Genomic DNA, 71,522 nt, shown 5'->3' on the forward strand with positions numbered 1-71,522 from the left:
ACAACTATACAGAGAAAAACGTAAGTTGGTAATTATATTAGATATTCCTTAAAACATATAAAATAGCAGACATCAAAGGTTTGAAATATACAAATTCTAAATCATTATATTTACATAGAAATCTCATCCAATGAAGACTATACTTGTAAAAATGTATAGAATGTTTATACAATTTGATCATATATCATGAAAAATGTATTTAGCAAGAAAGAAATACAATAAACTCTAAAGCAACAAAGTGTGTTCTAACATAACAGTATAATAAATCTTGAAATAAATAACAAAAGGATAGAAGTTTTAAAATACCACATTTTTGGAAAGGAAATGGCATTACTAAACATCCCTTGGGTTTAAAAGTAAATCAGAAGAGGGTTACAAAATATTTAGAACCAAATTAAAATAAAAACAAAAATGTAAAATTTTGTGGGACAATGTTAAATTAGTACTTAAAAGAAATTTTATAATTTCAAATGTATTTACAGGAAGCAAGAAAACTTCAAAATAAAACAAAATATTCAATACAAAAATCGGAAAACTGAATAGAAAAACTGAATAAATTGAAAACAACAAGAAGAAAGGAAATAATGAATATAAGGACAGAAACAAATAAAAAATTATCAAAAAAAAGATTAACCAAAAAAACCCCTTACTTCTCAGAAAGATTAATAAAATAGAGCTTGAACAAGACCAATCAAACCAAAAAACAAGCAAGTAAGAAACAAATCAACAAAATACAGAACAAAAGACCCTGCAGATATAGAGAGATTTGCTAACATAAAAAAGTACATTTTTAAAAACGGTGTATTAGTTAGGAAGTACAGATGAAAGACATATGTTTTTCAAAAATAAAAATGCTGAAATTGTAGCAAGAAGGATTTTTGTAAAAAACAAAGGACGGCCTAGAACAGGCTAACTAAGGAGAAACATAAACTAGAAAGGGATCAAAGACCTAAATGTAAAAAGTAAAACCCTAAAACTCTCAGAAAAAAATACGAGTGTCAATCTTTGCAGTCTCAGGTTAGGCAAAGCCTTTTGTGATACGATCCGAAAACCACAAACAACAAAAGGAAACTTCCAGAAACATCAGTAGAGTGAAAAGACAAGCCCAGAGTGGAAAGAGGTCTGCGCAGACCAGGTGTCTCATAAGTGCTGTGCATCCAGAGTAGACCCAGAACTCTCCACTCCACGGGGTAGGAATTACCCCACTGGGCCAAGCGGACACAGGATGTGAAGCGGCGTTGCTCTCGGGAAAACACATGAAGGGGCCGGGTGCCAGTGAGGACACTCAGCGTCATCAGCCATCAGGGAAATGGGAATCAAGCCACACCCAGGCACCACCGCACACCCACTGGCATGGCGGTCAGGACGCAGAGGGATAGAGACTGGGGCTGCTGAGGATGTGCAGAGCCCGGAACCCTCATGCACTGATGGAAGCGTAAAGCAGCCAAGAGTGCAGGTGCTTCAGGAAATGCTCTGACAGTTCCTCAGCATCTAACCATAGAGCGAATGTAGGACCCAGCAGTTCCACTCCTGGTGGAATACATACACTCCTGGTGGAATACATACACTCCTGGTGGAATACATACACTCCTGGTGGAATACATACACTCCTGGTGGAATACATACGAGAGGGGACACCTATGTCCCCACAAAAACATGCCACCATGTTCATCACAGAGTTGTTCATAACAGCCAAAAAGAGGAAACGATGCCAATGGCCATCCACTGACAGACAGCTACATAAAACGTGGTCAGTCCATACTATGGGGTATGATTTGGCAATAAAAGGGGATAAAGTACTGCTACACGCTACAACACGGATGAACCTTGAAAACATGATGCTGTGTGAAAGAAGTCAGGTGCACAAGGCTATGTATTATATGATTTCCCTTAGAGGAAATGTCCAGAATTGGCAAATCTGCAAAGACAAAAAGATTAGCCGTTGCCTAAGGTCAGGGAGGAGGACTGCTAAGGGGATCGGGTCGGGGTCGGGGGCGGGAAACGGGGAATAGCTACTAATGGGTACAAATTCTTTTTTTTTTTAAAGTTGATAAAAACGTTCTAAAATTGATTGTGGTGGTTTCGCAATTCCATGAATACTAAAACCGGCTAAATACACTTTAAACGGGTGAATTTTACGGTATGTGAATTATAGTTCAGGAAAGCTGTTAAAATAAAAATAAACGAACTGCTTCCTTTTGGAGAAAACGGGACAGAAGAAATAGAGAGAAGACATTTCTCTGAGCATAGCATTTTGAATAGTTTTAACTTTTGGAATCATGACATTTTACATATTCAAATAATAAAATTATCAAGAATTGGGGAAAATGCTACAATAGAATGCCAACAAAGGAACCCAAGTGTCTTTCAAACAATTAGCCATCATCTGAAAGAGAGTTGGGACAAAATTTAAGTAATTTTTGAAGACAGCACTTTGACTGCATACCCTCAGACTAAAGAAAAAAGCTGCAAACAGATCTGGAAGTCTCAATGCGTTTGTTTCTTGTGGTCCTGTGGGTGGAGCCATTCCAAACCTGCTCTGTGTTATGGCATGTTTGAGCCACGCGTGATGCTCCCTCTGCGGCCGTGAGCCGGGGTGGTCACCATGCAAGACAGGACACACAGGAGTGAGGTGGGTAAGGAAGTGCCGTGGGGCTGGGTTGTAGCGGAGGTAGAAGGGTCTGGAGGTTCTGATGGCCCACTAGCAACAAGCACTTCTCCCACTCACATCTTAACTTCAAATCCCATTCCTCACTAAAAAGAACCAGAATTCTCAGAGAAAGGGCTGGATTCAGTGGCACAGCAGAGAAGGTACATCCGCTGCATAGAAAATAAGGACGTGGTCGCGTGCATGGCTCACGCCTTTAATCCCAGCACTTTGGGAGGCAGAGGTGGGCGGATCACAAGGTCAACAAATTGACACCAGCCTGGCCAACAAGGTGAAACCCCATCTCTACTAAAAATACAAAAATTAGCCAGACGTGGTGGCGTGTGCCAGTTGTTGTCCTAGCTATTCAGGAAGCTGAGGCAGGAGAATCGTTTGAACCCAGGAGGCAGAGGTTGCAGTGAGCCAAGACCGCACCACTGCACTCCAGCCTGGCAATAGAGTGAGACTCTGTCTCAAAAAAAAAAAAAGAAAAAAGCAAGCAAGAAAGAAAAGAAAATAAGGACGTGCTCCATATACACCATGGAACACTATGCAGCCATAAAAAAGGATGAGTTGAAGTCCTTTGCAGGGACATGGATGAAGCTGGAAATCATCATTCTGAGCAAACTGTCACAAGGACAGAAAACCAAACTCCGCATGTTCTCACTCATAGTTGGGAATTGAACAATGAGAACACTTGGACACAGGGTGGGGAACATCACACACTGGGGCCTGTCATGGGGTGGGGGGAGGGGGGAGGGAGAGCATTAGGAGAAATACCTAATGTAAATGACGAGTTGATGGATGCAGCAAACCAACACGGCACACGTATACCTATGTAACAAACCTGCACGTTGTGTGCATGTACCCTAGAACTTAAAGTATAATAAAAACAATAATAATAGAAAGAAATGCAGACATGTAAAAAAAGAAAGAAAGAAAAAGAAAATAAGGATGTACTCAAAACAAGGACTGGTCCAAAGAAAGATGCTGGAACAGCCTGGACAGACCCCCACGGCAAACCTGGAACAACGGAAGCAGCAACATCTATCAGAACAACAATCAGTTATAACCCACTATAAATAGAATAACGTTGCCAAACAGAGAATCCATGAACCCACAGGGATAGTAAACAAACACTGGGAAGAAAGTAGCCCTTCTTTATCGAATGCTGTGAGAAGTGATGGAGGTGGAAAATCAACACATTGAACCGTCACCATAACGGTTGACCCAGCTGAATGCAAACGTGATTGAACCCTCACCGTAACGGCTGACCTAGTTGAGTGCAAACGTGACTTGGTGCCAGTGAGGCCAGCTTGGGGCAGGAGGAGGCTTTACGGGCAGACAGGGCGTTCTCAGCCTCAGCAGATCTCCTGCAGGACACCCAAGGACGATGAAAATCAGTGACTATTCAGAGGAGGAACCACCTTATCGGGGACCAAAATTAACACTGCCAATCAGGGCAGGCTGACAGACGCCTCCGTGTTCCGTATCTCAAGGACATTGTTTACAGAGCACTCCAGCTGGAAATACGTAACTCGAAATCAACCCTGACAAAATACCAGACCAAACCAAACTGAGGGCACGCTTTAATACAACCGGCTGGTATTTTTTCAAAAATATCACTGCTGTTAAAGACAAAGACAGGCTGAAGAACTGCAACAGATTAAAGAATAAAGAGATGTGATTACTAAATAGAGGATGTGATCTGGTACTCCGTCCTGGACCAAGAAAAATAAAGGATAGGAAAGAAACTGTCAAAATTAGAATGAAAACTGTAGATGAGATAAAAAGTACTGGCTCCACGTTACAGTTCTTGAATTGATAGCTTGTGTGGTTACATAAGATAATATCCTTATTCTTAGGAAATAAACACTAACTTTTTGTTTGTTTGTTTGTTTTTGGTTTTTTTTTAGACATAGTCTCACTCTGTCACCCAGGCTGGAGTACGGTGGTGCCATCTTGGCTCACTGCAACCTCCACCTGCCGGGTTCAAGCAATTCTCCTGCCTCAGCTTCCCTAGTAGCTGGGATTACAAGCGTGCACCCGGCTAATTTTTTGTATTTTTAGTAGAGACGAGATTTCACAATGTTGGCCAGGCTGGTCTCGCACTCCTGGCCTCAGGTGATCCACCCGCCTCGGCCTCCCAAAGTGCAGGGATGACAGATGTGAGCCACCGTACCCAGCCAATAAACACTAAAGTATTAAGGGGTAAGGGATACAAAGTAAAGTAGGGGAAAGAAAGAAAGAAAGAGAAAGAGGCAAGGAGAGAGAGACAGAGGGAAAGGGAGAGAGACTGCTATGACATGCGGCAAAAAGTTAAAAATGGATAAATATGCTTAAAGAGTATATGGAAGGTTTGTTTTTTTTCCCTTCAAATTTCTGTAAGTTTGAAATTAATTCAAAATAAGCCAAAAAAAAAAAAAAAAGGAACAGAGTAACTTCCTTTAAACAAGGAGGCCTCCTTTTGAAGCTGCAGCATCTGAGACACAGGTGACGAGTCCAGGCCCCCCAACTCTGTCTCCCCTCCCAGCCAAGATGATTTTTAAAAGTCCACAGTTGCAAACTGTTAGTGTCTCCTAGGGAGGGTTTTCTCCTCATTCCCATGGTTAACATGCTTAGCAGGTTAACACTTTTCATCCTGTGTGTTTAGGAACCTGTGAGAAAGGGTAAAGGTCAACACGGCAGGTGGGGTGCTTCCTGCACTGCTGCCAACAGGCTGGTGTTTTTCTTGCGTGACGGGATCCCAGGCTGGCGGCCCAGGGCTGTGCCACCCGTTGCTGCCCATGCCTGAGTGTGGATGTGGATCCTCACGCCTGCCCCTCATGGTGCCAACAGCAGGTGCCCCTGTAGGCATCAGGACTACATTTCAAGCAAAAACAAGGCAGGAAGGGGGTGGGAAGGTGTCCTCGACCCAGCCTTGCATTCACTTGCAAAGGAAACTCACTCAGCCACAAGCCCTCCCCTTCTCAGTGGCCAGAACTGTGCTGCGTGCACACCAAGGGCCAGAAGACAGACACCAGCTGGCAGAGGACTGGCTGACCAGGGACCCACGCTGGCAGGACGCAGTTCCAGTCCCGCAACTAGCTCCAAATTAAAATGTAAAAAGCCACATTTAGCACATGAGATTTTTCCTGAGCTTTATTTTTTTTAAGGGCTGCGTGCTTTCTATGTGAGATAATCTGAAATTACAGAAAACACACAATGGGAATATCGCATGGTGGCCTCGACCTTTCTAAGCTTTGGCTGTTGCACAAAACCACTCTACATCTCCAACGTTCTGTGCTCTGTGGTTGTTTTGTGTGGAAACAAAATCTCTGGGGTTGACCAGATATACTTGGAAATTCCTTGTAACCAATGAAACTGCGGCTAAAATGCACTGTGTTCCAATTGGGATTTTGCATTTCACATATTATTTTTGAAAAACAACACAGAAAATGCAAAAGCTACAAGGACTATAAAAGTTTTCTATGTAGGCCGGGCACGGTGGCTCATGCCTGTAACCCCAGCACTTTGGGAGGCCAGTATGGGAGGACTGCCTGAGCCCAGGAGTTTGAGACCAGCCTGAGCCAGATAGCAAGACCGGCATTTCTACACAACAAATTTAAAAATTAGCTAGGCATAGTGACATGCACCTGTGATCCTAGCTACTTTGGAGGCTGAGGCAAGAGGATCGCTTATGCCCAAGAGTCTGAGGTTGCGGTGAGCCGTGATCACGCCACTGCACTCCACGCCACTGCATTCCACGCCTGGCCGACAGAGACCCTGTCTTGAATTTAAAAAAAAAAAAAAAAAAAAAAAGTTTTTTCTGTAAAGTTTAGGCAGAAACTTTTCAGATTGAGACTTGACATTTAATAACTTTCTGTAATAATGGAGGATTTTAACTTTGGTTCAATTTTTGGAATCTTTCGAAGGGTTTGAGGTTGCAGGTATCAAACCCTGCAGGAATGGGCTATGCACAGCTTCAGGCGGGCTGGAGTGCAGCTGAGGCTGCCAAGTGTGACAGCACAACAGTAAAAGCAAAATACACGCAGTGACAAGAGAAAAGAAGTGAATTCACACCGTGGGCCTGCAGATGTGGAAATGAAGCGTTACTGAGGCCAGGCGCCTGTGCTCTGGGGTTCCTGGCCAGGTTCCCAGAAGGAAGGGTGTGGTTCTTTTTCCTCTTGGATGGCTGGCTCCAGGCCCTGGATACCTCGGAGTCAATTCCAGACATTTGGGGTTGAGTCATCAGAAGAAAGAAAAGAGAGACATCTGAATTGTTCACATCACTGTATTTTAAACATGTTTAGGCAAGTATATTTTTGTTACTAAAATAGTAAATACATTTTACTAATAGTGGAGTACATTTTGTTACTAAAAAGGGAAAAAGTTATTCAAAATGATAAATATTGAATTAATAAGCTCTTGCATTAGAAGAAAATAGGAAGAAAGTTAGCAAAGGAAGGGGTGAACTGAAAGCGTCGACATGCATTCGTGAAAGTCCAGGTGCGGTTTATTCTGATTTACTCTGAGGTGAGCTGAAATCAGGACTGCAGGGCGGGCGACGCATCTGTGACAAGGCTGGACAGACTCAGGGGTGCCCGCCCCACCCTCCTCCTGCAGCCACTCCCCCAGGGCAGGCCTCCTGTCCAGGGAGCCAGGCTGTTGGCATGTCACACAAAATCACGTGTGCTGGGTTCTGCACAGAGCAAAGCCAGGTGTGCAGCACAAGGCAGGCTGTCTGGCTCTCGAAGACCCCGCAGTGGAGCCCCTGCAGCCTGGGCATGTTCTGACCCCAGAAGTGGCAGCTTCCTGCAGTCTCCCGACCTGTCATTCCTGTCCCGTGACTTGCAGAAAGGGGCAGCTCCTGGGAGATCCTGGGTGACACCTGGGACTCTGCCCTTCCTTCCTGGGCTGCTGTGTGAGGGGGGCCGGGGTCTGGAGACCCTGAGGGCTGCCCCAACACCAACACCCCTGCCTGTGCTCCTCTTGTGACGTGGGTGTGTCCTGTCCTTACTGCCAAAGCCACAGCAGGGGTGTGGGGAGCCTGTGCATCTGACTGGTACCTGTCTAACCCCACACCGCCTGTGCCACCGTAATCTGACCGGTACCTGTCCAACCCCACACCGCCTGTGCCACCGTAATCTGACCGGTACCTGTCTAACCCCACCGCCCATGCCACCGTAATCTGACCGGTACCTGTCTAACCCCACCACCTGTGCCACCGTAATCTGACCAGTACCTGCCTAACCCCACATCGCCTGTGCCACCATAATCTGATCGGTACCTGTCTAACCCCACCGCCTGTGCCACTCTACGTAATCTGACCGGTACCTGTCTAACCCCACCGCCTGTGCCACCATAGGACAGAGCACGAAGGAGAGCCCAGGAGGCACACCTGACACACTTAGCGGCTGAGCCGCAAGCCTGACGAGTGGGAGACCCCTGCGGTTCAGTGGCGTGAGGGCAGAGCGACGGGGCCCCTCTGCTTCTTTGTGAGCACACGCGCATGGAACAAGACTTCTGACCTGGTCAAACACTTCACACACACATAATGGAGGAAACTTTTGGCGTGCTATCAAACGCTTTGTCACACGCACACAACTCCGTCCCAGCATGGAGGAAAGGCAGCTGACCCTGGCCGACCCCACCCCAGGCTGGTCCCCACCAGAGGCCCAAGCGTTTCCCCTTCCAGCCGCACAGTTTCCAGTGGCCACCGTTCTTTACTGAGGATGTCACCTCCGGCCGCTGGTCTTGCCAGGTACCCTGTGCGAGGGTGAAACTGGCTGCCCAGTCTCCCAGCCCTGCCCTTATCGTGGTAAATACGCCCTTCAGCAGACATCCCCATGTCAGCCCTTGGGTCTGTTCCCTGCAGGGCTCTGCCTGGCAGCCCTGGGTACCACTGGCTCATCCACTCCCCACTGCCAAGCAGCCATCCCATGCCAGGGACACGGGGCTTAGAATCAATCAGAGAATAAAACAGATGCAACCTTGTGTGGAATTCACGAAATTCTGATATGGGAGAGAACCACATTCACCGGGTGCTGGTGCTGCGGTGTGACCGTGTCCCGCCAGAATTCACATGACATTGTAATTGCCATTGCGGAGGTACTAAGAGGTGGGCCCCCTGCTCTTGCAAATGGCTTCATGCCTCATAAAAAGGCAGCGGGGAACTGGCTGAGGCCTCTTGACCTTCCATCCCCTCCGCCACATGAGGATGCAGCGTTCCCAGCAGAAACTAATCTGCCCACACTTTCATCTTGGACTTCCAGCTTCCAGAACTGTGAGAAATGCTTTTTTTTTGGACAGAATCTCACTGTGTCACGCAGGCTGGAGTGCAATGGCGTGATCTCGGCTCACTGCAACCTCTGTCTTCCAGGTTCAAGCAATTCTTCTACCTTAGCCTCCCAAGTAGCTGGGACCACAGGCATGCGCCACCACCCCAGCTAGTTTTTTTGTATTTTTAGTAGAGATGGGGTTTCACCATGCTGGCCAGGCTGGTTTCAAACTCCTGACCTCAAATGATCCGCCCGTCTCGGCCTCCCAAAGTGCTGGGATTACAGGCGTGAGCCACCACGCCTGGCCTGAATGTCTGTTCTTTATAGACTACCCAGTCTCAGGTGTTTTGTTACAGCGGCCCACACTGCCTGAAACACGACTTTCTGTGCTAAATGCCGCATTGAAGAGCCCAGCCCTGGCGCTGGAGACTGTGCCCGAGGCAGGCATGGCTGCCCACGAGCTGCATCACCTTGGGCACGTCACCAGCTCCGAGCCCCGAGGCTCCTCGGCTGAAGTGGAATCAACAGGGCCTATTTCGTTCACGCTGTCAGGGCGAAGAAAGCAGAAAACCATGTCCCTTAAGCACAATACCTGGTAAAAAAAATCTCACACTGAACTGCCACCATGACAACTCCAGCGTCACCCAAGGAGCCTGGACACCGAGAAGAGCAGAAGCCTGTGCGGCCCGGCCCCTGCAGCGCGGCGAGGAGGCTGCAACCGTTGGTCTTCAGTCACTCAACCTCCTTGGCCCATTCTGTTTCCCAGCTTAAGAAACAAAACAAAACGTGGGTATGGAGAAGGATTTCACTACCGAAAGAAAAAGCGCAGTGACAAGTGATCACACGGAAGACAAGCTGGAGAGCCACGTCCTGGCTAAAGGCAGGGCCATTTTCTATCCGGGCCACCTGCCATCAGGTGGCGTTAAGGCCGATATTGCACAATCTTCCTAGTTTTCAAGCAGTTCCAGAATTCCTGTTATGTGAACTCGCCTCGTTTAACACTTGCTGTAACTCTCAATAGATGTGAAGCACGCAGTGCACACATGCAGATGGATGCTGGCCAATGTGGGCTGCTGAGTGGGCCGGGCCCAGGCTCACGCCAACCTGGCACCAAGAAGTCAGAGCTCGTGAATGTCACCTGCACCACACGCTCCACTATGGATCCGTCCCCTCCCACTGCGGGTCGGGGAGACTGAGGCCAGTGAGGACCACGGGAAAGTGCTGTGCCGTCTGGAAGGGGTCCGGATCATAACAGTTCACAAAGCCTTTTCTACCCACAAGCCCCCAACTTCAGGCTCTGCACTGAGGGGTCCCTGGACCAATGTGTGGGTGACACTGGACGGAGCGAGTGAGCCTGTGCTTCTCTACGGCGCCTCCATCTCTGTGCACCCAAACGTGCGTATGAAGCTACAGGAGGTAAAGTGTGGACCCCGAGGAAGGTCAAAGTCCTAGTGGAGGTGAGATAAAAATTAGGCTGTCCACTTCCACCTCCAAACCGAATTCTGAACACATGACGATTTATCATTATATTTTCTATCTCCAAGATAAAACATTCACAGCAATGTGAATAGGTTAGTTATTTTGAGAGAGAGGAAGACATCGTCACTTTATCACGCCTCTGTCTGGCTGAAAAACATCAGCTCCTGCTGACTCCACAAGGGCGCGGCTGCAGAGGGTGCCAGGCTGTGGGGCTTCCAGCTAAAAGTTGCAGCAGGCACACCATTTGCTGGATGGGTTTAAGATTAAAATCGCTTTGTAAAATGTCATAAATAGGTTACTATACACCGTGATCAATAAAGTTAAAGCACCACCAATCAAAATACACTGCTCTGGGCTGGGTACAGTGGCTCATGCGTGTAATCCTAGAACTTTAGGAGGCCAGGGTTGGCAGATCACTTGAGATCAGGAGCTGGAGACCAGCCTGGCCAACATGGTGAAACCCTGTCTCTAGAAAAAATACAAAAAATTAGCTAGGCGTGGTGGTGGCGCCTGTAATCCCAGCTACTCGAGACGCTGAGGCAGGAGAATCACTGGAACCCGGGAGGTGGAGGTTGCAGTGAGCCGAGATCATGCCGCTGGTCTCCAGCCTGGGAGCCAGAGTGAGGCTCTGTCTCAGAAAAACAGAAACAAAAACAAAAACAAAACAGTGTTCTGAGAGTTCCACGAAACATAAGGAACATAATCACACAGGATTCTCACGAGCAGCCGACGTTTTCCACATACATTTCAAAGGTGCTTTTGATAAAAAATAAACTTTGAATTTCAATTGCACGTTTATGTCAAAACACACACACACACACGCAATTCTGTACGTCTGGTAACAAAATTGCTAAATTGGTGTATAACTTCTACCTGGGTATAAAACAGTAGGAACAATGTACCTTGGGACTCATCATCAGGCAGCTCATTGCCACGAGCTGCTGCCGGACTATTCTAGGGACCCCAGGACCCTGCAGTTGAGCATCTCTGAAGGGGTCCAGGTCTATCCTACAGCTCAGTGGGAAAATGGCATCACTACTTGTCTTGAAATCTACAGAGAGGCCAGGCATGGTGGCTCATGCCTGTAATCCCAGCACTTTGGAAGGCCGAGGTGAACAGATCACGAGGTCAGGAGATCGAGACCATCCTGGCTAACACAGTGAAACCCCGTCTCTACTAAAAATACAAAAAATTAGCCTGGCGTGGTGGCGGCGCCTGTCATCCCAGCTACTCAGGAGGCTGAGGCAGGAGAATGGCGTGAATCCGGGAGGCGGAGCTTGCAGTGAGGGGAGATTGCGCCACCGCACTCCAGCCTGGGCGACAGAGCGAGACTCTGTCTCAAAAAAAAAGAAAAAAAAAAAAAAAAAAAAAAAAAAAAGAAAAGAAAAGAAATTTACAGAGAAACACCAACGGAATTAGGGTCTGGATTGGGTGCCTGTAGGTAACTCAGTCAATTAAAACCAGCTCTAAAACCCAGACAACCTGATTACGAAATACCTACTTTATTTTGTCAAATGAGCAATACAATATGAATGATAAATTCTCATTTTAAAACAGGTTCCATGATTTAAAAAAAAAAAACCTTGCAAGATTTCACTCGACCACCGCAGGCTCTGGTTGGTGGGGGTTAGACTCCAAGGAGTCTCTGCTGCTACCGGAGCGTCACTATCCCTCAGCGATGTCTTTGTACCCTTTGCCACCAGATGGCACTGCCGTACACCTGGGTTTAGATTTTTTTTTTTTTTTTTGAGACAGAGTCTTGCTCTGTCACCCAGGCTGGAATACAGTGGTGTGATCTCAGCTCACTGCAACCTCCACCTCCTGGGTTCAGGCAAGTCTCCTGCCTCAGCCCCCCAAGTAGCTGGGATTACAGATGTGTGCCACGACACCCGGCTAATTTTTGTAATTTACTAGAGATGGTGTTTCACCATCTTGGCCAGGCTGGTCTCGAACTCCTGGTCTCAAGTGATCCGCCTGCCTCAGCCTCCCAAAGTGCCGGGATTACATTGCGTGTGAGCCATCCTGCCCAGCTTAGAATTTCATATGCTGGGAAACTTTAACAAGAAACAAATTGTATTATGTTCTATCTTAGCCCAATTCTCTCCAACTGAAAACAATGTGACTTCTGAATAAGACACACGGCATATGAGTGTGTGGCTGGAAAGAATCGACGCTGACCCACCCGCCCAGTGGGAGGCACTTTACTATGAAGCCCTTTCCAGCATTCAGACAAAGCCACCCCACTCCTCAACAGGTGTGACGCCCCCAGACGCCATGGACTCCTCTCCTAGATGCTTGACACGGTCTGGTGCGGCTACACTGACAGAACCTGCCAGGACATTCACAAAATTATAATTTCTTAAAAATACTTTGCAGCTACTTCAAAATTAATACTAATGAGAAATAAAGTTAGTATTGCCCTCAGAACTAAACACAAAACATTCGCTGCCTCATTAATTCAAAAGCCATTATTCACGGAGCTTCCCAGAATCGGTGTACCGGATCCGCTGGTGCCCAGGAGCCCCGGCCGGAGCAGCTACGGCCTCTTCTTCTGCAGCAGCTGCCCGTTGCCTTCTGGCCTGCTCTTGGCTTCTGGCTGTGCAAAGTTCCAGTCCACCGGACTGAGAAGCTGCTGAGTCTTCTTGTGGGTCCAGTACGGATTGATGATTAGTGTGAGCAGCGCCAGTCCGACAAGGAAGAGTGCCAAATGAGGCAGATACAGGCTGCTGACCAGGCCGTCCCAGTGCCAGAAACACACCCACCACATGTGGTAGGTCAGGACCATGCGGCAGTGAAACATGTGGATCATCAGCCACTGGTTGAGCTTCCAGAACAGAGACTCGGACCAGCCCGCCTGCACGGAGACAAGACAAACGCACAAGTTAATACGAAACTGCCAACATTCATTCTTCACATCACAAAGAGGTATTTGCTACCTTACTTACCAAGCAAAACAAATTCATTTCAAAGCAACAGAATTTCCTCCCCAGGGCTCTGCTCTCACTGGGACTTCATTCTGAAAGGAGGCCGCCGGCTCCGTGGGCGCGCCTGGGCCAGCAGGGTTGACCCTTGCCCGCTCATGCTGTTCTCCTGCTCCTCTTGCTTTTGACTTCCGTTCCCTAAAGCTATGATAAATTCAACCTTTCTTTCGGTCTCCCTTCAGTCTTTGTTTTATCTTGAATTTGCACATATTAGGTAAATAAGCAATATTTATTTGGCAAAACCAGACACAGGTATCTCAAGCTCCCATACCTAGACCCTGGGAAGTGATGAGGTCATGCGGGTGGGGCCCCATGATGGGATTAGTGTCATAAGAAGAGGAAGAGACCAGAGCCTTCCCCTCCTCCATGCTAGGACACAGCCAGAAGGTGGCCATGTAAACCAGGAAGTGGGTCTTCACCAGACACGAATCTGCTGGTGCCTTGATCTCAGACTTGCAGCCTCCAAAACTGTGAGAAAGGAATTTCTGCTGTTCAAGCTACCTAGTCTATGGCAGTCTGCTGTGGCAGCCTAAGCTGACTAATACAGTATACCACCCCGGCAAAATATTCTAATTGGGCCGGGCACGGTGGCTCATGCCTCTAATCGCAGCACTTTAGGAGGCCGAAGTGGGTAGATCACTTGAAGTCAGAAGTTTGAGACCAGCCTGGCCAACATGGCAAAGCCCACTTCTAATAAAAATACAAAAAAATTAGCCAGGCATGTAATCCCAGCTAATCTGGGAGGCTGAGTCATGAGAATCATTTGAACTTGGGAGGCAGAGGTTGCAGTGAGCTGAGATCGTGCCACTGTACTCTAGCCTGGAGAAACAGTGAGACTCTGTAAGACTCTGTCTCAAAAAAATAAAATAAAAAGTTCTAACATGTTCTTCTGGTAGTTTTGAATATTTAAAGCCCCAAGTATATTAGCTTTTATCGACAGTCCCCTACTCACAATGGTTTGACTTACAATTGTTTGATTTTATGGTGCCAATGTGATACACACTCAGTAGAAACTGTACTTCAAGTACCCACATAACCATTGTTTCAACTTTCAGTATAGTATTCACTGAATTACGGGAGCTGTTCAGCATTCTGTTGTAAAACAGGCTTTGTGCTATAAGATTTTGCTCAAGCGTAGGCAGATCCAAGTCTTCTGGGCATGTTAAAGGCAGGCCAGGCTGTATACCATGATGTTTGGTAGGCTGCTTGTATTAAACACATTTCCGACACAATATTTTTAACTTATGATGAGCTTAATGGGATGTAACCCCAACCTGAGTCGAAGAGTATCCATTCTAAGCCTGGACTGAAAAAATAAATGTGAGGGAAATTAGAAGAGAAAGGCCAGCAGAACGGAGTAGCCCAGCCTGCCTCACACAGCTGTCACTGGAGTCTTTCCCAGGTCTCAGAGGGGACATCGGGGCTCCCACATGTGCATCACGGCAGCCTCACGCACACACACGCCTTCAGAGACCGCCAGTGCCGCTTTCCACAAACATCACCCCAACCCCGGGTGCAAACGAAACGCTCCCACCTGTGTTTGGGACCCTCGGTGGGCCGGGACCACACACTTCCCACGCACTCAGCATTGCTGAAGCACAACGAACACTCAGGAAGAAGAGCAGAGGAAGCAGGATCCAAAACAGGCCTGGAGCCTCCAAACTGAACGGGACAGGGGAGAAACTCACACAGACCAGGAGAACCCGTGGCTGTCAGTTCTGGACGGTTAAGTGACGTGGGATTGAAACGAAATGTGAAGAGTTAACACTATAACTTAGTTCTTACTTGTGAAAGTAGAGAGTTAGGCTACAAGTTCTTGGAGGTTCTTGATATGTCTAAACCAAAAGTCCCAAATGTAGCTGACTCTCAGCCCCTGGGAAGACTGCAGATCCTGGTTTGCCTGGGCAGTCCCTGACATCCTTGTCTGGGTGGTAAACAGTATAGTCACTCTGACAACTGGCCACAACCACCAGGTCCAAAAGTGGTGAAGGACAATGCTGGACTTTGGCACAGGCAAGTTTTCGATCTCACACCTCCCTCAGACCCACAGTGGCAGGACCAGGTGGGCCCAAACCCAGGTGAGACCTGACAACTGCACCGACAGCAGTGTCCAGGGCTCAGCGCCTGTTCAGTCCACAACGCAGTGTCCGACAGCAGTGTCCAGGGCTCAGCGCCTGTTCAGTCCACAACGCAGTGTACAGACAGACGGTGGCCCACACGAGATCATAATGGAGCTCAACAGTTCCTATCATTTACTATTTTACTATACTATACTTTTATCATTATTTTGGAGTGTACTCCTTCTCTGATGAAAATAAAGTTAACTATAAACAGCCCCAGGCAGGTCTTTCAGGAAGGTCCAGAAGAAGGCACTGTCATCACGGGAGGTGGCAGCCCCATGACTGTTACTGCCCCTGAAGTCTCTCCATGGGACGAGCTGTGGAGGTGGAAGACAGTGATATGGACGATCCTGACCCTGTGCAGAGCTAGATGAATGTGTATCTGCGTCTCAGATTGCAACAATTTAAAAAAAATTTTTTTTAATTAAGAAAAGTTTACAGAATAAGGGTATAAAGAATATATATATATATATACACACACACACACACACACACAATGTATTTGTGTTTTAAGCTAAGTGTGATTACAAAAGAGTGGAAAAGTTTTAAAAATTTAAAATTTATAAAGTAAAAGGGTTACAGTAAGTCAAGGCTAATTTATGATTAAAGAAATTTTTAATATAAATTTAGCATTGCTTAAGTACACAGAGTTCATAAAGTCTACAGGAGTGCACAGTGATAGGCCCTCACACTCACCACTCATTCTGACTCACCCAGAGCAGCTTCCAGTCCTGCAAGCTCCATTCCCAGTTCACGCCCTGCATGGGTGTGCCATTTTTCATCTTTAACACGGTATTTTTACTATACTTTTCTATGCTTAGGTATGTTTAGATACACAGATATTTACAGTTGTTTTACACTTGCCTGCAGTATTCAGTACAGCCACGTGCTGTCCAGGTGTGCAGCCTGGGAGCTATGGGCTCTGGTGCATAGAGCCGAGGGTGGAGTTGGCTTAGACACGTGGAAGGGCACTCTACGACGGCTGCTCGATGACGAAATAGCCTAAGGACACACTTCTCAGAACACACCCGTCGTTGAGCAACACATGACTGTACATGGAACAGTATCACACACTGTGTACTCTTTTGGGTCTGGGTAACGTCTCTGACCGTGTCTATGTAAACCATCCATATTGCTGCCCACCCCTCTGCTGCGTGGACAAACTCAGCTCACAAGCCCTTTCCACTGATGATGGGGCTTCAGTAGGATGCAGTCTGAGGCCAAATGAACAGCGTGGCTAAGACAATCCCAGTAGCCCTGTTCGAGTGAACATGTGGGTGCACTGGGGTCAGGCACAGACCTATGCATGGAGTCGCAAGGACACCAGAAGTCTCACACACTGTTTTCCCTCGCTAGTTATCAAACTGGACACTCAAGCATTTATCAAACGGCTGACACAAACTAAAGGAAAGACAATGCTCCTTCTGTCACGCAGTGGACTGCAGCATGGCTACACGAATGTGTGCCACTCACAGAGTCCAGATTCCAGAACCTTCTGTCATCACGTGTGTGTGTACTGGAGCAGGGCCACACACACATCTGCCCCTCACAGATTTCACTTTCCAGAACCTTCTATCATCACGTGCGTATACTGGAGCAGGGCCACATGCATATCCAACCCTCACAGATTTCACCTTCCAGAACCTTCTGTCATCACATGTGTGTGTACTGGAGCAGGGTCACATTCATATCCAACCCTCACAGAGTTCACCTTCCAGAACCTTCTGTCATCACATGTGTACTGGAGCATGACCACACATACAGCTGCCCCTCACAGATTCCAGTTTCCAGAACCTTCTGTGTGAACAGAAGCACAGTCACATGCAAGTATCCCCCTGACAGATTCCATCTTCCAAAATCTTCTGTCATCATTTGTGTGCTGGGGGACTGCCATGCATGTGTGCCCCTCATGGATTCCAGCTTCCAGAATCTTCTGTCATCATGTGTGTGGAGCACCACCACCCATATGTGTGCCCCTCACAGATTCAGCTTCCAGAATCTTCTGTCATGTGTGTGCTGGAGCACCACCACACACGTGTGCCCTTCAAAGATTCAGCTTCCAGAATCTTCTGTCATGTGTGTGCTGGAGCACTGCCACACGCACACACGCCTGCCACAGATTCCCTATGGAAGACTGAGAATCGTCTTTGCTATGACCTGGCGCCTGGCACAGGGCCTGCAAGAGTGCTCATTACTCCTCAAGAGAGCGTATGGTATCAACAGGAGTGAAAAGTGTGTGTGAAGACAAAACACTGAAGAGTCGACGTTTTGAATGTCCGAATCCTCTGCATTAGCTGGAAGGCCCCACACAGTGATGAACTGTACAGTACACCGTGCACTCAGTCCCAGGCTCTTGCGAGCTCAGTCTTCATTCACTCGGCCATTCCCTCACAATTCACAAAAAGTTCTCCTCCACCATTTTCCTCACTTACTGAAAGCAGTCATCTTAAATTATCAATAGTCACATCAGAATATAATCACTACCTTAAGTTTAGAAAACTCAAAGCTTGAGAACTGAGAGTTCTTTGGTTTTACTAAGGCACTAAAACTGTTGTAGTCAAAGTCACCAAAGGCTCTGAAAAAAGAGGCAAAATCTACAGGAACAAAATCTGTGACATAACACATGCCAAGCTCTGTCGCCCGGCAGTTATATCCATACTTAAATATACAGTTGCCCTCAGTATCCTTGGGGGACTGGTTCCTGGGCTCCCTGCAGATACCCAAAGCCACGGATGCTCAAGTCCCTTACATAAAATGGCTTTGTATGTGCATATAACCTAAGCACACTGTCCCTTACTCCTTAAATCATCTGTAGACTACTTATAATGCCTAATACAATGTAAGTACTATATAAAATTGTTACATTGTATTGGTATTTGTTATATTTTTTATTGTTGTATTATTCTAAATTTTTCCCAAATATTTTTGATCCACAGTTGGTTGAATCCAGACACAGAACCCATGGAATCAGAAAGTCGACTATATACATACATATATGTACACACACACGTATAAATAATATTAAAACTGACAGTGGGTTTTGGTTTTTTGTTGATATACGGTCTCACTCTTGCCCAGGCCGGAGTGCAGTGGCGTAATCGCAGCTCACTGTAACCCTGAACTCCCAGGCTCAGGTGATCCTCCCACCTTAGCCTCCCAAGTGACTGGTACTACAGACGTGTGCCACTATGCCAGTTAATTTTTGTATTTTTTGTAGAGATGAGGTTTTGCCATGTTGCCGGTCTTGAGCTCCTGGGCTCAAGTGATCTGCCTGCCTTGGCCTCCCAAAGTGCTGGGACTACAGGTGTGAGCCACCGCACCCGGCCTGACAGTGTTTTTATATCACCTCATTTGTATTTTGAACTAGTGAGTCTGTGGATAAATCATGTTTAGATGTTTGAGTCCTATGTAATTCGAAACATTTCAGAACCAAATCTAAGACAGAAATCTAATACGAAGAACAAGCCACTGTGCTCGACTTAGACACCCATCCTAAATTGATTGTCATATTTTGTCTTTACATCCTTTAGTTCTGATCAAATCAGACCTTGATGGGGGAGAAATGTTGAATCCTCATGCCCTACTGCTATGCGAGAATCTATCAGCTTTAAAAGAATTTCAAAATTTTAGACACAGTGTTTTCTTACTGCATTTACTATTATTTCAACTAGAGCGAAATAGAACTATGTAGACATACTGGCCCTGAGCTATATTAATTTAGGTTATAATTTTCTGTTATTGAGGTCTGTTGGCTTTACACAGTTAACATGAGCAGGGTTAGAAGTAAATACTTAAATAACCCTTTCTCCATTCTACACAAACAGCACCCTAAAAGCTTTAGAGAATGTGCAAACTCCAAAATGAAGTCTCGCTCTGAGCCTGTCCTCCTGGAGGCTGGGCTCCACCACCACACCTGGGGAGGGAGAACCGCTGGAGACGCCTGTGTCGGCGAATCCTGCAGGAGGCGCTGTCCCCACACCCGGCTCCAGGAGAAGCACAGATAAAACCCTGGAGAAATCCAACACTGCTTTCCCTCAGGACTGGAGAGACTGATTCATTTCTTGTTGTTTTTTTAAAGAACTTGTAATAAAAAAAAATACAAGGTAATTATTAATCTATTTCTTAAAACACGCTAATGACCCCAAACACACGATCTTGTGGGATGTATTAATAATTCAGTCACTGTTTACCACTCGGGACATTGATGCGGTATTGATGTTTAGGGAATCGATGTGAGTCAGCGCCTCTGCTTTCCTTTCAAGAACTCTATTTTCTGCCACAGCCAAGTGACTCCTGAAGTCTGCTGTTTTCAGGTGAGAGGAGCAGGCAACGCGGGGCGCAGGCCAAGGCCTCCTCCTCCAGCACACACCTCTCCACTCCACGCTGATCTCACGCCAGACAAACCCGGGGAAGTCACAGCCCTGCCCTACATCCCCAGAAGCCCGCGCTCTTATGGAAATAACGCCTACAAAGAGAAAACTGGAAAACTGCATGCCACGCACAGGACGCTGATAAGGTCCCAGGTCACAGCATCGTTCCTAAAATGACCCCACACTTAGACCAGCAGCTTCATATTCAGTCATTTGCTCAGCAAGGGAACTCAGTAGCCAGGTCACTGAGGGCCTCTTTCAAACCATTCATAGTTCCAACCCTTCTTCCCTGGTAAGGTCTACCTAAATCACAACTGCCCCCAAACTCCTCCTGCCACCGCCCAAACCATGCACTCACAAGGACGTTTCCAGTATCACCTGCTGTGGGCTCCATCTACTTCCATGGCCACCCTGTGAGGCTCTGCACTGGCGATAACTGTGCCCGACTCACCCTCATTCACTTGCCTTAACTCCTACGTGCCCCCCTCTCCTCCTGCACAGGGTCCCCCCATCTGGGGCCATGGCTTCTCTGCACTTTCCTGTCACTGTGCTCACACACCCCATCTGGTGCCAGATGGGGCCAACCTCAGGGGACAGCAGGAACACAAGCTCCTCCTTGAGTTCCCAGGTGCCAGCAGTGCCTGACACGCGGCTGGCGTCCATGGGGGTTACGCGTGAACAGTCGGTACTGTTTACACTTCAGTGCACTTTTGATGGACTGATACCATCTACCCACCCAGACCCCAAAGGCAAGAGTGATTTGTTATGCTTATGTTTCCTCTCAAGGCTACCAGTCTCCTGTACACAAGAAACGTGCAGTAACACAACCCATTCGTGTGAATGGTGGAACATTTGCAGGATCTCAAATTTAATATCAAATATTGCATAAACAACGTGATGGGTCATAAAAGATAGCAAGAATCTATGTAAAAACAATTTTAAGGCTGGACACGGTGGCTCATGCCTGTAATCCCAGCACTTTGGGAGTCCGAGGCGGGCATATCACTTGAGGTCAGGAATTCGAGACCAGCCTGGCCAACATGGTGAAACCCCGTCTCTACTAAAAATACACACACATACAAAAATTAGCTAGGCGTGGTGGTGGGTACTGTAATCCCAGCTACTTGGGAGGTTGAGGCAAGAGAATTGCTTGAACCTGGGTGGCGGAGGTTGCAGTGAGCCGAGATCGCGCCACTGCACTCCAGCCTGGGCAACAGAGTGAGATTTCGTCTCAAAAAAAAAAAAAAAAATTAAATTGTTTAACATGAAGAACATTTTGACATCAACATGACAATCAAGTGACAAACATTTTTAAAACATGTTCTTCAAAAACAAAGAAAGTGCTAGGCAAATAACTCTGCAACGTCCCAATACTTCTGAGCACTACTAAAACAACCTTATTCAAAACTAAAAAGCAAGCAAGACACGTGTGTACACACATATATTACTTTACTTTTTTTAAAGTATTAGAAGAGGCCAGGCGTGGTGGCTCACACTTGTAATCCCAGCACTTTGGGAGGCCCAGGCGGGCAGATCATGAAGTCAGGAGTTCAAAACCAGCCTGGCCAACATAGTGAAACTCCGTCTCTACTCAAAACACAAAAAGTTAGCCAGGCGTGGTGGTGTGCACCTGTAGTCCTAGCTAACTCGGGAGGCTGACGCAGGAGAATCGCTTGAACCCGGGAGATGGAGGTTAAGTGAGCCGCGACTATGCCATTGCACTCCAGCCTGAGCGACAGAGGGAGACTGTCTCAAAAAAAAAAAAAAAAAATAGAGATATATATAAAAGTATTAAAAGAAAGAAAAAAATTAAGTGCTTCCAGACACTACTGAGCCATAAGATCTACTGAGCTTTCTTTCCTTAAGGAGTAGAGAGCCGAAAAGATTTAAAATTAAGAAAATTGCATTCAACTAAAATGAGTCTGTAACTGAATGTGTATGCTGCAATCCCACCTGCTGTTGAGTTTATGGCAGCGTCCAAGACATTCTAGCCAGTGATTAAATGTGTGAGGCATGTGTCATCTTCTGCTGACACATGCACTTACCTTTAAGAGCATCCAGGAAATGCAGGTAAAGGGCGTGCTCATCTCCAGGAGCAATGTGGTCATAGCTAGATAGTGGCCAGCTCGGAGATTGACCAAGCAGCCAAGAAACCCTAGAAAGGCAAAGAGATGGTGGACAACCAGAAACAAGTCAAATGTCCGGAAGGCCACGTTGGACAGGTGGACGGCGACATTTTCAAAGAAAAAGAATCCCGTTGCTGTTGTGATATGAAACCAGCACCAGTTCTGCTGGCCACGTGCCCTGTCAGCGTGAAGCACAGGGTCCCCCAGCAGAGCCCACAGGCCCGCGGTTGTGCTCTGAACACCAAAGACTGCACGCGTGGCCGCCAGGTCCCAGAAGACCTTCTCTCTGGCCACCAGAGAACGGTACGTGGCATTCAGGGAGGAGGACAGCTGGTGGCAGACCACGAAGACGCCCAGGTAGAAGACAAAGCCAGCGACCATCAGCGTGGAGCGGATCCCCCAGGATGCATAGTCCAGGTCAAAAATGCTCTCTGATGTGCCCCCATCGCCCACGGGATTCATTGTCCACACTGTATTCCAAAGGAGTCCTGGGCCCAACACGGGCCGGGCCCTACACTGTGTCTTGTCTAAGGAAATGAAGTCCGTGCAGCGGTCCCTGGGACTGTCACGTGTCCATCTTCAATCTAAAGAAAGAAAAGATCATTCATTTTATGTTGACTCAACAGAAGCAAGGACACATCACTACCCCAGTAACGCAAACATTCAACGACAAATTAATTCTGTACCTTATTCTTAATGCATTTACCAGGATACATAAACATACCAAGATAATATCCACTGACAGTATAGGACGAAAGAAAATGAAACTAAAGCTAGAGCGGTCCAGCCACGAACAGGAGGCTGGAGCAGTGCTGGCAGGAACACGAGGTCCTATGCTCGTCCTATGTGCACCCCACCAGCAAGGCTCCCGCCTTCACAGCAGCCCCAGTCAGTCACACAATTCAAGCATCGCAGGATGAAACATACTTAACTCGTTGCACTGGGATACACTTTGTTACAGCACTGAACTTCTGCTGTTTGATCCTAGTTAACACCCCAAGGATGTCATGAGAACCTGTACTCCTGTTCTTCGTGTTATTCCTTGGTTAAGGCCATGGAACGGCTTCTCAACACCGGCAGGGAAGGCCTGAACTCCTGATTGTGGCCTATGGCACTCTGCAGAATGCGGCCTTCTATGGTTCCATTCTCACCACCCCGGCATCTCACTCCATGCTACAGCCTTCCAGTCCTTTGAAAACATCATGCTCTCCTGTACCTCCGGGCTCTGCAGCTGCTGGGCTCTCTCCCGGGAAAAGTCTTTACCTCCCCGCAGGTGGCGCTATCTTACCTGTCAGGTCCTCACTTAAAGGCCATTTGCTCCAGATGCCCTCCCAGAGCAGGGGAGTCCCACGGACTGGGTTAAGTATCTTGACTACAAGCTCCTGATGCATCCCCCAGATACTCATTTTTGATACAAGTGCTTACTAAATCCTCACCTCCACTGGACAGCAAACTCTGTGAGGGCACAGATCACACCTGCCTTCATCACAGCATCTCCTCTGCCTGATGCAGCACTGGGTCCACAGCGGGCCCTCAAGAAACATTTATGGAACACATGAACAGACGCTGAATCACGCTCAAGGGGTCCAGTTTACCTAAGCCTGAACCTGTCTGCAAAGCTACAAACACCAGAGTCTCAAGTTCTCAAAACTGGAAGGGACCTGTGATTGATTCCAGCCTTTCCTTTCACATGGCAGGAACCCCAGGCACACAACGAGGACATAGGAACGGCTAGCGACAAAGCCTCAGATCCCCTCTTCCCCCCTCACCCAGTATGTAGGGACTTGCCCAGATAATGGAATTTCTGCCGGGAGTGGGGACTCTTGTCACTCACACCTAGCAAACAGACAGCAGGGCTGGGAGCACCTCACTCCCCAAACAGCTGGACCCTCTGCTCTCTGGAAGGGACCCCAGAATTGACTGAATTGTGAGGCAGCACGACTAGAGCCAGAAGCATAGGAGGGGCCACTCACTGTGGCCATTCAGCAAAAACTCGCCAATCATTATTCAGGCAAAAAGGTCGCTGTGACCACACCCCAAGGGCATGGGAAGCACCAGCTCACTCCAGCATGCACTGAATGTGAGTCCCGGGACCTGATGCAAATGACAAGGGAGCACTGATAACTCCCAACCTCTTGGTTTGATAATGGTCATGTAATCAAAGGCAAAAATAGTACGAGTGTTTGTCTGTTTCTCCATCGACACTCCAGATTTAACACAGACTAGCTCTGTGAGAACACAGATCTGATGCCGGGAAAGACAGCACTGGCATTCATGTTTCTCCCTAGAGAAACGGCTCCCGTGTCACGCTGCCCCTGGTGCATGTGTTCAGGGCACACAGGTGTGCTCTCTGATAGATGCTATGGATGACGACTGAAGGGCTGCTGTGCCGACGTGTGCCCTCGTGACCCACGCTTCTGGTCATGCTATATCAAGACTCCAGTGTACTTACACATCTCCAAAAGCACTTCTGTTAACTTGTACACAAACCAGGTTGAACATGGTATTAAGGGGCTGGCAAGAGCACTTGGCTCTGGTATTCAGTGTGCAGCAAGGCATCCCTGAGCCCCTATGCGCTTCCCAGAGCAGATCAACTTCAAGTGCAGCCTAATGCCTGGAGGGGGGACGGCTTACCAGCATTAAAGAAAAGCAGGCTGGGTGGAAAGGACAGGTGTCAAGCACAGAATAGCAATCCATTAAAAGGATTCCCCTGAACAACACTGTTAAAGGTTAAAATATGGACCCCTCCTAAAACTTCTTCCTGTGCTTTTCCACAAGTGGGTCATGAGATCTGGGTTACAGGTCCCATTTTGCCACAGGTGCATCAATGTGCTGCTCTTGGCCAAGACCACTAACTTCTGTGGGACCTTTGCCTTGAGACGAGAGAGTCCCCGCCTCCAGAAGGCTCTGCCCAGAGCAGTGACTCAAACCCACCTCAGTGGAAGTGGTTAGCCCAAGTGATGCTTCAGGAGGTCTTTGGTTTGGTCAAGGTGAGAAGGACTCCAGGACATGAGAACCAAAAACCAAGAAGAGCAGTTGGCTTAGTGGGTTCTGATCTTGGTTTCTCTATTTAGAAGCTAAGAAAACAAGTTTCAGGCCGGGCGCAGTGGCTCACGCCTGTAATCCCAGAACTTTGGGAGGCCAAGGTGGGTAGATCACTTGAGGTCAGGGGTTCAAGACCAACCTGGCCAACATGGCCAAACCCTGTCTCTACTAAAAATACAAAAATTAGCCAGGCGTGGTGACGCACACCTGTAATTTGAGCTACTCAGGAGGCTGAGGCAGGAGAATTGCTAGAACCCAGGAGGTGGAGGTTGCAGTGAGCCGAGATCACATAACTGCACTCCAACCTGGGCAACAGGGTGAAACTCCATCTCAATTTAAAAAAGAAAGAAAGAAAACGAGTTTCTTTCTTAACCACCCTGGACCCCAGTGTCTGACTACGGGAAAAAGAAACACACAGAGCAGGCCGGGTGCAGTGGCTCACACCTGTAATCCCAACACTTTGGGAGGCCAAGGTGGGTGGATCACAAGGTCAGAAGTTCGAGACCAGCCTGGCCAACACGGTCAAACCCCAACTCTGCTAAAGATACAAAAAATTAGCCAGACATGGTGGCACGTGCCTATGATCCCAGCTACTTGGGAGGCTGAGGCAGGAGAATCACTTGAACCCAGGAGGTGGCGGTTGCAGTGAGCTGAGATTGTGCCACTGCAATCCAGCCTGGGCAACAGGTTGAGACTCTATCTCAAAAAGAAAAGAAACATACAGAGCAGTGGAAATGAAGCACCTACTATGAGCCAGATGTTCAACCAGTTTGTGTGATCTCCACCTGAAGAGCGCATAGCTACCAGGTCTTCAAGTTTTCCAGATACCTTTGTGGAGAGATTACCATATCTACAGAAAAATGGCAGACAGGTGAAAGACGCTGAAACAGAAACAGGTGAGCCAGAGCTGAGAGTGGGCAAACCCTCCCGGCAGTCAGAGAACAGGTGCCAATTAGGGATGCAGAAACAGCAGATTATAAAGACCAGAATGCTTACCGCCCCTTCCAATCCTGTAGCGAATCCCTGTTCTGATTCTTTGCTCAGACCTCCTGATTATGTGTGTTTCTACACAGTAGTGTGCACAGGAACTCTCTGGGTAAGCTGGTGCTGTTCTAGTCTAACTCGTGACTGTGCGTCTCTGAGCTTCGTTAGTGCCAACCAGCATCTTCCAGCCAGGAGTTCACAAAGGAGGTGAACTCCTCAGCTCTCTCAGCCATGAGGGTAGAAGGCCAGCCCCAGAGGCAGGGTCCCGCCCAAGTGGCCAGTCTTCCTGGAGTCCTGCAGAGCTCTGCTGTCCCTCTGTGGCGTCAGTGTTGTAATGAGAACAGCTGTGGTTCACCCCAAGTCACAAGGCAGGCACCCACAGAAGTGTGACTAGGCCTTGTTCTGATAGGCAGCAGAGAAGGGGTATGGGAAGAGTTCAGCTTCTCCTTTTGTTTCTATTTCTGCTTCTTGACCCAACCACACCCTCTCACTCTTGATATGCAAAATGGGACACAGGGGTTCCCACTGTTGCCTTGCTGTGCTCCACAAGGCTCAGGCCACACAAAGGAGTCCTTAAGTGTAATGCACAGCTGGAAGTCGCTGTTCCTTCCATGGGAAAAGCTGGAGGCCAAACCTAATGGACTTATCCTGTTCTTTCACTCTGGAAGGCTTCCAAGCCCTTCCACACCAGCCCCTTTCCTCTCTGCAGTAGAGAAAGCAGAGCCGGAGAAGAAACAGCTCCTGGAAGGCCACCGTTTCTTGACTCTGCAGATCTTCATTTTCTTTGGGGAAAATGTATACAAAAAGCTTGTCTTCTAAGGTTCTGTGGTTTCAGCTCTTCTGTTGCACTGAGCCATGCAGTTTTTAGTAATCTGAATGCAAACACATCAGTAAGAGTGTTAGCTCTGTTGCTGCACTGTGACCAGGAACCAGGCTCAGTGGCCACAGGAACCCTTCGGCTCTGTCATGCATCTATGCGCTCCTCCGGTTTACTAGGGGCTAAACTGCTAAGGATACCAGCATTTTTGTGTTTTGTTGACATAGTTTATCCAAACTTGGAAGTGAAGTCAAAAAGGAAAAAACGGTTGCATGCTTTTTTCCCTAACACAAGTTGAGTGTTTTACAACCCCGACAATCACTTGACTTTCTAGGAGAAATAACTAAACTATTTACCACTGATTGAGGGTCACACATTTTACAATCTGTAAAGTTAATTCTCCTTCCATCAAGAAGAAAAGACAATCCCAAAACCTGTGGCTTCAATGCACACAGGATATTCACCAATCTTATATCTAATCCGGCAATCTTTTCTCAGCATTCCTTTTACCCACTCACTCATAAAATCCTAGTTTTGCGTATTCTCTTTTGAACTGGCACTCCTATCCTGCTGGATACTGCATTAGTGACTGAAATATAACCTGACAAGAGCTATTTACATGAGAATTATACTCCTAACATTTGGAAATTATACATTGATGGCTGGTAAAAATATGTTTTCCAAAATCAAAAGAAATACATGTTTAATACACAAAATTCAGAAAATATAAACAAGCATAAAAATACAAAAATAAACACTCACAATCCTCTTACACAGCTCCAAGCACTATCACTATTTTTTGGTGCCTGCTGCATCAATTGTTTTTCTAGATATAAACTCTTCCTTTTTACGTAAAAGGGGATAACAGCATACAAGCTGCTCCCTGGCCTGCTTCTCTTCTCTTAGCAACAGCTAATCCTCTTCGGTAAAACGGCTGCAGGGACTCCACCATTTACCCACCCGATGTCCTGCCAGGCTTTTGCCCAGTTCCTCGTTATCATGAGACATTCTGTAGTGAACATCTCGAGGCCACCTGGAGAACCTGCGCTCTTTTTACGGAAACTGCATGCTCAGGAAGAACTTCCTTAAAAACCACAGCCTCGATGACAGCAAGTCTGAAAGGCAGGCACAAAAGTGTTCAAGCTCCGTGGGGAGCTGTGGCCATCTCATATTCCCTCCATCACTTACGCTTCCTTCACCATTGCTCACTGCTTTTTCCTCTCACAGCCTTCCCGAAAAGTTGTATGTAAATAAAACTCAAAATATGGGAGTGAGGTAAGCAGAAGCTGGATAATTACAGATTTCACACAGAGGGTAAACGGAAACAGGAGTCAGAAACAGCCGCCTCGCCCCAGTCTTTCAGAGAACAGTCACAGCAGAATCCACACAGGCTGGGGAGCCCCTGGCTCCCCTCCTTACTGTCCACACCCAACCCCAACCCAGAGCAGCTGGCGATAGGGCCCAGAGCCCAGGCGGCTCCCACCCGCTGCTGACCCGACCCAGCGCCCGCTCTCTCCGCCCCCGTCCCCCCCTCCTCCGCACACCTTGGTGACCTGACCCAGCGTCCCTCCCTCCTCCTACAGGTGCTGACTGACCCAGCGTCCCTCCGCCTCCCACACCCTGTTGAGCACCACCTTGTCCCCTTCCGCCCCTGCTAACTCGGTGACCAGTGGAGGCCACACCCACGTGACACCTGCTGTCCTGGACAGCAGCTCTGACAGCACCTCTGTGGCTCCGCAGGAGCCGCCTCCCTGCCTCGTGGGCACACAGGTGAGCTGACCATACTTGCCCGGCCGGTCTGCGGAGAGCGAGGTCAGGTGCGACGCCTCCGCCTCCGCCTCCGCCTGTCCCCTCCCACAGTCCGGCATCCGCGCCGCTCAAGGGCTCCAAAGTCAGCGTCGCGGTGAGGAGCCCCCCAAGCCCACCATGCACCCGCGCGGGCAGAACTCCGGGCTGCAGGGCTCGAACGCCCCCCACAAGCTACTGTCCGGGAACGGCACGGCCGGGGGTGCCGCACGCCCACCGGAAGGCAGGGCTGGGACCGCGGACGCTAGGAGCCACCCCAGCCCCTCACACGGGCTCCCTTACCTGGGCTCCCCGACCCCTCACCGGGGCTGCCCCTCACGTGGACTCCCGCGCGCCCATCTGAGTTCCCCCTAAGCTGAGTTCCCGGCCCCTCACCTGGGATCCCCGGCACCACCACCCGGGCTTCCCGGCCCCCTCACCTGGGCTCCACGCGCGCTCACCTGGGCTGCCCCTCACCTGGGTTCCCGGCCCCTCACCCGGCTCCCCGCGCCCTCACCTGGGCTGCCCCTCCCCTGGGTTCCCGGCCCCTCGCCCGGCTCCCCGCGCGCTCACCTGGGCTGCCCCTCACCCGGGCTCCCCGCGCTTGGCGCCGCCGCGCGCCTGCAGGACTCCCGGCACTCACTGACGGCACTGCCGCCCGGTCACGACTGGCCGGCGTCAACCACTGCCCGCGCACGCGCACGCGCACGCGCTCTGCCCTCGGGGGCGTGGCTACGAGAGGCCCCGCCTAGGCGCTACCACGGCGGCGGGCGCGGGGGGCGGGGCGGCGGGCGCGCAGAACATCGGCCGGCGGGAGGGGCGGGGCCTGCGGGGGGCGGGGCCTGGCTGAACCCTGGCGGGCGGGGTCGAGGGGGCCGTGGAGCTCCGCGGGCCGCCTCGTCGCGTTGCACCCGGAGGGGGCCGAGGGGACGTGAAAGCTGCGGCAGAGCCCGACCGCGCCGTTCCGCAGAGCAGCCCTGGCCCGGCTGCGGCTGAGTCGCGCTCCGGGTGTGGACGGAGCCGGAGCCTCCCCGGGGTGCGCGCTGAGTTCACAAGGCCCAAGTCCCGGGCCTTCAGGTCTTGACCGAGCCCATCCCCGGCCCTTCTGTGCCCACGCCTGAGTTTTTGTCTGTAGGAGTTTCAGCAGTTCGCTAAGGTTGTTATTCGAGTTATTTATGTTTCTTCTCTCTAATATGTTTGTTCCCTCTTTAAAATCGACATCTAGAGGCGTACCTACCACTTAATTGGTGATCAATACAGTTCGTTGAAAGAACCGATAGCAAGCGATCGATACAGAACATCTGCAGTGGGAGTGTCCGCCTGGCGGGGGAGGCCTCGGGGGCTAATGGAGCTGAGGGTATAGTGGGCCTTGGACCCTCGCTTTTTTCCTTTCCTGTACCATGAAGATAACTGCCTTATCTCCCCCTCATGACTGTTTTGGGGATTAAATAGGACGTTTAAATTACCAACGCTCTTTGAAATAAACATTTCAAAATTATTATAACCCTTTAGTACACGTGGGAAAACGTTGACATTCATGTTCAAGTTTATTTTTCTGCTGGCTCATTTAGGTTTGTTGAAACCTTGAGTCCCTAGGATTGTCTAAGAACATGGGTAAATGTGTGTGGAGGCCTCCCTGGAGGCCGGAGAACTGCCAGCAGCGTTCATGGTGTTAGAGGAACAGGAACCTAGGAGAGCCAGGGTGACACCGTTTTAAAATCAACCTATCGTGGCCAGTGCGGTGGCTCACGCCTGTAATCCCAGCAGTTTGGGAGGTAGAGGTGGGGGGAACACCTGAGGTCAGGGGTTTGAGACCAGCCTGGCCAACATGGGGAAACTCTGTCTCTATTAAAAATACAAAAAAATTAGCCAGGTGTGGTGGTGGGCACCTGTAATCCCAGCTACTCAGGAGGCTGAGGCAGGAGAATTGCTTGAACCCGGGAGGCGGAGGTTGCAGTGAGCCGAGAACACGCCATTGCACTCGAGCCTGGGCAATAAGAATGAAACTCTGTCTCAAAAAAATAAAAATAAAATAAACTCCATCTTAAAACCAGTGAAACCACCGTTGCAAAATTGTAACTGAGACAGTGAAAGAGACAGTGAGAGATCTGACCTAACCAGCTCCGCTCCATCCTGCTTTTAACCTCCAAACTGTCCTTGTTTATTCTTGGGTGTAGGCCAAAGTAACTTTGGAAGAAACTTGGTTTATAGTTTCCTGAAACAAATCCCTTTCTTGCCTGGGGACTAGACTGCCTTTGTAGGACCAACAAATTAGCCACAAGATTGCAGTGGCTCAAGCCTGTAATCCCAGCACTTTGGGAGGCCGAGACGGGCGGATCACGAGGTCAGGAGATCGAGACCATCCTGGCGAACACGGTGAAACCCCATCTCTACCAAAAAATACAAAAAACTAGCTGGGCGAGGTGGCAGGTGCCTGTGGTCCCAGCTACTCGGGAGGCTGAGGCAGGAGAATGGCGTAAGCCCGGGAGGCGGAGCTTGCAGTGAGCCGAGATCGCGCCACTGCACTCCAGCCCGGGCGACAGAGCGAGACTCCGTCTCAAAAAAAAAAAAAAAAAAAAAAAAAAGATTAGAAATTATGGCTTAGGATTCATGCAGCTGGAGGTTACAAGATTCTGACCCTTCTTGAATTGCTCCTGGGGATAACATCACTATTGAAAAAGCTAAGATCAGTGCTTGAGATATTTTGCAGATCTTGCACTTGCTGGATCAGCTGGGACCATCCAGATGGATAAACTGGCTCATCTCATCTTGTGGCCCCCACCCAGGAACTAACTCAGGCCAGGAGTACAGCTTTGATCCATATGATTTCATCTCTGATCTGACCTCTCAGCACTCCCAGCTTACTGGTCCCCTACCTACCAAATTATCCTTAAAAACTCTGAACTCCAGGGCTGAGCATAGTGGCTCACACCTGCAATCCCAGCACTCTGGGAGGCCAAGGCAGGCGGATCACTTGAGATCAGAAGTTAAGACCAGCCTGGCCAACATGGCAAAACCCCCTCTGTACTAAAAATACAAAAATTAGCCAGGCATGGTGGTGCACACCTGTAATGCCAACTACTTGGGAGCCTGAGGCAGGAGAACTGCTTGAACCCTGGAGGCGGAGGTTGCAGTGAGGTGAAATTGCACCATTGCACTCCAGCCCGGGCAACAGAGCAAGACTCCATCTCAAAAACAACAACGAAAACTCTGAACTCTGAATTCTTGGGAAGATTGATTTGAGTAATAATAAAACTCTGGTCTCCCGCACAGCGAGCTCTGTGTGAATTATTCTTTATGCAGTTCACCTGTTGTGATAAATCAGCTCTGTCTAGGCAGCAGGCAACACGAACCCGTGTGGCGGTTACACTAGCCTGTAATCCCAGCTACGTGGGAGGCTGAGGCAGGAGAATCGCTTGAACCTGGGAGGCAGAGGTTGCAGTGAGACAAGATCACGCCACTGCACTCCAGCCTGAGCAACAGAGCGAGACTCCATCTCAAAAAAAAAAAAAAAAATTGGATGGTTATAGTCATGCTAAGATGTAGGTATGCACTGAAATGCCACAAAGTACATCCACAAAGTACTAGATTTTGTCACACCGTCAGCCCACCTGCACTTACATATAGCTTGGCTTATACACTGATACAAGATGCCTTTGAAAGAAAGATGGCACCTTCCTCCTCCTGCTTTCCACAGGCGTCCCACTCTGCATCAGAGCAGCTGTCTTTCACTGCACTCTGCGACTCCCTTGAGCTCCTCCCTGCGCCAGATCCGAGAACCCTCTCTTGGGGTCTGGACTGGACCCCTTTCTCCAGCAGCATTGGGTTCCTCGGATTCACACTCACAACATGCTGAGGCCTGTCTTACAAAGAACGAACTGAGGCTTAGAAAGATGAAACCAAAACCTCCTCAGTCACGTGGCTGGTAAGTTCCTCAGCTTGAATTTAAACATTCCAGGACTGCGTCTTTCCACTCGGCCATCTTTAAAGCAGAATGATAAAACGGTTTTGTTTGCTAAAAAACAATCACAGGTATAACCAGTACTCATGTGGGATGTGGAAGACTGAATGAAACCCAGGCGGATTCCCAGCTTGCTGTGTCACAGCTTGGGCACTGCTGTTTACAGCCTGTGTACTCCCCTCCTGCCCTGCCTCCCACAGGTGTCTCACCTCCTTCCCCGACAGATCGAATGACACAACAAACGTTCATCTTGGGCGCACGGTGTGTCTGGCAGTAGGCTAAGCCCTTTGGTAAATTGGTTCTTTCAAACATCACAGGTGTCTGAGGCAGGCACCATTATCCACATGTCATAGAAAAAAAAAAAAAAAACCAGTGTTCAGTGAGGCTGAGGTTAGCAATGTGCACCTCCACACACTGCTAAATGACAAAGCTGAAGTTTGAAGTACGATGCCATGAGGTGTCTGGAGAAGACAATCGAGATGGCTTAATCGAGGTGTCAGGGGACTGTCTTACTCTTATTTTCTGCTCACCTAAGCAATATGCGCTCATTGCGAGGTTTGGTTGTTCCATTACAGAACAGACAGACAGTTTTAAAAGCCATTAGCAGAGGGACGGGAGGAGTTCTCTTCTGCCTGTTTCTTCCTCCTACACAGAGCAAAATGACTGTGTTCTCAGAGGGCTGTGTAGTGAGCGAGAGAGGAAGAAGAACGTCCCTGATTTTAAATCCACAGTGTCCTTCACCAGTGAGCAATAGGAATTCTGTGGGTGGGAGAGCAGGACCGCTGTGCTTGCAAACAATTTTGTGCTTGCAAACAATTTAAAACACGGGAACCTAAGTTCAGGATCTGCTGACAGCAAGTCCGCAGTAAGCATAAGGGTCTTTGGACTCCCACAGATCAGATGCTCAGCTTCTCAGCCTCACTGTGGCAAAGACTCTCCCTGACCTAACTCCAGGCACTCAGGGCTCTGACCTGGGCCCCGGCCCCTTCCGTCCAAAAGAATCCTGCTGAGTCAATGCAATGACAATTCCCTGCCCCGGTATCTGACCATCCTCCTCATCCCCCCCCCCCGATATCTGACCATCCTCCTCATCCCCCACCCCCTGATATCTGACCATCCTCCTCATCCCCCACCCCCGATATCTGACCATCCTCCTCATCCCCCACCCCCTGATATCTGACCGTCCACCTCATCCCCCACCCCCTGATATCTGACCGTCCTCCTCATCCCCCACCCCCTGATATCTGATCATCTTCCTCATCCCCCACCCTCAGTATCTTATCACCAGGCCTGCCTGCGGCAGAAATCCTGCCAAGTGGTTCTAACAAGAACCCCCCTGGCCTAATGTCACCTCTTCATAGTTTTCCATCTGCCCTCACCTGCTCCATGGCTGTGCATTCCCATTTTTCTTGTTATACTCAGAGTTGAGCCCAGTCCCACTGCAGTGGCCCCGCACCTATCGCGATTCCCTTGAGACTGTAAAAAATAAAATTCTAGTCCCCCACAAACCCCCTCAGCCACGAGCTTTCCAAACTAAACCTTAGAGACTAGTTCAGACCGTGATGGGAAGTGGGGGTTGGACAGGCTCCTTATAACCTCCTTCCGGGCACAGCTGACCTGCATTAACATCAAAGCAGAGATCCTAAGACTGACAAAACAGACTCTGCAGCAGTAAGATACTACATTCCAACCTGACTCTAGTACAGCATCATATGACAGAGAGCAGGCCCTGGAAGAAATCAAGCATTTTACCCCAGAATATATTTATTTGACATATTTTGAAGGGGCCCCACACAGCTGTCTCTCGAGGGGAAAATCTACATCCCGCCAGAATCCCCTTCCCTTTCCAGGTCTTTTCCCTGATCTAGGAGAGATTTAACTAAGAGTCTGGCACCTCTTTTAGGTCCAATAAGAGCTCTGAAGATAAAAAAACAAAAACAAAAACAAAAACAAAAAAACCTTGGTCTCCACAACCTTTATCTTTTTTTTTTTTTTTTTTTGAGACGGAGTCTCGCTCTGTTGCCCGGGCTGGAGTGCAGTGGCCGGATCTCAGTTCACTGCAAGCTCCGCCTCCCGGGTTCACGCCATTCTCCTGCCTCAGCCTCCCGAGTAGCTGGGACTACAGGCGCCCGCCACCTCGCCCGGCTAGTGTTTTGTATTTTTTTAGTAGAGACGGGGTTTCACCGGGTTAGCCAGGATGGTCTCGATCTCCTGACCTCGTGATCCGCCCGTCTCGGCCTCCCAAAGTGCTGGGATTACAGGCTTGAGCCACCGCGCCCGGCCTTCCACAACCTTTATCTTAACCCAGACAATCCTTTCTGTTCATTCCAGGTCTTAACAATAATAACTTAACTCTTTCAATTAATTGCCCATCAGAAAATCGTTGACTCCACCTGTGACCTGGACACCTCCCACCTCCATCCCTGGAGTTGTGTCACCTTTCTGGACCAACCACTGGACACCTTACACGTATGGACTGGCAACGTGTACACTGGACACCTTACACGTATCGACTGGCAACGTGTACAGCTCCACACACTGCTAAATGACAAAGCCGGATTTTGAAATACGATGCCGTGAGGTGTTTGGAGAAGACACAACTGAAATGATGTCATGGAGGTGGCAGGGGATCGTCTTGCCCTTTTCTTTTTTTCTGCCTGTAACTTCTGTCCCCCTAAAATGTATAAAATCAAGCTGGAATCCAGCCACCTTATGCACCAGTTCTTAGGACCTCCTGGGGTTGTGTCACCAATCATGGTCCTCATATTTGGCTCAGAATAAATCTCATCAAATATTTTACAAATTTGACTCTTTTTGTTGACAAGTCTGTCACACCGTTTTTTAATAAGGGCCGTGTGTAATGTTTTCTTTAGCAACTGTGGCAAAATTAAACCTTCTTCGAAATAAAGAGAAAAAGAACTCATTATAGAAAACCGTCTTTGTGCTGATGTGGGCATTCACTGTGTTCATTTCTTTTTCCAAAAAGTGTATCTTTCTTAAAAACTGAAAAATATTGAGCCACAAAACACAGTGCCGATGGCTTAAATGCGGGACACTCGGGATATCGTACTAAAGGGCTCTGATGCTGTCTTCATGATCTCTACGCAGGGTGTTACTTCTGCTGGCTGTGTGACCTTGGAGAGGTTGCTTAACCTCTCTGAGCCACAAGTGTAAAAGGATGAGATTGGTCCCTAAAGTCTCCTCCAGCATTAAAGCTAGATGATCCTGAATCTTCTGCTATTTGAGGATCAGACAAACAACAGTGGACACGGTTATTCCTGTTGAAAATGATAACCCTGAGATAATGGCCATAATTATCTTGGTACCCAAAGAAGCCTTAAATCCTCATTGGACGAAGACATTGCCATAATAACCAGCCTTTAAAAAGTGCCCATAACAACCAACCTTTAAAAAGTGCCCAGGCATGGTGGCTCGCGCCTATAATCCCAGCACTTTGGGAGGCCGAGGTGGGCGGATCACCTGAGGTCAGGAGTTAGTGACCAGGTCGGTGAAATCTCGTCTCTACTAAAAATACAAAAATTAGCTGGGTGTGGTGGCACATGCCTGTAATTCCAGCTATTCAGGAGGCTGAGGCAGGAGAATTGCATGAACCTGGGAGGCGGAGGTTGCAGTGAGCTGAGATTGTGCCACTGCACTCGAGCCTGGGCGACAGAGCAAGACTCCATCTCAAAAAACAAAACAAAACAAAACAAAAAAAGTGCCCTGACAAGATCACATTGATTCTAGGGCTACAAAGACAGCTATTGTGGGGCCACCATAGCACACCATCCTCTAGGCCCCCTCCCATGGGGACATTGGGCGTGTCTGGAGACGTTTTTGGTTGTCATGACCTGGGGCGAGAGGTAGGTTGCTGCTGCTGACCTTCAGAGCGGAGAGCCTACTAGGCTTCCGACAATGCCTGGGGCAGCCCCACAGTAATGGCCCAGCCCCAACATCAATGGTGCTGAGCTTGAAAAATCTATATCCTGGAAAAGGACACATCTTCGCTTAAAAACTAAAACTGTAGAGAGGGACGCTGCACTCAAAGTGGACTTTCCGCTGCCCCAAGTATTAGGTCTTCTTTCCAGCTTCATCTCGTGGAATGATATCAAATGGCACTTGAGTGACCTAAAGGATTTTAGTGCAGCTTTAGGAAATGCTTAATTAAGGCCGGGCGTGGTGGGTCACCCCTGTAATCCCAGCACTTTGGGATGCCGAGGTGGGTGGGTCACTTGAGGTCAGGAGTTCGAGACCAGCCTGACCAACATAGTGAAACCCCGTCTCTACTAAAAATACAAAAATTAACTGGGTGTGGTGTTGGTTGCCTGTAATCCTAGCTACTTGGGAGGCTGAGGAAGGTTAATTGCTTGAACCCGGGAGGCGGAGGTTACAGTGAGCCGAGATCGTGCCATTGCACTCCAGCCTGGGCAATAAGAATGAAACTCCGTCTCAAAAAAGAAAAAAAAAAGGAATGCTTAATTCATACCTATAGAGAAGTATAATCACTTCGATTTATTTTTCACCCCTGTTACTGTTTTAGGAACAAATTTACAGACTGAAACCTCGCCTCCCCTCTCCCCCAAACACACAGCATAATATGGTATAAATCAACTATGTAGATGTATAAAAGATTTTGAAATTTAGTGAAATTTCGTGTCTTTAAAATGTCAGGTAGAATGTTACAAAGCAGGCAGCTCCAGAAAGCAACTCAGGGAAGTGGTGTATTTGTTAAACACCAAACAGTGAAAACTTACCTAAGAGTTTTCTCTCCGAATCTTCCCACACAGCAGCATCGAGTTTAGCTTCACAGACAAGGATGTGAAACTTGGGATCAGCTGGTCAGACACCAAGAACAGGACTTAGGACATGAAATTACAATTCACATTTCCCCCTCTCCTATGAAATAACTAGACGCACACAGTCGTGAGGGGACGAGATATGGAATGTCCTCTGTCTCACCGGGAATCCGCATTTCACATCCACTCGCGAGTCTCCTGCCTGGGACAAGGGCGGAGCTGACTCATTCTGAAGATGACTCTGCAGGCAGGGAGTTCATTCCGGAGGAGGCTAGAGCCGCTCAGCATGAAAAGAGGGTGTAACAGGATGTTGTCTCTGCTGAGGAAGTGGGGTTGCCACGCGACGGGCTGTCCATCATCACCCAGGAGAGGCTGGGCCAGGCTGTGGTGCGTCCAAACACCTGCCCTCTGGGCAGGTCGGTGGTGTCAGTCATTTCAAGGTAAAGAGCAGGAGATATGTCAGGACCTGTGACCTGCTGTTCAGAGAGCATCTAACACAAGCCAGCTGTCTTTGGAGGGGCAGAGCGGCGGGGAGGCGCTTGTATCTTGTGGGCAGAGGCTTCTCACCAGACCACAAAGGTGGGGAGGGGTCTGTGTGGGGCCGCTGAGGGGCTTGGAGACTAAAGCCCCATGCCAGTGAGAGAAAACAGGATGGGAAGAGCCGGGGTAATTGGGTGGAGATCCAATCTCTAACTCCATGGAGGACTTTGCAAGGTTTGGACCCAGAGCAGAGGAAAGTTTAATGCATGACATAGTCTAACCCCTCTGTTAGTTAGACTAACCCCTCTGTTAGTCTACGTCAGGTTGTGTCTGTCAAGACCCATGTCATTCCATCAACTTCTCCCTTTCCCAGAAAGGTCACTTCTCTTTCACTTGCTGGGAAAGGGAGAAGTTCAAGGAATGATGAAGGTCTTGGTAGACTCAACCTGAAGCAGCCCTTAGGAGCCAGCAGATCCGGCAGCCCCAGCAGATCTCATGGGCTCGGAGGTATGTAGGGGAGGAGGATATCACAAGACCAACTGCACAGTCATGGAAGGGGCTCTGGGGCCTTGCAGCCAGGCTCCTTCTCCTTCAGTGGCTGATCTCCTTTGAAGAAAGAACTTCTGGCCTGCTTCTGGGCAGGCAGAGATGGCCTGTTGGACCCCCAGGGCACCAGGTGAGCAGGTGAACCCACACATGTGCTGTGAACTATCCACTGAGTCACCTGGCCTTCCGCAGCTCACTGCATCCTCAGAGCAGGCATGGTGTTGGCGTGTCTCGGGACGGCTTGCCCGTAGTCCCTGCTCTCCACTTTCACCCAGCCTCCCACCAAGTTCCCTCTTGGGTGCTTTCCCATGAGTAGTTGTCTGAGGATGAAAAATGTGTGTTTGACAGCAGCTTTAGATGCTGAAGTGTTTTGGAGAAGAAGAATATCCCTGTTATACTCTCAGAAAGATCTCAAGTTCTGAAAATATCCGTTATCTCCTGGGAATGCTTATAAGAAAGTCCTCACTACAAAAGAGAACCAGGCTGATAGACATGTTGAGACCAAATAAAGATATTCAAAACAAATAAAGATAGTAAAGACAAATAAAGAGACCCAGTTGAGAGGGAAAGCTCAATTTTACATAAGATTGGAAAGTAATTGTTGTGAGTGCCTGGTGATTATCTCAAGCCAGTGGTGTGGTGCAGGGGTTAAGAAGAATTTACCAAGACAGTTGTTGGTAAAGAGAGGCAGATTTATTAGAAAAAGTATGAAAGTACGTTGCAAGGGAGCAATGGGCGGGTCAGCAGGAGAGGAGATGACTGCCAGGAGACAAAGGCTTGCGGGGGATTTGATAGGACGATGCTCGTGGTGTGTGCTGGAGAGGGCTATGTGCAGTGCTGGTAATGCCAAGGTTTCAGGGAGCTAACTTGCAATTTTTGTATCAGCCGAAGGTCTGGCTATCACTGGGCACAGGAAGACTGAGTTATTTGTGCAGGGGGTCTGTGCGTCCTGGACCATGAAGAAAGGCAGGCTCACAGCTTATCCACTTTCCTTTTGCTTTCCTTTGGTCCCACCAACCTGAATCCCCCTCCCTGATTAGGACTGTTAGGACTGTCCAGTAACGAGTATGCAAGGAAATGACAAACTTTATTTTCTTTTTCTCTTTCTTTTCTTTCTCTCTTTCTCTCTCTTTCCTTCCTTCCTTCCTTCCTTCCTTCCTTCCTTCCTTCCTTCCTTCCTTCCTTCCTTCCTCCCTCCCTCCCTCCCTCCCTCCCTCCTCCCTCCCTCCCTCCCTCCCTCCTTCCTTCCTTCCTTCCTTCCTTCCTTCCTTCCTTTCTCTTTCTTTTTTTTTTTTTGAGATGGAGTTTCCCTCTTGTCACCCAGGCTGGAGTGCAATGGCGCGATCTCAGCTCACTGCAACCTCTACCTCCCAGGTTCACGCCATTCTCCTGCCTCAGCCTCCCAAGTAGCTGGGATTACAGGCGCCCGCCACCACACCCGGCTAATTTTTTTGTATTTTTAGTAGAGATGGGTTTTCACCGTGTTAGCCAGGATGATCTCTATCTCCTGACCTCATGATCCTCCTGCCTTGGCCTCCCAAAGTGCTGGAATTACAGGCGTGAGCCACCGCACCCGGCCCTTTTTTTCTTTTTTTTCTTGAGACAGTTTCACTCTTGTCACCCAGACTGGAGTGCAATGGCGTGATCTCGGCTCACTGCAACTACCACCTCCTGGGTTCAAGCCGTTCTCTTGCCTCAGTCTCCCAGGTAGCTGGGATTACAGGTGCCTGCCACCACACCTGGCTAATTTTTGTATTTTTAGTAGAGATGGGGTTTCACCATGTTGGCCAGGCTGGTCTGGAACTCCTGACCTCAGCTGATCTGCCCATCTCGGCCTCCCAAAGTGCTGGGATTACAGGCGTGAGCCACCGTGCCCAGCCGGGAATGACAAAATTTCAAAATCACCATCTGGCAACTCCTAATAAAAATAATGAGGCAGGTAAGAACCAGTAATAGATTCCTGAAACCATTAGGCAGAAAGGCAGTGAGGAGCTGCACATCTTGCCACATACCCAACCCCCAACTTATGTGCTTACCAGAAGGGGGAAAATGTACCTGCTGATGAGGAGATGAGGCTGCCACCACCTAACTCAGAGGAAGATCTTTGCATCATCACAGTGGGACGTGAGCCACATGCCTTCCAACGCTGTCCAGTAGGAAGCACACAGGACCACCTGTGCGGGATTCTTGAGTAAATGTTTAACCTAAATCGATAGAACTCTTGATTCACTTACCAGTCTGCAGGAAATACAGGAATAAGAAACAAATTAAATGACACCACAAGGAAACAGACACATTCAGACTTCAGGCATTGTCTTCTCAACAATTCAATGCTATGAAAGAAAAAAAAAGTGACAGCACTATCCCATTAAATGAGACTTAAGACAGGAAACCAAATGTGTGTCCTGAATTCAATCCGGATGTCAACTAACCAGCTGGAAAATACATTTTTCAAACAATGGGGAAATTATGGATATAGCCAGCTTTAGATGATGTTAGATCATTGATTTTGTGGGATAGCTAGTGGCATTGTGGTTCTACAGGAAAATGTTCTTATTTTTTAGAGATGCGTAGAGATGCTTTTAGGGATGAAATGTAATCATGTCCACAATTTACTTTAAAATACATCAGCAGGAAAGAAAGCCAGATGAAGCAAAGAAGGCAAAACGTCAGCAGCCATTAAATCAAACAGAAGAGCGTGTTTCTGTTCCTTAATTATTGTCATCTCAACATGTCTGTATGTTTGGAAATTTTCATAATAAAAGACAAATAATAAGAAGAAAATGATATTTGGAAAGATTCTATTAAAAGAGTGAACCAGGTAGGCCAATGACATCTTCTCACCTGCCGCCCAACCTCCTCCTGTGTTTTGTCCACAGGGTTTCTCAATGGACCAGAGAAGTGTGTCAGATGGCCAGAGGTTGGTGTGTCAAGAATTTGGGGTGTCAAGGTTAAGCACAAAACATGGACTTTGTGTGACAAGACAGGCTGGCCACCGACTGTTAAATACTTCCCCACAAAAGGGACAAGCCCGGAGCCAGGTTACCGGCCCACACCTCAAGACAGGCTCTTCTTTTAGGAAACGGACAAAGCTCTATGACCCGAACAAGCTCTTCGGGGGATTTAAATTTGCTTTCCCTGACACGACTCCACTATCATCCCTACCCCTGAACTTACAGGGCATCCACACTTCAGTCTCAGCAGGTTTGTTTTGTGTGTGTGTGTGTCTGTGTGTAACTCTGTGTGTGTGTCTGGGTGTGTGTGTCCGTGTGTGTCCGTGTGTGTCCGTGTGTCTGTGTGTGTCCGTGTATGTCTCTGTGTGTCTGTGTGTGTGTCTGTGTGTGTCTCTGTGCATCTGTGTGTGTGTCTGTGTGTCTGTGTGTCTCTGTGCATCTATGTGTGTGTCTGTGTGTGTCTCTGTGCGTCTGTGTGTGTGTCTGTGTGTGTCTCTGTGCGTCTGTGTGTGTGTCTCTGTGCGTCTGTGTGTCTGTGTGTGTGTGTCTGTGTGTGTGTGTCCATGTGTGTCCGTGTGTGTCTCTCTGTGTCTGTGTGTGTCTGTGTGTGTGTCCGTGTGTGTCTGTGTGTATGTTTTTGTTTGTTTTGAAACACGGTCTTGCTCTGTCGCCCAAGCTGGAGGGCAATGGTGCGATCACAGCTCACTGCCGCCTTGACCTCCTGGGCTCAAGCGATCCTCCCATCTCAGCCTCCGGACTAGCTGGCACCGCAGGTCTGAGTCACCACTTCTAGCTAATTTTTGTATTTTTTGTAGAGATAGGGTCTTGCTATGTTGCCCAGGATTATCTTGAACTCCTAGGGTCAAGTGATCCTCCTGCCTCAGCCTCCCATAGTGTTGGGATTACAGGCGTGAGCCACCATGCTCAGCCAGCATCTTTATTAACATCAGATTTTGTTTTTTTCTTTTTGAGACAGAGTTTCGCTCTTGTTGCCCAGGCTGGAGTGCAGTGGCGCGATCTCGGCTCACCGCAACCTCCACCTACTGGGTTCAAGTGATTCTCCTACCTCAGCCTCCTGAGTAGCTGGGACTACAGGCATGTACCACCATGCCCAGCTAATTTTGTATTTTTAGTAGAGATGGGGTTTCACCATGTTGGTCAGGCTGGTCTCAAACTCCTGACCTCAGGTGATCTGCCCATCTCAGCCTCCCAAAGTGCTGGGATTACAGGCATAAGCCACCACACCTGACCAGCATATTTATTTATTTATTTATTTATTTATTTATTTATTTATTTATCCTTTGAGAAGGAGTTTTGCTCTTGTTGCCCAGATTGGAGTGCAATGGCACAATCTCGGCTCTCTGCAACTTCTGCCTCCCACGTTTAAGCGATTCTCCTGCCTCAGCCTCCAGAGTAGCCGGGATTTCAGGCATGCGCCACCACGCCTGGCTAATTTTGTATTTTTAGTAGAGATGGGGTTTCTCCATGTTGTTCAGGCTGGTCTTGAACTCCCGACCTCAGGTGATCCACCCGCCTCAGCCTCCCAAAGTGCTGAGATTAAAGGCATGAGCCACCACACCCGGTCAGCATATTTATTAACATCAGAATTTTTTACTAAATTATCTTGCTTGATACATCTTTGACTATCATTAAAATGCATGTGGTCAGCCTGAGGGGACCTGCCTCTGGGCATGATGCTGTGAGTCGAGGTATTCCCTGTGAAGCTTTCTGGCCAATCAAGGCTGAAATTCCATATGGCAGAAAATCCAGGCCACAGAGGAACCAGTTAAATGAAGCCATAGGGAACCAAACAAATCCAGAATGTGGACATTCTGCCGGACAATTGGCCAGGTCTCCATAACAGGTCAGTGTACTGGGAGCGGCTGGGGGAGTGTGTGTGTGTCAGGGAGTTGAGTCTAGATTAAAACAGCCAAAGAGACATGACAACTTAGCTCACCATGGGAGCCGTGATTGGAGGCTTTTCCAACAGGCAGCGGTCAGACACATTCGCAGGGACAACTGGGGACATTTCAATGTGGACTGAGCATTTGGTAATCTTAGTGACTTACTGCTGACTTTCTTTGTTTTTGAATAGAAGTTTCCCTCTTATTGCTCAGGCTGGAGTACAGTGGCATGATCTCTGCTCACCACAACCTCTGCCTCCTGGGTTCAAGCAATTCTCCTGCCTCAGCCTCCCCAGTAGCTGGGATTACAGGCACTCACCACCACGCCTGGCTAATTTTGTATTTTTCTTTTTTTTAGTACAGACAGGGTTTCCCCATGTTGGTCAGGCTGGTCTCAAACTCCCGACCTCAGGTTATCCGCCCACCTTGGCCTCCCAAAGTGCTGGGATTACAGGTGTGAGCTACCGCGCCCAGCCAAAAGTTTATGTTTTTAAGAGAAATGTGTTGAAGCATGGGGCTGGAGGGACAGTATGGTGGTTTATTGTGAAAGGGCTCAGCTGTGTGTGCAAGAGTGTATGTGAGTGTGTGTGTATGTCAGCATATGTGTGTATGTGTGTGTCTATGTGTGTGAGCATGTGAGTATGTGTGTGTGTGTATGGGTGTGAGAGTGTTGTGTACGTGTATGTGCTAAAGTAAATATGACTAAACAATAAGAGTTGTTGATCTGGTTGTTTAGTACATGAGTATTCATCTTATTTCTTTTTCACTTTTTCTGTGCTCATTTGAAAGCTTTCCTAGTAAGTGAGAAAATGTATCTGGTTGTTAAAACAATGTTGCAACGTACACACGCAGTCCATTTCCAGTCCCAGAATTGAGACAGTGCAGAGGCCACTGGCTCAGCTGTGGAAACCAGACTGCACAGTCCATCTGCACCCACGCTGTCTGTGGGCCCTGGGAATGTCGTTTCCTGTCTCTGGGTCTCAGTGTCCTTCTCTGTGAAATGGACTGCTGCTGTCCCTGCCACAGAGGCTGGGATTCAGGCCACATACCCTGGCATAGCAGCATTCTGTTGTTACACATTTGAATACTCCCAAGCCAGTAGGTAAAGAGTTGACTCCCCGGGACCCCTTGCACGTTTCCACGACTCAGCAATCAACGTGGAGCTGAACGGGCTGTGAAGCGTTTTGAGCGCTGCCTGTGTTTGTCTCACGGCCCTCGAGGGAATCCCAGTTAATATATTCGATGAGGAGAGCCATGAAAACCCCGCCTGCCGCCTCATAAGTGTTCTATATAAGCGTTTGCCATTTTAGTAAGTCCTTGTATTTTTACCCAATCTTCGTTTGTTTTATGTTAAAAGGATAGATGGAAGGTTAATGTTGAAGTAATTAACTTCTTAATGAAAGTATATAATTACAAAGTAATTGAAAAGAAGAATAGACGAGTTCTGGGAGAGTTTCTTGTCTGCCTCATGCTAAAATGTAGGCTCTTGGTGTAAACGAAAGCCTGTGTGCAAATGGTTTGCAGGCTGATCGGTGAATCTGGGGCACAGAGCTACCCAGGAGCTGTTACTATCGATTTCACATCTAGGCATTTCATGTAGCTTCTGGATGCCGATGTTGGTAAGAGACTCTGAATTGTCATGGGCGTTAATGCAGAAAATCCATAGATGATCTGTGGAGCACAAAAGCCTGACCTGGAACTGGGGCAGAGCTGGGGAAGGTAGAGGCAAAGATCCATTTGTGCAGCATGGGGGATGTGGGGAGGCTCAGGCTAGGGCGGTGGGTGCTGCTGGAAACGAGATAAAGAGAAGGACATAGAGGTGATGGCAAAGACTCCTTAGTTGTGGGCTAATCAGTGAGCTCCATTATGTAGGTCAAGCCTAAAGAATTTGAACATTGAACCATATGTTCCGTATATAAAATAATTTTTGAAAGCCAGAGAACTTCCAGCCAGACACTGAGCTCTGGTTATTCATCACCACAGTGGCTGATGGGGTACCATTCACGTGGGAGGTCGGAGGAGTGGGCAAGGGGGTTAGGCTGTGTCAGCCTTCCTGACAGGTGCTCAAGAACATCTGCTGTATGCCTAGGTGCACCTGTGGCACTGGGACAGACACAGGAAGCAATGTGGAGTCTTTGCAGCCAGTGAGCTCCCAGTCTAGCAGAAGAGAGAGGAAGCATCTTTATCTGTGTTCTCCCAGGTAGGCGCACCAATCACATATCTGTATCCTTATCTGTGTCTACATCCACACCTGCATCTATAGTCATATACCCATGTCTCTATATGTCTACATCTATACCCATATCACAGCTGCATCTATATCTGTGAAGCCATTCTTGCTTTGCCATAAAGAAATACCGGAGACTGGGCCATTTATAAAGAAAAGAGGTGTAATTGGCTAATGGTTCCGCAGGCTGTACAAGCATGGTACCAGCATCTGCTCCATGTCTGGGGAGGCCTCAGGGAGCTTTTGCTCATGGCGGAAGGTGAAGCGGGAGCAGGCGCATCACACAGCCAGAGCTGAAGTCAGAGAGAGAGAGTGGGTTGGGGAAGCTGCCACACACTTAAACAACCAGATCTTCCGAGAACTCACTCACCATCGTGAGGACAGCACGAAACCATGAGGGATCTGCCCCCATGACCTAAACCCCTCCCACCAGACCCCGTCTCCAACACTGGAGATTACAACGCGACATGAGATTTGGGTGGGGACAAATATCTAAACTATATTACTGTATCTATCTATGTCTATGTTCATAGCTACACCTATGTCCGTAGCTACATCTATATCCACATCTGTGTCTGTAATGTGTATGTGCATATAGATACGTATGTCTTTTTACATAGAAAATAAGGCCAGGCGTGGTGGCCCACATCTGTAATTCCAGCACTTTGGGAGGCTGAGGCTGGTGGATCACCTGAGGTCAGGAGTTTGAGACTAGCCTGGCCAACATGGTGAAACCCTGTCTCTATTCAAAATGCAAAAAAATTAGCTGGGCATGGTGGCAGGTGCCTGTAGTCCCAGCTACTCAGGAGGCTGAGGCAGGAGAATCGCTTGAACCCAGCAGGCGGAGGCTGCAGTGAGCTGAGATTGTGCCACTCCACTCTAGCCTGGGCGACAGAGTGAGACTCCCTCTCAAAAATAAGTAAAGGGAAAGAAAATAAGCTCAGAGAAATCAGGTGATGCCACCATCAATAAGCATCAGAACCGGAATGCAAAAGTAGGCTTTCGTGCCTTCAAAGCCAGAACTGTGTCCGCCCCTCTCACTTTAGGGTCTGTATCCGTTTGTTCGGGCAGCCATAACCAAGTGCCACAAACAATAGGACTGTCTTCTCTCCCAGGCCAGAAGTCCGAGATCCCAGTGTCCGCAGGGCCGAGCTCCCCTGAAGGCTCCAGGGGAAAGTCTGTCCCAGCCAGGCCCGGATCCGGCCTCCAGTAGCTCCTCGGCTCGGTGGCTCCTTGGCTCGGTGGCTTCTCGGCCGGGTGGCTTCTCAGCTCGGTGGCTCTTTGGCTCGGTGGCTCCTTGGCCAGGTGGCTTCTCGGCCGGCTGGCTTCTCAGCTCGGTAGCTCCTCGGCTCGGTGGCTCCTCGGCTCAGTGGCTTCTTGGCTCAGTGGCTCGTCGGCTGGGTGGTGGAGCTCCAGTCCTCACGTGGTGTTCTTCCTCTGTGTGTGTCTCTCTGTGTCCCAGTTTCCCCTTTTTATAAGAACACTGGCTGTATTCAATTAGGATCCTCCCTCATGATGTCATCTGAATTTGATTTAACTTCATTCCCTCTTTGGAAATAGACAAGACCCTATTTCCGAATAAAGTCATATTTTGAGGTATGTGGGGGTTAGGACGCCAACATATCGTTTTTTTGAATGGGGCATAATTTAACTCATAGCAGTGTCTTTCACCAAAACCCAGTGATCCTACTTAATCCTCATCCCATCTTTTAATGCCTAATCCCATCGACTTGTCATTAGATGATACTGAGAGTAAAGGGTTTGTAGCCAGGATAAAAACTTTTTCATTGTCATAGAAATTTGGCAAACTTCAGAAGCACCATTACTGTGTTTCAATTTTATCAAGCCTTTTAACAACTGTACCATATCCTTGGACTACTTCTATTTTGTAGATAAATGCATGGATACTTGTTTATGTGCACACGTGGTACTCACACCGCATGTTAGAAGTATGCAATGTGCTTTCTTATGCGTGTGGTCATTTATGGCAAACAGCTCTGGGAGGAAAGCAAGGCAGGAAGCAGCCTGTGCATCTGCAGAGGGCACAATGGTGTCTGCTGGGCTGGGTGACTCACCGGTCACAAGCTGGGGTGGGTGGTGGCCGAGAGCCACAGTGCAGAGCTGCTGGACCTCAGGCCCTCACAGCCTGCTGACTCAGGGTTCACTAACTGTGGACTAATTGTTGGGGAGAGTCCAGAGACAGCCAGGAATCCCCACATATTAAAGCAGAAAGCACCTTCTAGCCGAGCCATGTTGGACACGGGTCCCGTCACTTGTCTTATTTCATCATCTGATAACTTGGAGGGACACGGTTATTGCAATCTTCACATCGTCTGCCTGTCCTCCATCTGTGCTCTGTAGTGTTATTTTCTCGACATTTCTCTTCCTTTGGGGTGGAAAAAGAGGAAAACGGTCACGGTGGGCGGAAACAAAAATGAGAAGAGAAAGTGCATGGGCAGAATTTCAGTGAGGATGTTGTCGCTTCAGAAACCCACACCTCCAACTTGTGGTCTGACCAGGTGATCAGACTCAGGACACAAGAGGGGCGTCCCTTGCCCCACCACAGCTACCATCAGTCATGTTACAGGGCGGTGAGTACGGAAAGGGTGTGGCCTGTGCTGCGGTCCAGCTTAGATGCTAGCAGCGCAGCTTTCGTGTCCTGCTCAGGCAAGCCTTGGTCACCCACTGGACCTCTGATTCTGTGACAAATCCAGTGGGCAGACACCAAGAGAGAGTGAGAAGTGACTGAGTCATGGCCTGGCTGTCGGGGGCAGCCCACAGTCTGGAGAAATAGCAAGCTGCCAGTGCTGCAGTCACCCTTACAAAATATTTGGAATTACGGAAGCTGAGCAGAGCAGGTTTTGCTTGTTTGCTTTTTCTGGTTTGCAGAAAGCATTAGGTTAGAGGAAGTTTTTTTTCTTGTTCTTATATCACAAAACGAAAACTATCAGAGACTTAAAGCTTAAGCATTTTTGTGCATCCAGACAAACCACAACAAAACAAAACAGCCAGCCACAGCCTGCACGTTTGGGCCAGGCTCGTGGTTCTCTCAGGGAACACTGTTCAGAAGTGAAAAGACACCAATATTGAGAATTCAGGAGAAGGAGAATTTCAGACAGCGTATTCGATCATCTTTGTGGCTGAGTCTCTGCAATACGCTGTCTTCCATTTAAGGGCTAGAATCAAAGGCTGAGCTGTCTCCATCGCTCCCCGCCCATTGAGAGCCTATGGCCCTATGGGGAAACTACCTTTTCATTATGGAAAAGAAGAACTGGTGAACTTCCTTTGCTGACTCATTAAGCCATTCATCCAGCATTCACCAAGTGCTACCTGAGTGCCGGGCTCAGGGCCACATGGAGCTGTTTAGCTGTTCTTGTGATTGTTTTTCCTCTTTTTCTTTTTTTTTTTTTGAGACAGAGTTGTCCTCTTGTCACCCAGGTTGGTGTGCAATGGCGTGATCTCAGCTCACCACGACCTCTGCCTCCTGGGTTCAAGCAATTCTTGTGCTTCAGCCTCCCGAGAAGCTGGAATTACAGGTGTGTGCCGCCATGCCTGGCTAATTTTTGTATCTTTAGTAGAAATGGGGTTTATCCATGTTGGCCAGGCTGGTCTTAAACTCCTGACCTCAGGTGATCCACTAGCCTCGGCCTCCCAAAGTGCTGGGATTACAGGCATGAGCCACTGCACCCAGCCAATTTTTTTTCTCTTGACATCTCAGGGGAAGGTTTTTATCCTTGTGCACTTTGCCCATCACGAGCCAGGTCCTGTGTTGATGCCAAGGTCATAGCAAGTGCCATGCGGCACGCCATTGGGTGCTCGAAATGTTTGGGTGCCCTCCCCTTGGACCAGCCCCCTCCAGGGCCCTGCTCCCATTTCCCGCCCTGCACCTTCCTCCAGGAAGTCCCCCTCCCGGCCACACCAGCCCGTTTCCAGACCTCAACTTTGACCTTCACTCATTATTTGTGCACATGCTGCCATCTTTCCCGGTGTCATGTCTCATTGTCACGTTCCTGGCCAGGAGAGTTCCTGCATATCACGCAAGACCTGCCTTGGGAGCTGCCTTCCCGAGTTTTCATCTCCTCTTGTCCTCAAGGAGCCTTCCCCAGAGCCTCCCGCCAGGCACGCGGCTCCTTCCACTGGCTCTCCCCTGCCTGTTCTGTCACTAGAAGGGCCTTGACCCTATCAGTGATGAGCCTTTGTCGTGATGACTCATTCTTCTTTTCTCCGAGTGGCTCTGTACCGTGTTCACGTGGCTAATCTGTGTTTCTCAAAGTTCCCGTCCCTGAATGGTTCCAACTTCCTGTTGGCGGGAAGAGAGATTTGCAGAAAATTCAGAAGGTGGAAATGAAGGAGCTGCTATTTTCTACAGAACGTCGTCTGTTCTTATTCACACTGTGAGGCTCGAAGACGTTGCTTTCCTCCTAGCAGTGGAAAAGTGATGCTGCACGAAGGAATTTTAGGCAGTGACACTGTAATGGTGGGTACGTGTCATTCTACATGTGCCCAAAACAGAGAAAGGCCAACGCCATGAGTGGGCCGGTGTTACAGCTGATGAACCTGCACCGGGGTACTGGAGTCGCCAGTGTGTGCACAAACGTCTGTGGGCGCATGAAGCCCCACTCATCCCCTCCTAGTGGGAAGCCCTCCCCACACTCATCAACGCCACAAGTGCCTTTCTGGGAGCGTTTTAAAGGCTGTAGTTTTAGGCTGCCTATTGGTTCAGAGCAGAGAAAGAGAATAAGCTACGAAAATGGCAAAGGCATAGCAGGAGGAGAGTGGGCCCATGGTGGAGACCAGCCCCCAGGCCAGGGCTGCACAAGCCCCTCTCAGTGGGAGGGACCTTCCTGCACGTGGTGGGACTGTTTGCCTCGCAGCGAGCACTCATTCTCCCGCCCGGGGCGGCTGGCGCCCGTCATTGCGGATCTGTGGGTGCTCCTATCCCTCCAGAGGACACTAAAGAGCAGGGGAGATGCAGTTTCCTTCCAGTCCAAATGAGCCACCTGCCCGAAGGCAGAAGGAGAACCAGGGCTGCATCCAAAGAAAACACTTTCACTTCTCAAAGGAAAACATTAGGAAACTGGGGGAAGCTTTTGCCAGGTGTGTAACTGACCCAGGATCTTCATCTAGCACGGGGCTGGCAAAAGAAGGCCCTCAGGCCAAATCAGGTCCACCATCCATTTTTTTGTGTTCTCTGTAAGCTAACTATGAATTTTATCTTTTTTTTTTAATGGTTCAAAAATGTAGAAGGAGAGTGATGTTGTGTGACATGTAAAAATGATATGCTGTTCACATTTTCAAGTCCATCAAAATAAGATGAACTGAGCAGCACCAGGCTCATGGGTTTAGTATTGTCTGCGGCTGTTTTATGTGGCAGCGGGAGAATAGGTCCCACAGAGACCACGTGGCTCACAGAACCTAAAAGAATAACTTTCTGGCCCATTACTGGAAAAGTTTGCTGATCCCTGACTATTTTTATTAAATTAAATTTAATTAATTAATTAATTAATTAATTTGTTTAATTTTGAGACAGGATCTCACTCTGTCGCCCAGGCTGGAGTGCAGTGGTATGCAAGTGAGTCACACACCACTGTGGGGACTGAACTCACTCACACACCACTGTGGGGACTGAACTCACTCGCACACCACTGGGTGGGGGGGACTGAACTCACATACATACCACTGGGGGGAAACTGAACTCACTTGCACACCGCTGGGGGGAAGGTCCATTTTTGCATTGACCTTGGAGCAATAACCACTGAAGCTGAACTTCAGCTTACATGGCGACCCAGCAATTCCTCCTTACCAGCGGAAATTCAAACATATTTCCCACGAGGTCGTGCGTAAGGATATTGACAGGATCAGTGTTTGTGTTTTTCTTTGAGCCTTCACCTGCTCATGAGAGATGAAGGTTATCGCATCAGCATGGGGAAGACATTGCCAAACCTCCAGGGAAGGTTTCCCAAGACAGCAGACACCCTCTCCCCTCACTGTCCTCTTTGAAACGCCTTGCAGCACGGTCAGGGGACTTTGCTACTCTGCCAGTCCACTCTGTAGGTCTTCCCGCTTCTCCACTTTATTTCCACCAAATTATAAACTCTTGGAAACAAAGATTCTGCCGTCACTCATTTCTTTATCCCTCACAGCATCTGGACGCTACCTCCATAATAGCAGGTGACTCCTGTCATGTTTTGTGTTTTTTTGTTTGTTTTGTTTGAGACAGAGTCTCTCTCTGTCGCCCAGAGTGCAGTGGTGTGATCTCTGCTCACTGTGAGCTCCGCCTCCTGGGTTCAAGTGATTCTCCTGCTTCAGCCTTCAGAGTAGCTGGGACTATAGGCGCCCGCCACCACGCCTGGCTAATTTTGTGAATTTTTAGTAGAGATGGGGTTTTACGGTGTTAGCCAGGATGGTCTCTATCTCCTGATCTCATGGTCTGCCTGCCTCAGTCTCCCAAGGTGCTGGGATTACCGGCGTGAGCCACCGCGCACTGCCTCCTGTCATGTTTTACAGCCGAGGAAGCTGAGGTCATGTGTCCAAGGACTCAAACATGGGATGTCTCTGTCCCTACCCAGCGTGCGTCTCACTGCCCCTCCTTATTGACTCTGCTCCAATCAGACTGTGCCTCTGACAGTTCCTAGGACAGGCTCAGCCTTTTCAAGCTTCTGGGCCTTCACATTTACTTTTGCCTCTACCTGGGTCTTTATTTCTTCCATTGTCCAAGGACCAAGTCCTCATCTCTCAGGTCTTGACTCTGGCTGGGCTCTGAGAAGGAGCTACCACCTGGGATGCCTCTACTTGTCGGGCCTGCCTCCCTCTCTTACTCACTCTTGTCCTTGTATTTCACTCATTGGATGATCTTAATCTGTAATGGCATGATAATTATTTTTATCTCTTTGTGGACTGTTTCTTTTCTGTCCTGCCCTTCCCACCTTACAAGAATGGGAAACCCCACGGAGGGCTGGGACATCATCTGTCTTATTCACACGTGATGTTAAAAGAGATTGTTTTCTTCCTAACGGCGATGAAGTTACACTGCACAGAGGATTTTCAGGGCAGTGAAGCTACTCTGTATGGTACTGTCATGGTGACTAGGAGTCAGTGCACGTCTGTCCAAACCCAGAGGATGGACAACACCTAGAGCGAGACCTTGTGTAAACCATGGACTCCAGGCAATGACAACGTGTCCATGTGGGTTCACCAATGGTAACAAACGCACCACGCTTGCTGGTGGGGGTGGCTGTGTGTGCAGGGAGGGGGACAGGGAGCGCATGGCAGGTGTCTGTACCTTCTGTGCATTTTCCTGTGAGCCAAAAACTCCTCTAAAAAATTGTCTGTTTTTAAGTTCTGATGGGTTCTGTGGCTTCAGGGAGTTGCCATTTTGGATCCTGGAAAATAAAGAGATAGGTTCATTTGCATGAGGTAAGCAGAGTCAAGTTGGAGGTTGAACTGTGTGGTGGGACTGAGGCCATCAGACTCCGGTGGGAGGAGGGGAGCATAGCTGCTGTTTTTCCCCATGGGGAAGCTGGGGTCTGAGTTAGGATGAGTGTCTCAGTCCACTTGTTTTGCTATCAAGGACTACCTGAAGCTGGGTAATTTATAAAGGAAAGAGGTGTATTTGGCTCACCTCTCTGCAGGCTTCACAGGGAGCATGGTGCCAGCATCTGCAACTGGTGAGGCCTCAGAAATGTTAGAAATTGGCCGGGCACAGTGGCTCACGCCTGTAATCCCAGCACTTTGGGAGGTTGAGTGGGGTGGATCACCTGAGGTCAGGAGATCGAGACCAGCCTTGCCAACATTGGCGAAACCCCGTCTCTACTAAAAATACAAAAAGTAGCTGGTCGTAATGGCAGGCACCTATAATCCCAGCTACTCGGGAGGCTGAGGCAGGAGAATTGCTTGAACCCAGGAGGCAGAGATTGCAGTGAGCCAAGATTATGCCATTGCACTCCATCCTGGGCGACAGAGCTAGACTCCATCTCAAAAAAAAAAAAAAAAAAAGAAAAAAAAGTGTGAGAAATCATTCTGCTCATGGCAGAAGGGAAAGGGGAGCAGGCATCGCATGCCAAGAGGAAAGAAGCCGTAGAGAGGGACAAAGAGAGACAAAAGGAGGTGCCAGTCTCTTTTTAACAATCAGATCTCATGAGAACTAATGGGATGAGACAAATAGAATGAGGATGGCACCAAGACATTTATGTAGGGGCCACAACAGTGACCAGACACCTCCCACCACACCAGTGACCCAGACACCTCCCACTACACTGGTGACCAGACACTTCTCACCACACTGGTGACCACACACCTCCCACCACATCAGTGACCCAGACACCTCCCACCACACCAGTGACCAGACACCTCTCACCACACCAGTGACCTCCCATCAGGCCCCTGCCAACACTGGGGATCCAATGTCAGCCAGAGGTTTTTGGGGGTATCAAACATCCAAACGATATCACTGGGGTATGTGTGGGCAGGCAGGATGATGGCAGAGGGACTTGAAACAGGAAGACCTTGCCTTGGGTCAGAAGCCTGTGCACAACCATCAGGAAACTCATCTGTTTGTGCTGGAGTTTACCTTGACTTTGATTGGTTATTAAAAATAATCCTGTAATCCCAGCACTTTGGGAGGCTAAGGTGGGCAGATCATGAGGTCAGGAGTTTGAGACCAGCCTGGCCAATGTGGCAAAACCTCGTCTTTACTGGAAATACAAAAATTAGCCCAGTGTGATGGCAGGTGCCTGTAATCCCAGCTACTCGGGAGGCTGAGGCAGGAGAATTGCTGGAACTCGGGAGGCGGAGGTTGCAGTGAGCCGAGATCGTGCCACTGCACTTCAGCCTGGGTGACAGAGCAAGACTCTGTCTCGGAAAAAAAAAAAAAAAAAATCAGTGGGCCAGGTGCAGTGCCTCAAGCCTGTAATCCCAGCACTCTGGGAGGCAGAGGCAGGTGGATCACCTAAGGTCAGGAGTTCGAGACCAGCCTGGCCAAGTAGAGATTTTTGGTCTCCACTAAAAATCCAGAAATTAGTCAGGCGTGGTGGCGCCTGTAGTCCCAGCTCCTCAGGAGGCTGAGGCGGGAGAATCACTTGAACCCGAGAGGCGGAGGTTGCAGGGAGCTAAGGTCGCACCACAGCACTCCAGTTCAGGTGGCAGAGTGAGACTCGTCTCAAAAAAAATTAAAATAAATAAACAAAAATAATAATTGGTTCTCACCTCTTTTATGATTCTTTTGCCCCATTCTCTCTTCTCCTCTGGGGCTGTGTGCACACAGGGGACCTGCTCCCCCGTCCTGAGTGCCCTGGTCTCTTCTGCCCCCTGCCTGTTTCCCTCCTCTGTTCTCTGCCTGTGCCTGGGCTGTGCAAATGCTTCGGAGGCCTTGCCCACTTTCCCTGTCCCCTCCTTTGCTGCCTACAGTCCATGTTAGAGTTCTTATTTTCAGTATCACATTTAATAGTTCTAAAACTTCTGACTCTTTTATTATTATAGTTTTCACTTTTCTGGTGAAACTCTCCATCAGCTCACGTCAGCGCTTGGATGGAGTAACCCCATGTATTTTTAGAGGACACATCTCATAACTCCGCTCCTGAAATTCCCATGACTTCGTCCTATTGCCTGTTTTTCTTGACTGTCGGTAATTTCTTTCTTGTCTTATCTCTGTCAGGTAAGTTTTGATTGAATGTTGCTATTGCCTGTTAAAGGCTGTAGAGACGATTTGGGATCTGGATGTATTATCTTCAGGAAGCATTTTCTTTTACTCGTGGCAGGCATGTGGGTGGGAACAAAACGTCTCAATCCAATTAGGGTTTGTGCTGTTTGGGGGCTGAGTTTCACTTTTATTTTTCTCCCTAAACTTACGACTAAACCAGATAGTGAATATGTTTCGTGTTTTAGAATTGTAAATTAGAGGTTTTTTCCTACTGCCCAGCTCGACCTCGGTAGAGAAATGTGAGCACAAAGCTAAACATTCCAGCTTTCTCATCCCAACATTCACAAACACGGCAACGTTTGGCTGTCGGAGTCCCAGGTGAGGGGACGAGCCAGGCAGGCTTGGTTTTGAAGTAAAGAGGGTTTTCATGGGGATGAAGCACTGGGGGCAGAGGAGGGAGGCTGTGGGTGTAGCACGAGCTCTGGGAGAGAGTGGAGGGGTCATCGTATTTGAGCCCAGCACAATTCTTTGCAAGTGATTTTTTTTAAAAAAACAAACCAATTGATATAGTTTGGATGTGTGGCCCCTCCAAATCTCCTGTGGAAATGTGACCCCCAGTGTTGGAGGTGAGCCTGGTGGGAGGTGACTGGGTCGTGGGGGCGGATCCCTCATGAATGGCTTGGTGCCTCCCTGCTGTCTCCAGTGAGTCCACTGGAAATCTGGCTGTTTTAAGAGCCTAGCACCTCCTTCTCTCTCTTGCTCCCTCTCTTATCATCTGACGCACCTGCTCCCCCTTCACCTTCCACCAGGAGAAAAAGCTTCCTGAGGCCTCCCCAGAAGCAGATGCTGGAACCATGTTTCCTGTGCAACCTGCAGAACCATGAGCCACCTATACCTGTTTCTTCATATACTACCCAGCCTCAGGTATTCCTTATAACAAAACGCAAAACAGACGAATACACCAACCACATTAAGGTGGGGAATGGTTCTTGCTAATCTGTCTTGAGACAAGCCTGTGTTAGGGTTAAATGGGAAACAGGTGTTAACGTTTCCAATGTTGTGCCCAACACCTAATGAAATTAGCCTCCTTCCTCCCCATCTCCCTCCCTTTCTCCCTTCCTTGCCTCTCTGTCTCTTTGTCTCTCTGTTGGTCTCTCTCTTTGCTTCCTCCCTTGGTTCCCTGGTGTGTAGAATGACTAAGAAGGGGAAACATGCAAGTGCACTCAAAATAAATTTTTTTTTTTGAGACAGGGTCTGGCTTTGTTGCCCAGGCTGCAGTGCGGTGGCATGACCTTGGCTCACTGCAACCTCCGCCTCCCGGGCTCAGGCCATCCTCCCACCTCAGCCTCCCGAGTAGCTGGGACTACGGACACATGCCACCATGTCTGGATAATTTTTGTCTTCTTTTTTGTAGACATGGGTTTTCGCCATTGCCTAGCCTGGTCTTGAATGCCTGAGCTCAAGTCATCCGCCTGCCCCCGCCTCTCAGTGCTGGGATTACAGACACGAGCCACCACGCCTGGCCTCAAAAGAGTTAAAATGGTTAATGAATTAAAACAAGATTAAGTCTGTACGTTATATAATGTAGAAGCTTCGGTGGAAAACTCCCCAGCCCTATGTGGACGACATCACATCTGATTTATCCTCGTGGTCTACACTGCTGGGTGCTCAGCCTTCTCTTGAGAGATGCCGTGAGACTTCTCTACGCCTGGAACAGAAGGAAGGTCCATGTGGGGCAGAGTCCAGGGGCAGCTGGTAAGGATTTTCCATGCAAGGAATAGCTTAGAAGAGGCAACAGTTATTGGCTGATTTTGACTAAGGATTAAAATTAAAATACCTCAGCCACTTCTTACTCAATGTATCCTATACATTTTCTTGTTTTTTTTTTTTTTTTTTTTTTTTTTTTTGAGACGGAGTCTCGCTCTGTCACCCAGGCTGGAGTACAGTGGCTGGATCTCGGCTCACTGCAAGCTCCGCCTCCCGGGTTCACGCCATTCTCCTGCCTCAGCCTCCCGAGTAGCTGGGACAGCAGGCGCCCGTCACCACACCCGGCTAGTTTTTTGTATTTTTTAGTAGAGACGGGGTTTCACCGTGTTAGCCAGGATGGTCTCGATCTCCTGACCTCATGATCCGCCCGTCTTGGCCTCCCAAAGTGCTGGGATTACAGGTGTGAGCCACCACGCCCGGCCACATTTTCTTGTTAATCTAACTTTCTGGGTCATAGCTCATTAGTTCAGAGGAGAATACTGTTTCCTGTCAAGCAACTGCAGCTCTGCGACAGCTTTGATCAGACTGCACATATTTTGAATTACGATGTTGTTTTACTAATCCTTGTTTATTCAACATCCTTGAACACTGACTTTATGTGAGATAAACTTAAAAATCAGAATTTAATCATAGTATTCTCAGTTGTCAATTCCAATTCAAGCCGAGCCCAGGAAGAGGCTCTGCTGCTTCTGAATGCGAGCATACTGCCCTCCTGTGTGAGATCCTGAACGCTGCAGAGCTTTACACTTTTGAGTCTAATCTAGTGAATCTAATTTCATTTGCCTGAAGCCAAAAATATCCTTAGGCAGCAGAGATAAAATATGTTTTACTTTACAAAGTCGGTTAGCCCTTCATAGCTCCTTCATAATGCATCAATCCTTAAAACGTTCGCTTGGTTTCAATTACTTAATTCAAATAAGGAATTCCTGGACGATTTCTTCATGGTTGTTATGGGGGAAAGCTGGCTGGCCCTCTAGAACTGAATATGTGCAGAGAATTGTTAAACCTCAAAGCCAATTCCCTGTCTCACCTCTGGAAGCCTCTTTTCCTCATATTTCAAATGGAGATGGCCTGGGGGCATTTCACAGGGAAATGGCTGGATCAGGTCAGGAGCGCAAATGCTGCTAGAATTTTGGTTTGTCTGGAATGTCTTACGAAATCACCATCTTCTTTGATACAGTTAAAATAGGCTTTTATTAGAGCTAAACGTTTAAAATATTTCTCCTTTTCCCTTTAAATTTTTTTTTTACACTTATTTTTTGAGATGGAGTCTTGCTCTGTCGCCCAGGCTGAGTATAGTGGTGCAATCTTGGCTCACTGCAACCTCCGCCTCCCAGCTTCAAGCAATTCTCATGCCTCAGCCTCCTGAGAAGCTGGGATTACAGGCACCTGCCACCACACCTGGCTAATTTTCGTCTTTTTAGTAGAGACAGGGTTTCACCATGTTGACCAGGCTGGTCTTGAACTCCTGACCTCAAGTGATCCACCCACTTTGGCCTCCCAAAGTGCTGGGATTATAGGCGTGAGCCACTGTGTCCAGTCCCTTCTTTTTTAAAAAACCAAATTACAGGTCACATGTCCTTAGTGAGCACGCAATCACTTTGCAAGGCTAGACCTGGAGAATTCAGGGAGCTAGAGAAGTTCCAAGATTCATTAGGAATTAGGTTGTAGATGTTAATTTAAGAAATGACCTGCAAATCACAGGTGCTATGTATAGTGCTGGAGTGAGGCAAGCACTCCCGTCTGGACCGGCTGGCCCAGTGCACAAAAGCCTGGCCTTAAGCTTCCGGGCTCAGGTCACAGTGGCTGCCCCACATCAGTGCAGCAGCAGGTGTCAGCTGCAACTGGAGACAGGGAGGGTGGTTTGGAGCCGAGGGGTGGACTGGGGTTCGAAACAGAAAATGGCAGCGTCAGGATGGGGGTAAGAAGATGCCACCTGGACTTGACTTCTCAGTACGGGCATCTTGTTATCTTTGTGGCTTCAGAACAGAATGTTACTGGATAGAGTTGTCCAATTTCCTGGGGTGTTGAAGGAAGAACTGAACAAAATGCACAAAGTAACAAAAGAAGGAAACAGAAGAACCGAGGGAGTAAGGAAGGCACAGATCTACTGAAGAAGTAAAAGCACAATTCACAAAGGGGGATGGGCTTCTGCAAGCAGCTCAAGAACCTCTCCAATTAGGTTTTTGTTGTTGTAGTTGTTTCGTTTTTTTGAGACAGGGTCTCGCTCTGCTGCCCAGGCTGCAGTGCAATGGCACAATCTCAGCTCACTGCAACCTCCACCTCCCGGGTTCAAGGGACTCTCGTGCCTCAGCCTCCTGAGTAGCTGGGATTACAGGCACCTGCCACCACACCTGGCTTATTTCTGTATTTTTAGTAGAGATGGGGTTTCACCATGATGGCCAGGCTGGTCTCAAACTCCTGGCCTCAAGCGATCCACCCACCTTGTGCTGGGATTACAGGTGTGAGTCACCGCGCCTAGGCCCAATTAGGATTTTCATAAAGCCAAAATAACGTGGCAGCACCCCAGGTGCCCTTTAGTGGCCTCCAATTGGTTATTGCCTATGAAGGATGGGCCTGCGACTAATCAGGCTGAAGTGGAGACGGCCGTGGTCAATCAGAGGCTGCAGTGGAGGCTTCTGTCTTGTTACCACAGGAGCGAGGCTGTGGCCTGTGTATCGCGGGATCCTGCCCGGAACTGGCTGCACCTGCTGTTCCTTTGCTACAGCCTCAGCCCGTGGCTGCCCTAATTCCCTGCTCTCCTGCTCACGAAGCCCATAGCAGTTGGGAGACAGTCCCAGGGTCCTTCCCACGTCTAAGTGTCTTCCTCAGGCATGCCCAGAGCTCAGTGGCTGGGCTGCTCTTTCCCGGACCCCCTCTCAGGGCTGTGCCTGCAGGGAGCCACCCCGAGGGAGGAGGAAGCGTGGGCCCCGCGGACAAGGTGCAGGCATCGGCTGGCTGCTGTAGAGCAGGGTCCCAGCGTCCGTGTCCGTGTCCGGGACACAGAGCCAGCGTGCACAGGGCATCCCGCTGAGCTGTTCCACGGGGCCCCGCGGGATGTGGGCCCAAGGGAACCACAGGCTGCTGCTCGTGGTGGCTTCTGCGCAGTGAGGAATAAAACCCGGTCTCTGATCCAGGCGGCTCCCGACTTCTACCAGCGTCAATGAATTAGCAACAGGTAACTTTTTAACTTGTAAGTAAAGCAAAAGAAAATTCGTGACCTTGCAGTTCAACGTAAGTTCAGAGCTTATTATTTTAATTTTAATTTTTTTCCACATGGAAATTGCTTTAATGACCTTTTATATCCCCTGCTGATAAAACAATTAGAAAACTGAAAAGAGTTTTACAGTGGTAACAGATACAATTGCACAACACTGAATTAGACATTACAAATGGTGAAGTAGACGCTGCGTATGTCCCTAGGGTCTGCAAAATTAACATGTGCCTTGAAACGAATTAAAAAAAACTCATTAACTTGAGAAACAAGTTTGTGGCCGTAACACTCTCCAATGTCACCTCCTCTACCATGATCTGTGCTTAAAATTCTGCAGTACTATCTTTGGAATAAAGATGATGAGTCTGAAATACAAGCATTTCTTTTCATTGTCCTTGATAATTATCTTTTTTCTTTTTGAGAGAGGGTCTTGCTCTGTCACCCAGGCTGGAGTGCAGTGGTGCGATCTCAGCTCACTGCAGCCTTGAACTCCTGGGCTCAAGAGATCCTCCCGTCTCAGCCTGTTGAGTGGCTAGGACTACAGGTGTGAGCTACCACACCTGGCTAATTTTTAAATTTTTTTGTAGAGACGGGGTCTTGCTGTATTGCCCAGGCTGACAATTTCTTTTGTTTCCATATTTGTTGATGTTTTTTCTCTTTTAAAATCACTCCTTGTGGAGCGGGGCTAACTCTTAGGCAGTGCAGTGGAGCTGCCAACAACTACTGCTATACAGAGAACATAAGAGTGTGTAATTAGAGGATGTGGGATATCATTGGTGCAGCTATACCATTTAAAATTGGTGGAAGTCCAGGCCGGGCACGGTGGCTTACACCTGTGATCCCAGCGCTTTGGGAGGCCAAGGCGGGCGGATCACCTGAGGTCAGGAGTTTGAGACCAGCCTGACCAACATGGAGAAACCCCGTCTCTACTAAAAATACAAAATTAAGCAGGCCTGGTGGCACATGCCTGTAATCCCAGCTACTTGGGAGGCTGAGGCAGGAGAATTGATTGAACTCTGGGAGGTGGAGGTTGTGGTGAGCCAAGATCGTGCCACTGCACTCCAGCCTAGGCAACAAGAGCAAAACGCCGTCTCAAAATTGGGGGAAGTCCTGAAGCTGGTGAGGCCAAAATTAAAACAAACACACACACAAAACAAACAAAAAAAAAACGGGGAAGGGCATATGTTGAGACTTGAGATAGCTTTTCCGGAGGAGAAAAAGCCAGTCTCCCAGCCTGTCCCGGAACGTGCTCTGAGGTAGTTGGTAGAGTAAGGCGTGGACAGTAAAGCAACCAGGTGATACTAGGGTTCTGCAGTTCTCTGGGAGTGAGTTCTTCTCTGCTGAGATGTCCCTGAGAGAATGCAAGCTCTGCGTCTGCGCAGGGCGAGCACCTGGTCACCAGCCAGTTGAACAATTTGTCTTCATAATGTCCCAGTTCAAAGCAACAGCCAGCGCCTTGGGGTCTCCCTTGGGGTCTCCCTTGGTAACCAGCTCTACATCCTGGGTAGACACACCCAGCTCCAGGGCCGGCTTCTCCTGAAGTGTGGGAAGGGATTGGCTCCTCAGTGCAATTGCAGGTTGGTTGGTTGGTTTGTTTTTTTGCCCCAAGACAGAGTCTTGCTCTGTCACCCAGGCTGGCGGGTAATGGTGTGATCTTAGTTCACTGCAATCTCTGCCTCCTAGGTTCAAGCCATTCTCCTGCCCCGGCCTCCCAGGTAGCTAGGGCTACAGGCATACACCACCACGCCTGGCTAATTTTTTTTTTTTTTGTATTTTTAGTAGAGATGGGGTTTCACCATGTTGGCCAGGCTGGTCTCGAACTCCTGACCACAAGTGATCTGCCCACCTCGGCCTTCCAAAGTGCTGGGATTACAGACGTGAGCCACCGCGCCTGGCCCAGAGGAGGTCTTTTTGTTGAAATCATGTCTATTGCCTCTGCCTCGTCACTGAAGGCTGCTTTGGAGTCCTCTTGCTTTGACAAGAGGCTGCCCTCTTTCTCCAAAGCCTGGAGGTACAGCTCCAGGAGCTGCCTGGACAGACCGCTTCCTCTGCCAAGCACCTGCTGGACAGACCGCTTCCTCTGCCAAGCACCTGCTGGAACGTGTTCTGCGGCCCTGGATGGTGGCACAGCCTTGGCTTAGTTGCTGAACCAGGTCTGAGCACGGGATGGTCCTCCTCTGTTAGGAGGATGGCACTGGATAGAGCCTCGTTCAGCCGCCTGGCCACATTCTTCCACTTCAACCACGACCCGCTATATTTCATTCACATCAAAGGATGCCTGGGAAACCAAAGCCGCATCTCCATCAGAACTGTCCTATGCCCTCTTCTCATTATCGGTCACTACCAAACACTTAGTATTGGAAGGTGGACACAGGAAGTAATCCTCATCACCATGGTGCCAGCCTCTGCAGGACCCGGGTGACCAGTGGCAGGGACTTGTCAATGGCCAGGCTGTCACAGGCCTTGCTGCTCAGGTCCTCGAGGCGGGAGGTGACCACCTGTGCTGTTCATGGCTGTAGTTGCAGTGCCGCTAGCCCAGCTTTAGAGTCTGAATCTCGCTGGGTTCTGGTGCCCTGGTGTCCCCTGTCACCTCCATCCTCTTCAAGGTGGGACCTGACTGCCTCCAGGAAGCCGCACCCATTGTAGTTTATTTGTTTGTTTAAATACAGTATTTCCAGCAGAGTGGACAGTACATAAGCATTGTTCAGTAAATATTTATTGAATCAATGAATGATACACAGAGGAGTTTGGTCTTTTCATCATCCAACCAGTCACCCAGCGTGCACTAAGAACACTGAGGATGTATCCAGTGCCATACTTTCTTGGGAGCCAGAGACATAAAGAAGAATATATATATATTCGTTCCTAAAAGGCTCACAATTTGATCACAAGCAAGTTAACAAATGCTTGCTGCTCATTGTGATGTATGAGGACAGTTACTAGGTTGACTATCATTTTGGGAGAGGGAAGAGGAAGGTGACCAACTCACCCCGAAGGACCAGGGAGGCCCTTGGAGGTGGTAGTGCAGGCAGCATGGGGGTGCTGGCACTGAGGGCACGTGGAGGGAAAGGCACAGCCCTGGACAGAGCATGGATTTGGGAATAGCGGGAATATCAAGCACACAGTGGCTGCTGGGCTGGAGAGCAAGGTGGATTAGGATGTGGACGGGTTCTGTGAATGTGAGGAGGAGTCACTGAAATGGTTTAGCCAAAAGCAGCCATTTGGAGAATTTGAATTTTAGAAACAGCTTATTGCCAGCGTTATGCATGTGCTCAATAGGAAACGGATGTTGTGTGAGCACAAGTGGAGGAGGCTGCCGAGGGCAGTAGGGCTGACTGTGACCAGGAAGACAAACAGGAGTGAGAGGCGTGGACATGAGCTGCCCGCCTGGCCCCCTGGTGCCCACCCCCCAGGCAGAGTCTCAGCTCCCAGAAACTGGTGCTGCATGCTACAGTCCTGTGCTGTGCAGAGAGCAGAGAAGGTTGGGCGAAGGCTGGAGACCTTGAGAAGGGGTAGGGGGCCCAGAAAGGGGAGGCTCACGGAGCAGCCTTAGTCTTCTTCCTGTGGCTTGCCTGCAGAGGGCCCCTCAATGGAGGGAAACTGAGGGCAAGGCTGTGAGCACCAGGCTGCCACCAGGGAGGACCAGAGCCACGGCGGCCCACGCACCGGGTGGTGTGTCCTGAAGGTGGTCTGCATCTTCAGAGAATCTTGGCTATGCAAAATGTGGTGTTGGTATAAAATTGAATTTTTCACACTCTAAATTGTTACAGACCAGAGCAGTGTAATGAGATCATTTGGAAATGGATTTCCATCTGCACTGGACCCTAATTGTTTGGGAAAAATCCATTTAGCCCATTTTAAACTACGGTGGAGGCTGTGTGGAGAACTCCCCAGAATTCAAGTTGCACCCTGTGGCTGGATGCCAGTGCTGGGAGCAGCCCTTTCCAATATCTCTTTTGTTCTTTCCCGGCCCAACACCTGTGCACTGCTCCTCACCTTCACTAAGACACAAGTGGCAATTCTCGGGACATATTAAGTGATGCTAACTTAAGAACTCACAAGATTAAAAATAAGGAACAGAACTCTTTCCAGTGGTCTAATTTTAAAAAGGCAACTTCATTTAAAATTTCAAATAATGGAAAACAAGCTGAAAACATTCAAATTGTTGTATCTGACATTTTCTCATCATCGCCTCCTGTTTTGTTGCTGATTTTAATTTTAGCAGTTTAAGTTCACACACAAATTCAGCAGAAAGTACGGGGAATTCTCATATACCCCTCGCTCTGACCTCCATTTCCCCTCTTGTTAATATCTTGCATTGGTGGGTATATTTTATCATTGATTTTACAATTACACATTAATATTAACTGAAGTCCATAGTTTACCTGCAGGTTCACTCTTGGTGTTGTACATTTGTGGGTTTGGAAAATGTGTCATGACATGGATCTACCAGTATGGTATTCACAGAATAGTTTCACTGCCTTAAACATCCTCTGTTCTCTGCCTGACCCACCCCACCCCAGCTGCCCTAACTCCTACCAACCACTGATCTTTTTACAGTCTCCATAGCTCCGTCTTTTCCAGAAGGTCCTGCAGATGGAGTCATGCAGTGTGTAGACTTTCCACGTTGACTTGTTTCACTTAGTAATAAGAATTTAATTTCCCCCAGGTCTTTTCATGGCTTGGTAGCTCATTTTTAAAAAGTGCTGAGTAATATTCCATTGTCTGGAGGCACTGCAGTTTATTTTTAAATTCTGAGATATGTGTGCAGAACGTGCAGGTTTGTTACACAGGTATACATGTGCCATGGTGGTTTGCTGCACCCATCAACCCGTCATCTAGGTTTGAAGCCCCTCATGCATTAGGTATTTGTCCTAATGATATCTCTCCCCTTGCCCCCCACCCACCGACAGGCCCCGGTGTGTGATGTTCCCCTCCCTGTGTCCACGTGTTCTCATGTTTGACTTCCACTTATGAGTGAGAACATGAGGTGGGTGGTTTTCTGTTCCTGTGTTAGTTTGCTGAGAATGATGGTTTCCGCTTTATCCATGTCCCTGTAAAGAACATGGTCTCATTCTTTTTTGTGGCTGCATAGTATTCCATGGTGTATATGTGCCACATTTTCTTTACCCAGTCTGTCAATGATGGGCATTTGGGTTGGTTCCAAGTCTTTGTTATTGTAGATAGTGCTGCAATAAACATACGTGCATATGTATCTTTATAGCAGAATGATTTATAATCCTTTGTGTATATACCCAGTAATGGGATTGCTGGGTCAAATGCTATTTCTGGTTCTAGATCTTTGAAGAATTGTCACACTGTCTTCCAAAATGATTGAACTAACTTATACTCCCACCAACAGTGTAAAAGCATTGCTATTTCTCCACATCCTCTCCAGCATCTGTTGTTTCCTGACTTTTTAATAATCATCGCTCTAACTGGCATAAGATGATATCTCACTGTGGTTTTGATTTGCATTTCTCTAATGATCAGTGATGATGAGCTTTTTAAAATATGTTTCTTGGCCACATAAATGTCTTATTTTGGGAAGTGTCTGTTCATATCCTTCTCCTGCATTTTGATGAGGTTTTTTTTTTTTCTTATAAATTTAAGTTCCTCGTAGATTCTGGATATTAGCCTTTTGTCATATGGATAGATTGCAAAAATTTTCTCCCATTCTGTAGGTTGCCTGTTCACTCTGATGATAGTTTCTTTTGCTGTGCAGAAGTTCTTTAGTTTAATTAGATCCCATTTGTCAATTTTGGCTTTTGTTGCTATTGCTTTTGGTGTTTTATTCATGAAGTCTTTGCCCATACCTGTGTCCTGAATGGTATTGCCTAGGTTTTCTTCTAGGGTTTTTATGGTTTTAGGTTTTACATTTAAGCCTTTAATCCATCTTGAATTAATTTTTGTATAAGGTGTAAGGAAGGGGTCCAGTTTCAGTTTTCCACATATGCCTAGCCAGTTTTCCCAGCACCGTTTATTAAATAGGGAATCCTTTTCCCATTTCTTGTCTGTGTCAGGTTTGTCGAAGATAAGATGGTGGTAGAGGTGGCACCATAATTCGTTCACCCACAGAAAGACATCTTGGCTGCTTCCAGGTTTTGGCAATTATGAATGTAAACATTTCAGTGCAGGTGTTTGTGTGGACACAAGTTTTCAACTCCTTTGTGTAGACACCAAGGAGCACAATTCCTGGATTGAATGGAAAGTTCAATTCGAAATGTCTAAGCACTGTCCACGGTCCAGGTCAGGCCGCGCTGATGTCAGAACTGCTCTGTCTGAAAGTCTTGGATCTGAATCTGTTTTAGGCCTGGAGATGGGCCAGCTCAGGAGGGCAGTGCGTCTCCAGATGAGACTGATATGTGGATGGACATTTCAACAGGTAAGACTACCCAGTTACCAACCTCAAAGAGTGGTGGTTCTCCCGGTTTAAAGTCTGTTGTAGGAATTAGATAGGGATCAAAATTTAGGTCTTCATGCTCTGTGTATTAATAGCTTCAGTATAATATTTAGGTTTATGAGACACTGCCAAACTGTCTTCCAAAGTGGCTGCACCATTTTGCATTCCCACCAGCAGCCAACGAAGGCACCTGTTAACCTGCATCCTCTCTGGTGTTGGGGGTTGTCCGTGGTGTGAAGAGCGGACGTGCTCACAGGTGTGTGGTGGTATCTCACTGTAGCTTTAATTTGCATTTCCCTGATGGCACGTGATGTCCTTTTCATATGCTTTATTCGCCTTCTGGACATTTTCTTGGTGAGGTATCTCTTCAGGTCTTCGTCTATTATTATTACTACTACTATTATTATTTTCTTTTGAGGTGGAATTTTGCCAGCCAGGCTGGAGTGCAATGGCACAATCTTGGCTCACTGCAACCTCCCCCTTCCAGGTTCAAGCGATTCTCCTGCCTCAGCCTCCTGAGTAGCTGGGATTACAGTAGCCACCACACCCGGCTAATTTTTATAGTGTTAGTAGAGACAGGGTTTCACTATGTTGGCCAGGCCGATCTCGAACTCCTGATCTCAGGTGATGTTCCCCCCTCAACCTTAGTGCTGGGATTACAGATGTGAGTCACCGCACCTCTTTGCCAATTTTTTAATTGGGTTATTTGTTTTCTTACTGTTGAGTTTTAAGAGATGTTTGTGTATTTTGGATGCCAGTCTTTTATTAGATAAATGTTTTGCAAATATTTTCTCCCAGTCTATGACTTGCCAATTCATTTTCTGAACATGGTCTTTCATGAATAGATGGGTTTTAAAATTTTAATGAGTTCAAACTTATCAATTCTTTCTTTCATGGATCACACCTTTGGTGGTGTATCTAAAAGATCATCACCAAACTCGAGGTCACCTAGATGTTCTCCTATGTTATCTTCTGGAAGTTTTATAGCTTTGCACTTTACTTTTAGGTCTATGATCTATTTTTTATTTTAAAAGTTTCTATATTTTTCCTTTTTCCTTTTTTGAGACAGGGTCTTGCTCTGTCACGCTGGAGTGCAGTGGTGTGATCTTGGCTCACTGCAGCCTCGACCTCCTGGGCTCAAGTAATCCTCCTGCTTCAGCCTCCCAAGTAACTGGAACTATAGGTGCCGCCACCATACCTGGGTAATTTTATTTGTTTTTTGTAGAGTCAGGGTCTCTCTATGTTGCCCAAGCTGGTCTCGAATTCCTGGGCTCAAGCCATTCTCCCACCTCAAACTGCCAAAGTGCTGGGATAATAGGAGTGAACCGCCCTGCCAACCAGGCCATGATCCATTTATAATAAGAATTTTTGTGTACAGTCTAAAGTCTAAATCTAGATTCTTTTTTTTTCCCGTGTGGCTGTCCAGCTGTTCTAGCACTATTTGTTTAGAAAACGATCTTTTCACCACTGACATGCTTTTGTTCCTTTGTCAAAGATCAGTGGACTACATTAATGTGGGTCTGTTTCTCGGTTCTTGATTCTGTTTCATTGAACTGGTCTGTTATTTAGCAAATCACACACTGTCCTGATTGCTGTGGTGTTAGAGTCAGACTCGAAGGTGGGAAGTGTCACTCCTCTGACTTTATTCTCCTCCTTCCATATTTTGTTGGCTATTGTGGGTCTTTGCCTTTCCATATACATTTTAGGATCCATTTGTCAGTAGCCACAAGGTAACTTGCTGGGATTTTTATTGCGATTGCATTAAAGATGTTTTGGAATTTCAGATTCCGATTGTCTATGGTTTCTATGTAAGAAAGCAATTGTTTTTTCATACTATTTATCCTGCAACCTGTGGCTATGATTACTTTTGGTTCCGTGAGTGTTGTTTTGTTGTTTCTTTGGTATTTTCTACACAGACAATTGTCACCTACAAAGATTTTTAATCTCTTCCCAATGTGTGTGCCTCGTCTTTCCTTGGTTTCTTTTTTTTTTTTTTTTTTGAGACGGAGTCTCACTGTGTCTCCCAGGCTGGAGTGCAGTGGCGCGATCTCGGCTCACTGCAAGCTCCGCCCCCCGGGTTCACGCCATTCTCCCGCCTCAGCCTCCCAAGTAGCTGGGACTACAGGCGCCCGCTACCGCGCCCGGCTAGTTTTTTGTATTTTTAGTAGAGACGGGGTTTCACCATGTTAGCCAGGATAGTCTCGATCTCCTGACCTTGTGATCCACCCGCCTCGGCCTCCCAAAGTGCTGGGATTACAGGCTTGAGCCACCGCGCCCGGCCAAGCCACCGCGCCCGGCCTTTCCTTGGTTTCTTGTGTTAGCTGGGATCTTCAGTGTGATGATGAACAGTAGTGGTGAGAGGGACATGCTTGCCCTGTTCCGGATCCTACTGGGGAGTCTTACAGTTTCTCATAATTAAATATGGTGCTCGCTGTAGGCTTTTGCAGATGCTCTTTATCAAGTTGAGAAAGTTCCTTGTATTCCGAGTGTGCTGCGAGTCTCCACTGTGAATGGGTGTTGGGTTCTGCCAAATGCTTTTTCTGTATCTACTGATATCATTTGATTTTTTTTTCTTTGGCCTGTTGATGTGATGATTACATTAATTGATTTTCAAATGTTTATAACAGTCTTGTATACTGGGGATAAATCCCTCTTGGTTGTGGTATACAATTCTGTTTACATATTGTTGAACTTGATTTGTTAATTTTGGGTTTTTCTTTTTTTGAGAATTTTGCATCTATGTTCCTGAGAGATACTGATCTTAGAATTTCTTTTAATGTCTTTGTTTGGCTTTGGTTTTAGGGGAATTCTGGCCTCAGAATGAGTTAGGAAGTAGCACCTCTGCTTCTATTTTCTAAAAGACATGATGGAGCATTGGTGTGATTCTTATAGTTACTGGTGAGTTTGGTGGAACTCACCAGTGATCTCATCTGGGATGGGTGCTTTTTGTTTGGGAAGGTGGTTATTTAATTTCTTTAATAAATATAGTCCTATTCAGAACACATGTTTCTACTTATGTGGGTTTTGTTGGATTGTATGTTCCTAGGAATTGGTCCATTTCGCCTAAGTTATCAAATTTATAGACATTAAGTTGTTTATACAATTCTTTTTTCTTAAGCAGGTTCTCTCTCAATCACCCAGGCTGGAATGCAGGGGTGCGATCAGGGCTCACTGCGGCCTTGACCTTCCAGACTTGAGTGATCCTCCTGCCTTGGCCTTCCCAGTGGCTGGGATTACAGCTATTCTATCATGTGCATGCACCAGAATCCGGTGCAGGTTACTATGCCAGGCTAATTTTTAAAAATTATACTTTAAGTTCTGGGGCGCATGTGCGGAACGTGCGGTTTTGTTACATACACATGCCATTGTGGTTTCTGCATCCATCGACCCATCATCTACATTAGGTGTTTCTCCTAATGCTATCCCTCCCCTCACCCCCACCCACCGACAGGCCTTGGTGTGTGATGTTCCCCTCCCTGGGTCCATGTGTTCTCATTGTTCATCTCCCACTTATGAGTAAGAACACGCGGTGTTTGGTTTTCTGCTCTTGTGTTAGTTTGCTGAGAATGATGGTTTCCAGCTTCATCCCTGTCCCTGCAAAGGACATGAACTCATCCTTTTTTTATGGCTGCATATTATTCCATGGTGTATATGTGCCACATTTTCTTTATCCAGTCTATCATTTATGGGCATTTTGGTTGGTTCCAAGTCTTTGCTATTGTGAATAGTGCTGCAATAAACATACATGTGCATGCATCTTTATAGTAGAATGATGTATAATCCTTTGGGTATATACCCAGTAATGGGATTGCTGGGTCAAATGCTATTTCTGGTTCTAGATCCTTGAGGATTGCTACAGTATCTTCCACAATGGTTGAACTAATTTACACTCCCACCGACAGTGTAAAAGCATTCCTATTTCTCCACATCCTCTCCGGCATCTGTTGTTTACTGACTTTTTAATGATCACCATTCTAACTGGTGTGAGATAGTATCTCATTGTGGTTTTGATTTGCATTTCTCTAGTGACCAGTGATGGTGAGCATTTTTTCATATGTTTTTTGGCCACATAAATGTCTTCTTTTGAGAGGTATCTGTTCATATCTCCCACTTTTTGATGGAGTGGTTTGTTTTTCTCTTGTAAATTTAAGTTCTTTGTAGATTCTGGATATTAGCCCTTTTGTCATATGGATAGATTGCAAAAATTTTCTTCCATTCTGTAGGTTACCTGTTCTCTCTGATGATAGGTTCTTTTGCTGTGCAGAAGCTCTTTAGTTTGATTAGATCCCATTTGTCAATTTTGGCTTTAGTTGCCATGGCTTTTGGTGTTTTATTCATGAAGTCTTTGTCCATGCCTATGTCCTGAATGGTGTTGCCTAGGTTTTCTTCTAGGGTTTTTATGGTTTTAGGTTTTAGGTTTAAGTCTTTAATCGATCTTGAGTTAATTTTTGTATAAGGTGTAAGGAAGGGGTTCAGTTTCAGTTTTCTGCATATGGCTAGGCAGTTATGGAATCCTTTCCCCATTGCTTGTTTTTGTCAGGTTTGTCAAAGATCAGATGTTTGTAGATGTGTAGTGTTATTTCTGAGGCCTCTGTTCTGTTCCATTGGTCTATATATCTGTTTTGGTACAAGTACCATGCTGTTTCAGTTACTGTAGCCTTGTAGTATAGTTTGAAGTCAGGTAGTGTGATGCCTCCAGGTTTGTTCTTTTTGCTTGGGATTGTCTTGACTATGTGGGCTCCTTTTTGGTTCCATATGAAATTTAAAGTAGTTTTTTTCCAATTCTGTGAAGAAAGTCATTGGTAGCTTGATGGGCATAGCACTGAATCTATAAATTACCTTGGGCAGTGTGGCCATTTTCATGATCTTGATTTCTCCTATTCATGAGCATGGAATGTTTTTCCCTTTGTGTCCTCTCTTATTTCCTTGAGCAGTGGTTACTTGTTATCCTTGAAGAGGTCCTTCACATCTCCTGTAAGTTGGATTCCTAGGTATTTTATTCTCTTTGTAGCAATTGTG

The 71,522-nt window shown here is 48.0% G+C and overlaps 1 protein-coding gene and 1 pseudogene across 3 annotated transcripts; both read right to left on the reverse strand.

Moving 5' to 3' along the window:
- Window positions 1-6,902: 6,902 nt before the first annotated feature.
- On the reverse strand, window positions 6,903-8,730 carry LOC112629836 (annotated as a pseudogene). Its single transcript, XR_003120759.1, has 2 exons — window positions 8,636-8,730; window positions 6,903-8,531 (listed from the first exon to the last, which is right to left on the reverse strand). The product of XR_003120759.1 is annotated as an uncharacterized LOC112629836 (transcript).
- A 3,991-nt stretch (window positions 8,731-12,721) lies between these two features.
- CLN8 (CLN8, transmembrane ER and ERGIC protein) lies at window positions 12,722-37,632 on the reverse strand. Of its 2 annotated transcripts, none has more exons than XM_025394844.1 (3): window positions 29,188-29,355; window positions 21,903-22,567; window positions 12,722-13,240 (listed from the first exon to the last, which is right to left on the reverse strand). In XM_025394844.1, the coding sequence occupies exons 2-3, from the start codon at window positions 22,443-22,445 to the stop codon at window positions 12,923-12,925; spliced, it is 861 nt and encodes a 286-aa protein (XP_025250629.1). In that variant the 5' UTR covers window positions 22,446-22,567; window positions 29,188-29,355; the 3' UTR covers window positions 12,722-12,922. The 2 variants fall into 2 exon arrangements, with proteins under 2 accessions (XP_025250629.1, XP_025250630.1); XM_025394845.1 differs by lacking the exon at window positions 29,188-29,355 and adding an exon at window positions 37,330-37,632 and having other exon boundaries at window positions 12,723-13,240.
- Window positions 37,633-71,522: the final 33,890 nt, after the last annotated feature.

The sequence above is a fragment of the Theropithecus gelada genome, chromosome 8, assembly GCF_003255815.1.
Source record: "Theropithecus gelada isolate Dixy chromosome 8, Tgel_1.0, whole genome shotgun sequence".
NCBI lineage: Eukaryota > Metazoa > Chordata > Mammalia > Primates > Cercopithecidae > Theropithecus > Theropithecus gelada.

Bases quoted from the DNA above. Each gene is read 5' to 3' on its own strand.
- CLN8 (XM_025394844.1), bottom strand. From the start codon at position 22,445: ATGAATCCCGTGGGCGATGGGGGCACATCAGAGAGCATTTTTGACCTG. The intron at 13,241-21,902 runs GTAAGTGCATGT...GTCTCCGTGCAG, and splicing joins TTTCCTGGATGCTCTTAAAG to GCGGGCTGGTCCGAGTCTCT.